A 72,089-nucleotide genomic window follows, 5' to 3' on the forward strand; every position below is an offset into this window, starting at 1 on the left:
CCCTGCTTTTGGCATACTGGACTCGCCCGATGCACCCCCACCCCGCCAAGTGGAGCTGATATGGGTGCCTGCGCACTCCGGGAATCCCGGAAACGAGGCCGCCAACCTTTTAGCCCGAGGTTCTTTAAACCGGGCTCAGGTGGCCTCGGATCGGGGGTGGTGGTGGTGAAAACATTTATTTCGAATGAACTGGAGGTATGTTTGGATCAGCCCGTAAGGGACCGATCCTTACAAACACTAGGTGGAGGTCCCTAGTATGGGACCCCAGTGGCGGTTGCCGCCGCCCGGGCGCGCCCGACTAAGGCTTGTTGGGCCTGTAAGTCGTGGCAGCCGAGCAGGGTCGCCTCCCAGTCCTCCCGGGTGGGTTGGGGATGGGGGGAATAGCGGGGTTGGAGGGGCAGGCCCACACCATGTGATAAGTGTAAGAAGACACTGCACTACAGTGTGGGCAGCTGCCGCTAAAGGAGGAGTCAAAATGTTTTAGCGCTGCCGGGCACAGCAAAGTATTGGTGAGAAGGCGGAGAAGGAGCCGCTCATCCGCCTTCTTCAGGCCTTTACATGGGCTAGGGTAAAGGCGATGACAATTTTGATAATATTGGCACGTATCATTGTAGTGTTTGTTCGTTCGTGCTCAAGGCTGCAGGAAAGGGCTGTTATCATTTTTGTTCGTGACGCGAGAAGCGACCAGTCTAATCTCGATTGATCGCAGCCATGAAAGGCTGCATCTAGGTTTTTCCAGATTACTGTAGATGATCTTGTCCTGCTATCTGGAAGTCTCTTTGCCGGCTTTAAATTGAGCCATGCCGCGAGCGGCGGGCATTCGTAGTTCGACGATTGACGAGCACGCTTGTTGCTTACGCCGCCGCCGAGTGATTCAGTTCTTTTGCGGGCGCAAGTCAGCCCAAATAAAGAGCTTCGTTTGCAAGTCTTTCTTGTGTCTTCCTGACCACTGGACTGCCGTCACTATAACGTGACATCTGGTGGAGGTGCTGGGTAGCCTTCCATGTACCGGACACCCCCAGAAAGTCGCGACGCCAGCCCTTCGAGTCATTCACCGCAGGACCTGAGTCCAGTCCACCGCGCAAGCCGACGTCCGCTAGGAGACGCACCTGAGTTCGGGATTCTGCCTGAACCTACCCGGAAACGAAAGCCAGCAGGAACGTCCACCATGAGCTTGCCCCAGCCGACGGCTCCAATCATTCTTCACCAGCCCCGGGTGCCACCAACCTTCGACGCTTCGCCTGGCGCCGACCCCGAAGAATGGCTGGAGCAGTTCGACCGTGTGGCTATCTTCAACAACTGGGACGATGCCACGAAACTTAGGTACGTCTTCTTTGCCCTGGAGGGACCAGCAAGAGTCTGGTTTGAGAATGAGGAAGCCAGCCTCGCGAATTGGGAAACCTTCAAAGAGCAGCTTCTCAAGACTTTCACAAACGTCGTGAGAAAGGAGACAGCCCAGCAGCTGCTACAGTCTCGCATACAACACCCAAACGAGACCGTTGCAGTGTACACTGAGGAGATGAAGCGTCTCTTCCGGCGTGCCGACTCGAACATGAAGGAAGAAGAAAAGGTCAAGCTGCTTATGCGAGGAGTTAAAGAACAACTTTTTGCCGGCCTCGTACGGAACCCACCGAAAACCGTGGCGGAATTCATAGAAGAGGCCTCCACGATGGAAAAAACTCTTGACGCCCGAGCCCGCCAATATGAGCGCCAGCAGCGCGTTTTTTCAGCAAACTGCCTGGACGCCGCTAACAACGATAACCTGCGGGAGGTTATACGCCAAGTTGTACGAGAAGAGCTCCGACGATTGCTGCCAAATGGAACGCAGCCGCAGGTTACATCACTTACTGACGTAATCCGGGACGAGGTTCAACAGGCCTTGGGTGTGACGCCGACACCCACGCAGCCTCTGCAGCCCCCAGCCATGACTTACGCCGCAGCTGTGCGCCGTCCTGCTTCTCGACGACGGGACCCAAGCCCCTATCGCCCTCAGCCAGCTGCGTTCGACCGCCGCCCACTCGCCCCAACTCGCCCGTCCTACGAGCGTCGTACACGGCCGAGGAAATGCGACGAGTGGAGAACACCCGACCAGCGCCGCCCACAATGCTTCCACTGCGGAGCAGCCGGTCACATTCTCCGGTACTGCCCACACAGGAGAATGGGCATCCGAGAGTTCTCTTACGACGCCCCACGACCCCGACCCGGCCAGCGACCAGCCGAAATCGAGGAGTTTTTGCGTCGGGAAGAATACTCATCGCCGAGCCGCCTATCACGGTCTCCGTAGCCATCGTCACCGCGCTGTGTATCTCCTAGCCGAGGCTACGCAGTGCGTGGACGTTCCCCCAGCACCCGAAGGTTAAACTGAATAAAGCAGCCTCTGGAGGTGAGGTTGCTTCTGAGCGCAAGAACTAAGATCCTCCATCGACGAAAACAGAAGACCATGCCCCCTACGACGACGACGAACCCTACGACAACGACGACCCCTACGACGACGACGACGACGACGACCCCTACGACGACGACGATCCCTACGAAGACGACGACCCCTACGAAGACGACGACCCCTACGAAGACGACGACCCCTACGACGACGACGACCCCTACGACGACGACGACCCCTACGACGACGACGACCCCTACGACGACGACGACCCCTACGACGATGACGACGATCCCCACGACGACGACGATCCCTACGACGACGACTACTACGACGACAAATACGACGACAAAAACTACAACACCGACGACGACGACGACACAGCCAGACTTGAAGCTTTTACCGCTGCCCTTACACCTTATTAGGAACGCTAAAGGACTCTAAGTTCTCGAAGCATTCTCCGTGTTTATTTTCATTTTAAAGCATCGAGACGATGCTTCTTTGGAAAGGGGGTAATGGCACGTATCATTGTAGTGTTTGTTCGTTCGTGCTCAAGGCTGCAGGAAAGGGCTGTTATCATTTTTGTTCGTGACGCGAGAAGCGACCAGTCTAATCTCGATTGATCGCAGCCATGAAAGGCTGCATCTAGGTTTTTCCAGATTACTGTAGATGATCTTGTCCTGCTATCTGGAAGTCTCTTTGCCGGCTTTAAATTGAGCCATGCCGCGAGCGGCGGGCATTCGTAGTTCGACGATTGACGAGCACGCTTGTTGCTTACGCCGCCGCCGAGTGATTCAGTTCTTTTGCGGGCGCAAGTCAGCCCAAATAAAGAGCTTCGTTTGCAAGTCTTTCTTGTGTCTTCCTGACCACTGGACTGCCGTCACTATAACGTGACAATATGTTGTAATATCTTTGAATGTATAGACCGGATTAAAATCGGGTTCCTGATCGGATGGGGAGGAGAAAACAGCCCGGTGAGAGAGCGCGCGGGCGGCTGCGTCTGCTGCCTCGTTTCCTGCCAACCCCTGATGAGCAGGGGCCCATATGAGGTAACGGTGTGCGGGGTCCGTATCCCGTATGCAATTTTGATATATTCGATAGGCTAGGAAGGGAGTGCAGCCTTGTTCGACGTTCCGACAGGCCCCTCGCGAGTCGGTGATTATGTATTTTGAATTGGAATGTGAGGCAGCGAGAGCAATCGCGACCTCTTCTGCTTGTGTTGCACTGCGAGCTGTAAAAGTTAGGCCGTTAACTGTGTTGCTGTTGTGAACTACCGCGGCCGTGTACCATCCCCCGTGGTGAGGGCCGGAAGCGTCCACGTAGTATACACCTGTTTTGTTGCCATAATATCGGGCTAGCGCTTCCGCTCGTGCCAGGCGCCGACCATTATGGTCTTCATGTGACATGTTTGCTGGAAGAGGCCGCACGTGGAGGGCACGTCTCCACAGTTCCGGGATCGGGGATTCACGAAGGATCGCATGCACTCATTCAGTGAGCTGACCCAGGCATACAGAGCCTCTCGCCAGCTCTACCCCCCGCCCCACCCCTCCCTAGAAAACAGACACGCAACACTCTGGCGCAGATTACAAACACATACTCTCCCCTCGCCCCTTACCCTAACCCACTATCATCCCTCCTTCCCCACTCCTGCTTGCGCCCTATGCCCAGAACCCTTCGCTTCTTCCCTCCACATCCTTTCCCTCTGCCCGGCGGACCCTCCCCCGCTGGACCTAGAGAACCTCAAGACCTGGGAGGACTGGGAGACCCTGCTGCACTCGGAGGACCCGGCCGTGCAGACCATCGCCACCGGCCGTGCTGCCAGTGTTATGGACCTCAGGAACATAAACACTTGAGTGCAGTGGGGTCGTGCGGGGACCCTGGGGCGTGCCCCGAATTCCTTTGTAAATAAAGTTTTCTCTCTCTCCCTGGTGTGCATTCCTTTCGGGTGTACACCAAGATATGAGAGACAGGCGTTTGCTTTCCTTAAGAAAAATGAAATGAAAATTGCTTTTAAGGCCCTTACGGCGCTATTCGGGTATACACCGAGATATGAGAGAGGCAGGAGTCTTTTCCTCTCCTTAAGACCAATTTTCTTTCCATTTTCCTTCCCTTACGGCGCGGTTTGGGTGTCCACCAAAATCTTCACTCCGTGCGTTCTTGTCCTTAGGTTGGCCTTTAATTCTTCTTCTGGGGTTCCCGGGTCTACCCGTGGATGACTCCCCGTAGCGTTTTCTCCGGCGCCGCCACGTGTGCCGTGACTTGGTAGCTTCTTCCACCGAAGTTGAGCTGCGCTATGTTTCTGACTTGTTTGGCTGTCTGTTCCTTATTCGTGCTGACGATTATGATGTTCGAGCCGTTGCGCAGTCGGATTATAAGGTCTTCTGCCTTGCATCCATGCCCGGTGGCTGCAACCACCGCTCGCGCCACTTGGTGTGTTTGCAGCTCTCGCACTGCTAGTCCCTTTGGCCTCAGTATCACCTTTAAATCTTCTTTCGGTAGGGGAGGGAGTCTCCTCTTCGGCGCTCCTTCCCTCTCGCCTTGCTTGGTTGTGCTTTGTTTGTCGCCTGTGCTTTTCCCTCCGCTTGAGGGGCTCGGATCCCCCGTCACGTGGCCTGCCGTCGCTTCCTGGCTCTTTCGTATTTTCTTGTGCCGCCGTTGCGACATGGCTACTGTCCAGTCTGAGTCCGAATCGTATTTGCGACTCGCCTGCGCTGTTTTTATTAGGGTGCTGCCTCCCTGGATTTGGGTGTTCACCGTCGGGCCCTGTACGTGGGATCCCCCGGCGGAGGCGTCTCGTTGGTCTTCCTCCATTCTTTCTTGGGTCTCCATAATTCGGTTTGCCAAAAATTCATGTCTGGCATGGATGTCTTGCGTCTGGGCCATCTTTCCACTGCCTCCGTCGTCTGCCGAGGTCGAGGAGTCCGCGGAAGTCGCCGCCCGTGAAGCCTAGTCGCTAGGCCTAGCGTTAGCTTAGCTCATTCGTCCACGTAGTTGATCTTCAAGACCGGATAAATCCAAAAATATTCGGCCCACCGAGGCCAGCGCCGAGGCCAGCGCCGCGTCCCCGACGAACAGCGGCACCCGGAATGCTGTTACGTGGACCACGGAGGGGCCCACGCAAGAGACTGGGACAGAGGTCCCGTTCACAGGGAACGATCCCTCCGCTAGGAGCTTTTGCGCCGCCGCAGCCGAGGACACGGCGATACAAAACTTGAGCCCTCCTTGATGCTGGAGGCTTTCGGGCCGACGATGCTCTCAATGCCGTCGACAATGTCGTCGGCCGTGGCGTCCGCGTTCAATGCGAACGAGAAGCAGTGCGCCTTGGGTGGAGGCGCCCGGAACTCCGGACCAGCAGGACCGGAAGACAGCGTGGTGGCAGCAAAGTGGGGGCCTGGAACCAGCAGGACCAATCCAGGGAGGCTCCCGGGCAGCCGGCGAGCAGCGCGGCGCCCGGACGGCGATCCTACAGGGGGCGGCGCCTCTCCTTATGCTGCTAAGCAGGAAGCCGGGGAGAAGCGCCGCTGAAGGCGACACACACACACGATCCTAGCTTCCTTACGTACATCGGACTTCAGAGAAGTTTATTTGGACTCACGATCAAAAAGAGACATCCATCCCTCTACAAAAACAAAGATACAGTGCGGCAACTGATGTCGTCCTATACATCGGAGTTCAGTTTGTTGTGACAGAACGCCTACGGGACCGACAACATGAAAGCGGTTTCCTGCCGTTATCACGCATGACACGAGCAAGGGCTCTCGGGATGCATGCGATTATTACACATTTAAACGCTGCTCACCTAGGAGAAGATTCGCTTGATGAATGTATGATAATAACCGCACATTGCGCTCTGATTTTTAAACTAAGTTACCCAGTATATCGCTAGAATAAGATCCGCCGGCAGCCAGCTGAGTTCTGAAGACAAATGCATGGTAATATATTACAAACTGTGATAAAGGAAAGTGAACGCGCACTGAGTGTCGCACTTCTAGTGAATATGGTTGGTTTCGAGGAAAACATTCAAGGGCACTCATGCTGCAAATGCAACAACAAATGCAGCAACAAATGCAACAACTAAGCCAGAAGATAGCTTTGCAAGACCAGAGCTTCCGTAATTACTTTAAAAATCAAACAACACAGAGAACACTAAACGACGCCAGAGACCGCCTCTTTAATGAGCGGAGGTTCGGTACAGAAACCCAAGGGAACAATAGTAGCTGCAACACAGCAACATGGCAGGAGGACAACAACTAGAGATTTGGCAATGGAACTGCAGGGGCTACAGCCGCAAGCAGGGGCTCCTGCAGCAATTCATTAGCACTAGGGGAACCCCACCAGACCTAATCTTATTACAAGAAACAAACTGTACCCCAACCCTAAGAGGCTACTCATGCCAGGAAAAAGGGAAAACAGCAACACTCATTAGCGACAAAATAACAGCAATAAATCATGGGGAAATAGCATACACACACCTAGAACACGTGATAACTGAAATAATTCCCAAAACGAAAAGGAAAGCAAAAAGCACCTTTGTTATAAACATATATAGCCCACCTAAAAACAGGGGAGACTTCATCAAGCTTTTCGCGGAGGCAAAGAAACTTGCAGGGCAGAACACCCTAGTTATAGCAGGAGACTTCAACGCGAAAAGCCCGCAATGGGGCAGCAAAAAAGAGGACATAAAAGGGCGGAGCATATGTACAGCAGCAGAAAACACAGGCTGCGAGCTACTTACGGATGAGAGCCAACCCACAAGGCAAGGCAACAGCGTAAGCGTAGACACGTGTCCCGACCTAACCTTTGTCAGAGGAGCTAAATAAGCAGAGTGGGAAACACACAGGAGAACCTAGGCAGCGACCACTTTATAATCAGAGTGGCCATTGAAGCCGAAAGCATCAGAAGGAAAATAGGCAAGGCAAGACTGACAGACTGGGACGCTTTCCGCACCCACTGCAAAAGCATCAAAGGCGACATCACGTCTTTAGAAGAATGGAGCCAACAACTTAAACAAATAAGAGATACATATACCAAAGAAGTTAACCGCACAGAACAGGCACCAGAGGTAGACAAACGACTCCTCGGCCTATGGGAGGCAAGGAAAAGCCTAACCAAACGCTGGAAGAAACAGAAGCTTAACAGGAAACTAAAAAAGAAGATAGCAGAAATCACCAAGCGAGCGGAAGAATACGCAACACAACTGGCTAGAGAGGGATGGCAACAATTCAGCACAACACTGAATGGCACCCTAGGCACGGCCAGAACGTGGCAAATACTAAGGAAGCTCATGGACCCATCGAAGAACAAAGCAGAAAGTAACAAATCGATACAAAGACTGATCCACCAATACGAAGGGACGGAGGAGCAGCTAATCCAAGCAGTAAAAGAGAAATGCTACGGAAAAGAACAGGTGAAAGCCTACCAAGGAGAATACCAAGGGAAAGAAAACCAGGACATGGACAAACCGATAACAAGGGAAGAAGTTATTCAAGCCATAAGGGCAACGACAAAGAACACGGCAGCGGGGGCGGACAAGATCCAGAACTCGTTGATAAGAAATCTCAGCGATGAAGCGGTAGAACAGCTCACAAAATACTTAAACAAACTCTGGAAAGAGGGAACGGTTCCGAAAGAGTGGAAACACGCGGAAGTCGTTATGATACCCAAACCAGGCAAAAAACTGCAGATAGAAAATCTCAGACCTATCTCGCTAACATCGTGTCTGGGCAAGCTTTTCGAAAGAATCATCACTATAAGAATACAAAGACACCTAGAAGACGGAGGATGGTACCCCAACACCATGTTCGGCTTCAGGGAACATCTATCGACCCAAGACGTGCTGCTTCAGCTCAAATAAGAAGTACTAGAAACAATGCCAAGCAAAGGGGAAAACGTAGTCATGGCCGTGGACATCAAAGGGGCCTTCGACAACGTATCCCACGCAGCAATCATGGAAGGCATCAACGACACCAACTGCGGAAAGAAAACACACGACTACGTGAGAAGCTTCCTCACAAACAGAACTGCAACGGTGGGTTTGAGAGACCTACGAAGCGAGGTCTTTCAAACACCATGCAGGGGAACTCCACAAGGCTCATCGATATCACCAGTGCTCTTCAACATATCAATGATCATCCTAGCCAAAGAGCTCAGCCAGATACAAGGAATCAGACACGCAATGTATGCGGATGACATCACCATATGGACCAGCGAAGGCTCGCTAGGAAGCAAAGATGAAAGTCTACAAGCGGCAGCCACCTGCATTGAAGGATACATGAAGAAGAGGGACCTAGGTGTTCCACCGAAAAGTCCGAACTTCTCAGAGTAGGTAGGCACCCTACAGAGGCTAACCTCGAGGTGAAACTAGAAGGGCAGAACATACCGGAACAAAGAATGATAAGTATACTCGGTATGTGGCTGCAAGGTAGCAGGAAATGCAGTCACACACTCAGCCTGCTACGCAAAGCGGCGGAGCAAGTAGGCCGAATGATAAATAGAGTAGCCAGCAAAAGGCATGGCATGAAGGAAGAAGACACAATCAGATTGGTGAACAGCCTGATAGTCAGTCGAATAGCATACTCACTACCATACCACGTAACCATCAAAGCTGAAAGAGAGCAAGCAGAAGCTATCCTTCGCAAAGCGTACAAGATAGCCTTACATCTACCAAGGAACACGTCCAACGAGAAGCTAATGCAACTACGGCTAAACAACACTTTTGAAGAGCTGAGTGAATGCCAAATAAAGGCACAACTTCAAAGACTCAGCGACACAAGAACCGGACGAGCACTTCTGACTAGATTGGGTCGGGAGACGGAGAACCATAACAACAACAGGGCAAACATACCAGACGCACTAAGAAGAAACATAAGCGTACAACCCATCCCCCGCATCATGGACCCAAACCTCCATGCCAGCAGGAGGAGAGCCAGGGCAGAATACTATGAAAAAACAATAGGGCACAGGGACAGCACGGTATACACCGACGCTTCCCCGTACTATGGTGAACGAGGAAATAAAATGGTGGCGGTAGTCGTCAACCACCAGGGAGAACGCATAACGAGCCTCACGGCCAGGGCATCAAATGTAGCAGAGGCGGAGGAGATAGCGATAGCCCTAGCAATGAGGGAGGAGGATAGAAAGGGGAGACCCTTGAATATCTTAACAGACTCACAAGAAGCGTGTCGAAACTACACAAAAGGAAGGGTAGGCAAAACGACACTCAGGATAATCAGCGAGGGGACACCCTTGGGGAGGAGAGAGAAACATAACATAATTTGGATGCCAGGCCACGCGGGGGTCTGGGGCAACGAAAGGGCGGACGAACTAGCTCGAGGGCTTACTATCCGAGCTGGGGGGTCACAAGCCCCGGAGGAGATCTGGACTAGCCTAGGGGCTGGGTACTCTGAAACACTAAGTTTATACAGGGGGCTAAGATACAAATACCCCCCACCACACAAAGAGCTAAGCAAGGAAGAAGCCGCAAAATGGCGGAAGCTACAGACAGGCTCCTTCCCCAACTTATATATACTAAGCAAGATGTTCCCGACACAATACCGCGCCACATGCCCTTGGTGCGAAGCGAGGCCAACACTATACCACATAACATGGGAATGCGACAGAAACATATCGTTCCACAAACACGACACACCAAGTGCGGAGCAATGGGAGAGCCGGCTCACCAGCTGCGAGCAGAGGCCCAAAGGGCACTCATAGCACACGCAAGCGAGGTGGCCAGACTCAGTGGAGCCCTGGACTAGGGGACCACCCAAGGCTAAGGAGGCAACCTCAAGACTCGAAGAGAAGACTTGAAGACCTCCACCGCAGGCTAAATCTTAGAAATCAATAAAGTTTCTACTCACTCACTCACTCGAGTGTCCACCGAGATATGGCGCACTGTTTCTTTTTTTGTTTTTCTTTGTTTTTTTTTTGTTTCGTTTTTGCGCCTCTCCTGTGACGTCCCTCGGTTCTGCGCATGCGCAGCTGGGGCTAATTCTGATCACGGAGCGTACGCCAGACTCGAGTTTGAGTAGCCTAGTGAAGCTTTTCGCTTCAAAAACTTTATTTGAAGAGGAATTCGGGGCACGCCCCAAGGTCCCCGCACGACCCCACTGCACAAAGGTGTTTATGTTCCTGAGGTCCATAACACTGGCAGCTCGGCCGGTGGCGATGGTCTGCATGGCCGGGTCCTCCGGGCGCAGCAGCGTCTCCCAGTCCTCCAAGGTCCTGAGGTTCTCTAGGTCCCACGGGGGAGGGTCCGCCGGGCAGAGGGAAAGGTTGTGGAGGGAAGAGGCGAATGGTTCTGGGCATAGGGCGCATGCCGGAGTGGGGAAGGAGGGATGATAGTGGGCTAGGGTAAGGGGTGAGGGGAGAGAGTGTGTGTAGTCTGCGCCAGAGTCTTGCTTGTTTGTTATCTAGCGAGGAGTGGTGCGGGGGGTAGAGCTGGCGTGAGGCTCTGTAGGCCTGCGTCAGTTCGCTGAATCAGTGCATGCGCTCCTTCGTGAATACCGGATCCGACGCCAACTGAGCCCGGTTTTAAGAACCTCGGGCTAAAAGGTTGGCAGCCTCGTTTCCGGGATTTCCGGAGTGCGGAGGTACCCATATCAGCTCCAATTGGCGAGGTGGGGGTGCATCGGGCGAGTCCAGTATGCCAGAAGCTGGGACATGGACTCGGCCTCGAGCAAAATTTAGAATCGTAGTTTTAGAGTCACTTAAAATGTACCGGGCTTCCGTGCAGGTGATAGGAAGTGCAATGGCGGCTTCCTCTGCAGCCTATGGGAAGGTGTCTGGAGGGAGAGGTAGTGTGAGGAGGGCGGCTAAAGAGGAGTCCGTCACAGCTGCTGTCCCTTCATCACCTGTGCAGGCAGCGTCCACGGGCCCCTAGAATTTCGCCTCCATCGGAATTCGATCGCCGCGCCCGGGGTCGGGCTCGCGTCTATCGGGTCAGCAGCCGAGCGCCATAAGCACTGAGCCACCTCGGCGGCCTGAACAATGAACTAATCTTCCAATTATTCTGCTCGTTTTATTTTTATTGCAATTGAAACGTATACTTCAGAATTGTTTGGTGACGCGTGTCTAGAGCACCACTATGAGCAAAACGGACAGTACACATTACCCGCCGGTGGTGGTGAAAACATTTATTGAAAGGGACAGGAGGATGTTTGGATCAGCCCTTAAGGACTGATCCTTACAAACACTAGGTGGAAGTCCCTAGTATGGGACCCCAGTGGCGGTGGCCGCCGCCCGGGCGCGCCCGACTAAGGCTTGTTAGGCCTGTAAGTCGTGGCAGCCGAACAGGGTCGCCTCCCAGTCCTCCCGAGTTGGGTTGGGGATGGGGGGAATAGCCGGATTGGAGGGGCAGGCCCACACCATGTGATAGGTGTCCGAAGACACCTTACTACACTGTGGGCAGATGCCGTTGAAGGAGAGGTCGAAATGATTTAGTGCTTCCGGGCACAGAAATGTATTGGTGAGAAGGCGGAGAAGGAGCCGCTCATCCGCCTTCTCAGGCCTTTACATGGGCGAGGGTAAAGCCGATGACTGTCTTGATAATACGTTGTAATATCTTTGAAGGTATAGATCGGATTGGGATCGGGTTCCTGATCGGATGGGGAGGAGAAAACAGCCCGGTGATAGAGCGCGCTGGCGCCTGCGTCTGCTGACTCGTTTCCCGCCAACCCCTGATGAGCAGGGGCCCATATAAGGTAACGGTGTGCGGGGTCCGTATCACGTATGCAGTTTTGATAGACTCGAAAGGCTAGGAAGGGAGTGCAGCTTTGTTCGACGTTCCGACAGGCCCCTCGCGAGTCGGTGATTATGTATTTTGAATCGGAATGTGAGGCCGCGAGAGCAATCGCGACCTCTTCTGCTTGTGCTGCACTACAGGCTCTTAAGGTGAGGCCGTTAACTGTGTGTTGCTGTTGTGAACTGCCATTGCTCTTGCTCTCACTACTCCCAAGTCGAAACACATCATCACCGACTCGCGAGGGGCCTGTCGGAACTACGAGTTGGGCTGGGCTCCCCCGCTTGCCTGGCGCATACTGGAATATAGCTGTCGATCTGAAGATCCAACTCCACGCAACCTGATTTGGGCCCCCGGTCACCAGGGACTCCAGGGAAACGAACAGGCCGATCAGGCCGCCCGCGCACTCTCTCCCCGGGCTATCTCCCTGTCCTTGGAAGGGTACTCCCAATCAGACAATCTGGCCATTACATTCAAACAAATCACCGATTACTACAAGGAGGAGCACCGGCGCTACTCGGCCCCTTGTAAGGGTCTGGATCGCGCTGACGAGCGCCTTTTCATCAAAATTCTTACTAACACTGTACTGTGCCCGGCGGTGCTTAAACATTTCAATACATCCTTTGATGGCGCGAGCCAGTTCTGTGGGGAGGTGGCTGACACCTTCCACATGGTTTGGGCGTGTCAGTCAAACCCATCTATCCCCCCCAACCCCAACCCCACCAGAGAGGACTGGGAGGCGGCCCTGCTCGGCTGTCAGGACCTAAAGACCCAAAAGGCCTTGGTTTACCGGACGCGGGCGGCGTTGCTTGCCAATGGGGCCCCGGAATAGGGGCTCCACCTAGTATTGTTAGGGGAAAGGACCAATAGGGCCTACCCCAATCACCTCTCTGTAAATATTTATTGCATTATAAATGTTTTTCACCACCACCACCCCGAACGTGTATCATCCCCCGTGGTGAGGACCGGAGGCGTCCACGTAGCATTCACCTGTTTTCTTGCCATAATGTCGGGCTAGCGCTTCCGCTCGTGCCAGGGCCGACCGTTATGGTCTTCGTGTGACATGTTGGCTGGAACAGGCGGCACATGGAGGGCATGTCTCCACAGTTTTGGGATGTGAAACCTGTCTTCCATGGGAGTGGAGTGTTGGATATGGAGTCGAGCAAGAAGGCGGCGACCCGACTCCGTTAGCGACAAGCGCGTGTACTGGTTTGTAAGGTGCGCCTCCCGGAGCTCTCGGAAGTATTCACCACCCCAAGAGCCATAATCCGGCTGTTTGAAGTAGTGACGGGGAGGTCAAGGGCACGCTTAATAATTTTGTGAAGGATAACCTCAAGCGCATCCTCGTCTTGTTTCCGTAGGTGGAGGTAAGGAGTCGAATATAGAATGGGACTGGTTACAGAGGCGTTTGCCAGCCGCAAGGCATCATTACTTCGTAACCACCCGCGTTTGTTGGAAACTCGGCGGACCATGCGGACCACCTGGTCCCCCACCTTACGGAGTTTGGCCAATGCAGTGTCTGGCCGTCTGTGCTTGTGGATGTAGAGTCCGAGTACCCGTATCTCATCACTTTCGCGTATGGGTCCACTCTCAAGAGAGAGAGATATTTTATTTGTGCACTTTTGTGACTTGCGGAGGTGCACAAATTCGAGATCTTTGAGGGGAACATTGGAGACCGCAGAGGCGGGCGTAGCGGTCTACTATCGTCGCCGCTATTTGCACTCTGGTTTCAATGTCCCCTGTGCTGCCCTGCGTGGCCCACAGAGTGATTTCATCAGGGTGCAGGGCGTGCTGCACGCCGGCGACACCACCCAGCTGGGCCGGCAGGTGCATCATGGCCAGATTGAAGAGCAGCGGGGAAAGTACCGCGCCTTCCGCCACGGTGGCACAGTGGTTAGGGCTCTCGACTACTGAGCCGGAGTACCTAGGTTCGAACCCGACCACGGCGGCTTTAAAGGCACCCGTGTGCTATGGGATGTCAGTGCACGTTAAAGGTTCCCATGGAGCACTTCACTGCCGCACCTCTTTCTTACTTTCAGCTATCACTCTTCCGCGCATTGGGGCGTCTGCAGCATGCAGACGTTGGTGAGTGGCGACACCACGGGGTATCCCGAGCATCCGCAGGAACATCCCCGCAGGGAGATGATGGCGAGCAATGCGTTACCACGGACCCGAGCATCGGCGCTTAGCCGTGCGTGGCATCGCCGTGTCCGGGGAAAAGGGGATCCTGGTGGTTGAGCTAGGCAACACACCACTTTGGCCCCAGCTTCCTGTAGACGGCACCTCCGGCCTGACCCGACCGGGGAAAATCGGCAGGCGCCTTTTCCTGTCTCTCCGAGGCTGAACAGCTGCAGAGTCCGAGGAAGTAGCCGTTGCTCTAGCGGTGGCGGGGGGCTATAGAACCGGGCGGTCACTAACAATACTCACGGACTCTCAAACAGCCTGCCGAAATTACATGAATGGCAGGATAGGTCGTCACGCGCTCCGTATACTCCTCGCAGCGAGCGACAGAATTAAAAACCAGGAAGAACAAAACGACAAGATCCCACACAAAATTGTGTGGGTACCGGGGCACACGGGGGTGGCAGGGAACGAAGAGGCCGACAGGATAGCTCGAGGATACATTACTTTCCGAGCATCCGACGAGACCGCCGAACTCGCGCCAGCACCCAGGGAATATTCGGCCATACTACAAAACTATAGAGGCAGAAGAATGCGATATCCCCCACCGCACAAATCTCTCAGCAGAGAGGAAGCTGTCACTTGGAGACAATTACAAACAGGCTCTTTCCCAAACCTACATATACTAAACAAAATGCACCCTACGATATACACGGACAAATGTCCCTGGTGCGACGAAAAACCTACTCTATACCACATCACATGGGCCTGCCAAAACATACACGTGGTCCCCAAAATACAAAACCCGAGTGCGGAGCAGTGGGAGACTCTGCTGTCCAGCGACCGCTGTGAAGACCAACAAGGTCTGGTGCAGCGAGCTCAACGGGCGACAGTGGCCAGCGGAGCCCTGGACTGAGGGCAACCGACCACTGATTAGAGGCGGACGACTTCGACAGAGAAGGCTCCTGGGGGTAGAACCAAGACGTCTCTGAAGATTCCCCCAAACCGGAGGAAAAACCTTTAGTGTAAATAAAGTTTTCCCTTCCTTCCTTCCTGTCCTCCCCTCTATCTTTCACTTTCCTATTTCCTTTCTTACAACTTTCCTGTATCCTCCTCTCTTCTTCGGTTTTTTCCTTTTTTCCTGGCGGCGAGGGTTAACCTCGTGTCACCAACTGCCCTGAGTTGAGTCATATTCTGTTATAGTTGGGGTGTACAGCTGGCGTGGGCAGGACTTGCTTGCAAGCTCCTGTCCCGTCCCCTCGTTGGGCTCCATGGGGGGCGGCTGGCACCGTGGCCGAACAATGCACGTATTTCATGGCTCCCCCCTTTTCCAAACCAGATCACCCTCAGAAAAGAGTGCGGACCGATGTAACAGCTCAGCACATCCAAAAATCCAAAGAAACTTTCACCAAATTCCATGTTCTCCACAGCGAAGAGACAGATAAAACTGCCCGAACGATATCCCCATTCTTGGTAGCGAAAAGCTTGACCGATGCCCTGGGCACGGGTTACAAGCTAAAAAAATGCCTAGTGGCGACCTCCTTCTAGAACTTAAAGACAACATACAACATTCCAAGCTGTCCTCCATATTGCCAGTCGGGGAAACCCCAGTCTCAATAACTCCACACCGTTCCTTGAACAGTGTCCGTGGTGTCATTTCCGAAGCCGACTTTGCCTCACTGAGGAGGAAATCCTTGAATGTATCCGTGACCAGAATGTCACAAATGTGCATCGCATTAAAATAAGGAAAGACGACAAAGAAATCCCGACGAAACATATTGTTCTGACATTCAACTCCAGCACACTTCCAGAGACCATCGAAGCAGGCTACTTGAAAATAAATGTACGTCATTAAATACCGAATCCACGAAGGTGCTTCAACTGTCAAAGATATGGACATGGGTCACAGAGCTCCCGTGGCCACAAAACGGGCGCTAAATGCGCCTCAAAAGGCCATGCTTCCGAGAACTGTGAAGGAGCAGCAGTTCGCTGCGCAAACTGCGAAGGTAATCATCCAGCATATTCTAGGTCATGTCCTTCCTGGAAGGCTGAGAAGGAGATCATAACAATGAAAACAAAACAAAACATCACTTTCAGGGAAGCGAGACAACTCTAACACGTGAAGAACACCTTCACGTTCTCCACAAAAACAAACTTTGCTCACGTGGTGCGCAGGGGCGGTGCACCACGCAGCACTCCGGCCTCTGCCCAGGCCACCTTCGCGGAGCCTGTGGCAGGGCCATCCACGCCCCAGGCAGGGACGGCGAAGGCTGCCCTGCCATCTCCAAAGCAGGGAGTACCGGCCCACGAGTCGGCACCCCGCAGGACTTCCCCCCGCCGGGGGAGGCCCGACACCAACACATCCGCGGCTTCGCGGTCCTCGAGCACCTCTCGTGAGGTGATGGATACAACTCCCACTCCGCCCGCTTTGCAGCGGCGGACCGCTCTCTTGAGCGTAGAAAAGACAGAACCCCGGTAACGGGCCCAGAACAGTAAATTCCTTCCGTTCCATTCCCACCCAGAAAAAACAAACATGACATTTGTGGTTCAATGGAACTGTAGAGGAATGTTGAGGAACTACAGTGATATAACACATATTCTAGGGTCAGTGATGCCTCTAGCTTTATGTCTTCAGGAGACCAATCTTGGTCCACAACATGCAAATATCTTAAAACATTATAAAACTTTTAGGCGTGATCGCGAGCATGCAAATAGACTCTCGGGAGGCGTCGCAATCGTCATTCAAAGCGGCGTCCCGGCTCAAGAAATCAAACTGAAAACAAAACTTGAGGCGGTTGCGGTTAGCGTCATCAGCTACAAAACCATAACAATATGTTCTGTATATCTTCCCCCCCCCCCCCCCCACATCACATTAACATGCCAAGATCTAGAAGGCCTGATCGATGAACTGCCGGAGCCATTTCTGTTAGTTGGCGATTTTAACGCTCACTCTCCGTTTTGGAGAAGCGAATGCTGTGACTCTAGAGGCCAAACAGTCGAAGATTTTATACTTTCGAATAATGTCTGTCTTTTAAATACGGGAAAAGCCACATATTGCTGCCCAAGCTCAGCAGAAATGAGCTCTCTCGATTTAGCTTTCGCAGCACCATTACTTTTCAACGATTTTAAATGGGATGTTTTAAATGACCCCATGGGCAGCGATCACTTTCCTACTGTCATCAGGCTCTCATCGTCTACTCCAATCATTCCCACAAGACCACGGCGCTGGAAAATTCACCTCGCCGATTGGTCACTTTTTACAAGTGCCACTCTGGAAAATGAATTTTCTGACCACCTCAGCACAGATGAAATTAATGAGAAGTTTACTGAATGCATAATATCGGCCGCAACACTCGCTATACCACAAACAACAGGACTTGCACAAAAGAAACAAAGTGTGGTGGACACAAGAATGCACATCAGCAAAAAAACAACAAAACAAAGCCTGTAGCACTCTGCGTTGATATCCCACTGCAGAGAACTTGCTTACCTTTAAGAAGGCAAAAGCCAGAGCGCGGTATGTGCGAAGAAACGCAGAGAAAACCTCTTGGTAGAAATATGTCTCCTCAATAAACAGTTCAATAACATCAAAGAAAATCTGGGAAAAAGTTCGTAATTTTACTGGTATGCGCAGATGTATGCGCTGCACAAGCCCGGAATGGTCAAATAAAACAAGTGAGCATACCGCACAGGGATTGCTTCAAGTTTATCTACAATAAACTCAGAAATAAGTGGCAGGCAGCATGGGAAGAGCAGGTAAACAACAAATTACATTCTGTTAAGCCCATTTTAGGGGAATGGCAATCATGTAGGCATCAAGAACGTTTTACCGAAGTTATTTTATGTCGGCTCCGCATTGGACACACCCACCTCACACACAACTTTCTGCTAACCAAATAATATCCTCTCTGTGAAATGTGGGGTGCTGAACTCACAGTGAACCACATTTTAATTTCATGTATAAGACTAGAAGAACTAAGAAAGAAATATTTTACAACATTTTACAGGGAAAGCATCCCATTACACCCCATGTTACTTTTAGGTGATCGAGCACTGGTTGACATCTCATGTATTTTTAGCCGCCGCGGTGGCTCAGTGGCTATGGTGCTCGGCTGCTGTCCCGAAAGACGCGGGTTCGATCCCGGCCGCGGCGGCTGAATTTCTTTGGAGGAGAAATTCGAGGCCCGTGTACTGTGCGATGTCAGTGCACGTTAAAGAACCCCAGGTGGTTGAAATTTCCGGAGCCCTCCACTACGGCGTCTCTCATAGCCTTAGTCGCTTTGGGACGTTAAACCCCATGAACCAAACCAAACCATCATGTATTTTTATGTTTCTCAAGGAAGCCAGCATTTTAAACAAACTGTAAGTATAAAAAGCTTCACCTTTAACAAAAACTCTAACCTTGTGTTTGGTGCATCACAGCCTCAGTTGCTTTTGCGCCATTAAAATCAATATAACTAACTAACTCACTACCTATCACTCTCTCCTCGATCTCTTCCTTGCGGCACGGTTCAGGTGTCCATCGAGATGCGTGATACAGTTACTGCGTGATTTTCTTTCCTCAAAACCAATTTTAAATTTTTTTCAGTACGCACTCGGACCTCGAGTGTGACTAACGTTCTTTCTTCGTTCCCTCCCAGTGGCCCTGTGCCTTCCTTCAAAATAAAGGACTTACAATCAATCAACTCACAAAAAATTTGGCAGAGGTTTAGCTCTGGTTAAACCGAGTAAATTGCATAAGCAATCGTGTACGCGTTCTTCTCGCGGTTCTTCGGCGCGTTGCCCTCGCCTGGTAGCATTGCAGCGTTCCTGAGCAGTCAGGAGTTGAGATTCATCGGTGACCGATAACGTCGAACCACTCTGCGAGGTAGAACGTTGTCGCCGAGCTGGATCCTTAGCACGACGCTTTGCAAGACGTTCTCCACGCTGTTTTCGCGTCTCTTGTGCACGTTGTCGCTTTCTCGCTTCTTCCTGTCGTTGTCACTTCTCTTTAGAGGACTGCATAGCAAAGCATTCACGCCAAGGCAAGCGCGCATTCACAGACGCTTAACAGCGCAAGAGCTTGGGCGCCCCCATATTTGGTCACGTGACTACACTGCCACGCTGCCAGGAAGTCCACAGAACGCCATCGCCCGTTCGGCTCTACGCCTTGCGAATCTGACGAAGCCAGATTCATGCTGGCTGACCACGACAGAGCCATGTGTATGTACATAGCACTTAGTGTGCTTTGTTGATTGTTTGTTTTGTTGAATGTTATCTGTCAAAGCTAGGCAATAAAGAAAAAAAAAGAGCTGGCATGGCGGAGTGGTTAGCGTGCTCGTCTCTCACTCAGGAGACCCTGGCTCGATTCCCCAACTCGACCAATTTCCTACTCTGTGTTATTTTTTGTTTATGTGGCCTGACTAGAAATGAGGCCAATTACTTAACCGATAGCATTCGAATGCCGTCGATGCACTGCGCGCCAGTGCTGCTAATGCCGCCTTCGAAGCTCAGAAGTGGCGGACCTCCTAGTGGCGCCATCTGTCGTAGACAGAGCAAACTGCTCGGCGTCGCTCCCGCGCGGCGCGGCGACGGCGCTGCCACCTGGCGGAACTCGGCTGAAGCAACGCTGTTCAAGGTGAACCGTGGCCACCGCCGGGGTCTACGCGACGGCTCGAAACATGGCGCAGTATTGCTTACGCAATAAAAATTACGAGGACTTAGCTGTGGTTATGGAAGCGAAAGCGTTTGTGTCACCTGGTTAAGCCTAGGTTTAACCCATTAGGGACCAAGAAAAATCTAACAGAGGGATTTTCTTCATTTTTAGCACATAATACTCTCATATAAAGAAAAAGAGATTGCTGAAATTTCGTCACGATTGCTTTATTCCTTCCAGAGGTTACACAGGTGTACTTTTTATAGTACATTGGGCCTTCCCCATAGCACATGTGGCTACTTCACTGCATTCCTATTGGTGGCGTGAATTTTCTTATTACATCTGCGATTTTTACGCAGGGTGATATAACACTTCTTGCAGGCCCTCATGAATATTTTCTGACTATACTGGCACCGCAGGTATCCTACTTTGCACGGAAATCTTTCTCCTTTTCAAAGAAGCATCAGATACGATTGAGCCAGGGTGTCTGCGAACCGCTGGTTACTGCATGTCAAGGTGTAGATAATGATGAGTAACGTTCTTACCAAAGCAAAAATAGTCAGCAGGCTCGTCTCTAGCAATTTGGCAGATTGTTCAGGCTTTCACAATTGCAAAGTTGAGCTTTGTTGTCAACAACCACTGTCACTTTTTGTCCCTGATGCTGATATACTGGCAGTAGATGGCTTGATGCGAAAGGTCAACACCTGCCATACCACTGTTGTAAAAGGAAAGGAGTTTTGGCTTTAAAAAAATCTGTTTTTCTTGTGCTATAGGCAACCATCACTCTACAAACACGTAGGCTCAGTGCTGTTATAGTTGCAAGCCATAGTTACTATACTGTTGATCGTAGACTTCAATAATAGCATGTAACCTATACTACTGAAGCAACAATCGGTGTTTCATGGCTGCTTCTATTCCATCGCTTTCTTTGGCCCGAGTGGACACTTCCTAAACCCGTTTTGGCGAACGGTTCCTCTAGCCCTATATTCCTCCCAGTCGAGCGTTACAAGAATGTCTTGAGAGGTAAAAAAATTACCAAAAAAAAGATAAAATGGTCATTAAGCGTTAAAATCACCTCAGGTGACGACAGGACAACACGCGCTTCCAAAAGTTTCATTTCTTAACTAAAGTACTTTCCGCAGACGATGTGAATGGCATAACAGCAATTGTCTGCTCTGCAGAACCTTCAGTTCTCATAACCAAACTTTATTACAACCAATTAAAATCATACCATCATCACACTCAAGACCGCTAGCGGCAAGTACAGCAGCCTCCGAGGCCTTGCTGAGCCGACAAAGTGATTTTTTCCGGAAAACTGGAAGGAACCATAACATCTATGAACTGGAATAAATAGGTGCCGTTGTGCATACAGGAAGACCCAGTGTACTATAGAAAGTACAGCAGTATATAAATCATCACAGAGCAAAAAACGCCAAAGGTGCGTGACATTCAAAGCCTCCGTTGTTTACTTTCGTCTTTCGTGCTGCTCTATACTTGAAACTAGCGTAATATGTACATAAATGCAGCCGTGAGAAAATTATAAGCAAGCAACTACCGGTGCAGTTCGTGGGAAACAAACATCCTGAAGTTTCACCACAGAAAGCTGACATACTGAGCAGAGGAAGTGCGCCAAATTAGTTAAGGGTGGTTGGCCAATCCCCTGTTGACAAAAGCATGCCCTACTTGAAAAGAAAATTCCAGTCTTTGGTGGTGAAATTATAAAAATTTAACTGTACTTTTAAAAGTACGCTCGGCGCTAATGGGTTAACCTCAGGCTGGCATTTAGACATAGACTACACACGTTTAGGTGTTGCTTAGTATCATGTTATTGCTGCCTGTTTGGCTTATTGGCTACGAACACCGATCGGTGGTCGGTAAATTATTTCGCCGCCGACGCAACACTAGCGACAAAGCAGGTAGAGATCAGCGATTCCCTCTGGAAGGCTACATTTGTGGTATTTCCCCACTGGGTTGTCTGAACGTCGAACGTTCGAAAGCCTATATCAAACTTTTGCTTCATTTTCTCTTCGAGCCCATCTTTTCTATTGAAGGAAGAAAGGTCACGTTTCACGTCTTCTACTATTATGAAACGGTTCCCGTACGCCTATACAAGAAAACAACGCCAGCCTGCGCACTGTGCGGAAAACTTGGGCACCAGACAGATGTTTGCCCTTGCCCTTCGAAGTCAAGATGTCCGCAGTGCGGTCAGTAAGATGCTCAAGAATCCCACGACTGACAAACAAAATGCACGGTCTGCGAAGGTCCACATCCCATGGGGTCGGATCAATGCAAGTAAAAGTACCAACCAAGCCCAAGACAGGTCAAGTCAACCACCGGTAAAGATCCAGGCTTCACAACCGGCCCGGCAGCAGAGGCCCATCGAGCAGCGGGGAGCGACTGGCCCAACAGGCCCAGTCCTCCAGCAACAACTCAGCACCACCCGGCTCACGCTCTTCAAGCTATAGACCTGGGACTACAGATAAGGTGTCGCACCACCGTCAAGCCGTCGAGCCGAGAAGACAGCAGCGCAACGGCAGCAAGGTGAGCTGGGCAGATGTAGCTGCCTCCTCCCCCAAGCGCTGGCTTACAAAAGAGTAAAAGCAGAGATTGAACTGAAATCAGAAAATAGAACATTAGAACAGCAATTAGGCATCGCACCCAATCCAAATAATACATTACCTCCATCGACGGAACAGGCATGTCCGATGGAAGAAGATAAGGCAGAGCTGCCCCTTCCGTTCTCACAGCAGTTAGACACTAGCACCCCCGAGAGGCAAGCAACTCCACCAGACGCACCACACTAGGCACCAACTCCGCCGGCACCCCGACTGCAGGAACCAAAGCTCCAATATACACAGCCCCCTCAAACCCAGGAACTCATCACCCGCTTGGCGAGCACAGTTCAAGACCTAATCGAGATTAAATTACAAATTATGATCGAGAAGACAATAAAAAGCATGTTCGAATCAGTTATTAAAACTATAATGAAAAATCTCGAACAAGTTCTAATCAGGATGCAAGCGCAGCAGCTTAGAATTGACCGAAAACTTCAGGAATTATCAGTTGTTTCTCACAGCAAGAGCACAAAGCTGCAGGGCAAAATGGGAACTCGTCGCCGACTAAGCACGCAGCTAGATCAAGAACCTGAGTGCGCACCACATGATGAGACCCACGATTCTAGTGTTCAAGGCTTCACAACGCAGACATAAACTTACCATCCTAGTGTTACTGCAGGGGACTAAAACGGAAGAGGGAAACGTTACAGCAAATCATAGACTCTCATCCCGATACCGCAAATAATACCCCTGCACGAAGTTAATATGGAGGCTAAGATCAGAGGATACTCAACACATCAAACAAATCTCTCGACATGCATCTTGGTCCACAAATCATGCACGGCAATCACTGTAGACCTCAATCTAGACACTGACATTGAATATACCTTCATAAAAATACTTCCACAGCACAGAAACAGCAAGGGCACCTATATACTCAATATATATAGTCGCCCCAAACAGCACCGCGTAGCCTTCGACCTGATCTTTATTAAAGCCCTAAGAGAAGCCCAAAAAGCTCCCCTAGCTATAGTTGGCGACTTTAATGCTTCTAGCCCCCTATGGGGATACCCGAGGAAGACGCGAAAGGCAGCAACTAGCATCCGTCATCGGTTACATGGCCTTGACCCTACCCACGGACCCGCAGTACCTGACGCGACCCGGCACGAGCATAACGCGGGATACTTCTCCCCACCCCACGCTCGTCCGCAATGCCCGCAACTATGAGTGGCTCAGTACGGAAGAAACCCTAGGCAGCAATCACTACGTGATATAGGCCATCTTCGAAAGCAACAATCACTGCAAATCATGAGGGCAAACCAGAATTCCAGACTGGGAGACATTCAGGAAGGACACCAAACTAGTAACATCGGACCAAATAACCTGTTATGAAGATTGCCCTCCTATTCTCGTCCTTAAAGAAAAGCTCACAAAATCCCTCGCCACCGCGGAGGGCCACCCAGCTGTTGACAACCACCTCCTACACCTTTGGGAAGCAAGACGTGGTCTTATAAAACGGTGGAAAAAACAAAGGCAAATCGGGAACGCAGATTTGGAATCGCCAAGCTTACTATTCAAGCGGAACAATACGCATTGGACCTCACTCGCACCAATTGGCTAACGAAGTGCGAATTCCTCAAAAGCCGCCTAGACACCAAGGCCACGTGGAACCTTCCGCGACGCCTAATTGACCCTCCCAAAACGAAGAGTGAACAACACAGAAATTTGCATTGAGCCCTATACAGCTTTCAAGGCACGGATCACGAACTCGTGGATGAACCCACGCGTCGCTATACCTACAGCGCGAGAGACCCACAACCCTGCAATGAGGAGTAGCGGGGGGAACCAAATGAAGACCTAGATAGAGACTTTACTTTAGAAGAAATCATTGCAGCACTAGCAGATATGCGCCGAGGCACAGCCCCGGGACACGACAAAATTACGGTATCACTTCTGGCCAAAACCTCGGCACGGACGCTCTGCAGCGACTCACGGATTGCATAAACGAATGCTGGCGCACCGGCACCATTCCACAAGCATGGAAAACAGCCAATGTAGACTTTATCCCCAAACCCGGCAAGAAAAGCAGCACCGAAAACCTGCGCCCCATATCCTCAAGTCGTGCTTAGGCAAACTCTTGCAAAAGGTAGTCCACGCGCACCTCCAACTATCTTGAGGACAACGAGCTACTGCCGCAAGAAATATATTGATTCAGGGCACATTTGTCCACCCATGTCGTGCTTCTGCAATTCAAACGCGAAGATATTGAACCCGCACGCGGAAGCAGTAACCGAGCGCTTCCAATCCTCGACCTCAAGGGAGCATTTGACAACGTCAAGCACTACACGATCCTCAACAACCTCCACAGCAGGAACTGTGGTCAGCGAGTGTACTCGTACATCTGCGATTTTCTTACGGACAGAACAGTCAACACCAGCACCGGCACAAAACAAACGACCAGGTGAAGATGGGCACTAGAGGCACACCGCAAAGGGCAGTACTATCCCCACTTCTCTTCAACATTGCACTCCCAAATCTCCCACCCGTCCTCAATCAGGTACGTGGCATACGCCACGCCCTGTACTCTGATGATATAACAGTCTAGACAACCACAGGAAGAATGAGAATGATTGAAGAACAACTACAAAGAGCGGCAACAACAGTTCAAAATTATACACGGGCGTGTGGACCAATGTGCTCACCCGAAAAATCTGAATTCATAGTCTTTCGTCAACGCAATAATCAGGACACCATCAACATCCGCGTTGACAACTCACCCATCAAGGAATTTCAGACCCTCAAGATACTAGGTCTGTACATAAATAATAACGGCAACGACCTCCTCACCCTCCAGAAACTACGGCTCGTGAGCGAGCAAGTCGCCAGGATGATCGCCAGGATAACAACGCGGAAATAAGGGATGCGAGAATAAGATACTCTGCGACTGGTACAAGCTTTCGTCGTAAGCCGCGTCGTCTACGCAGCACCCTACCTCCGCCTCAAGAAGCGTGACATCAGGAACCTAGACGTAATAATCAGAGCAGCTTACAAGAAGGCCCTTGGCCTCCCTCTTGCGACATCGACGGACCGGCTCTTACGACTGGGAGTGCACAACACGATAGACGAGTTAATAGAGGCTCAACGCACGGCGCAGGTGGTACGGCTCTCCACTAGTTGGACTGGCTGACAAGTGCTCACTGATTTAAACATCAATTGGCCCCGGCAGCTAGACACCAAAACCGACATCCCAACCTCATGAAGAGGACAATTCAAGGAAGCTCCACTACCCAGGAATATGCACTCCACTTTTCACCAGTCAAGACGACAAGCACGAGCCGTAGCTATGAAAAGTCACTACGGCGGGTGCAAGGGCGTATTCTATGTCGATGCTGCGGGTCCCGAGGAGGGAATGACGGCCGTCGCGGTAGCCCACCAAAATAAAACAACGGACGGACTAGCACTGGCTAGCCAGTACATACTGGCTATGAAAGAAGTGGCGATTGCTCTAGCTGCAACACACACTACCTCGGAATACATTCTTAGATTCACAGACAGCGTATCGCAATTACCTCAGGGGCAAGGTCGCACCAACTGCAGCTAAAATTCTGCAAGATACCCGTGGCTACCAGCCCACATGCAAACACCTAATATGGGTACCAGGCTACCAGGGCATCCCAGGGAACGAGAGCGCATATGCCTCAGCCCGAGCATTTCTCCCCCGGGCACCCAGTACGGATGCCCTGGAACCTCCTACCCCGCTACTAACCTACACCGACATACTTCAACACAAGATTATACTGTCTGGTCTGTCATCCGCCTATGACACTAGACAGAGGACGAACTACACCTCCGAAAGCTACAGACCAACATTTACAACAACCCACGAAGACTTCACGCAGTAGACCCGGAGCCATTTGACTCACACTGCAAATTCTGCGGGGAGAAGGCCGACTTGCACCATATGGTATGGGGCTGCCAACGAAATCAGGCGGTCACTGTTACATTGCAAGCTACATTGCCGTCTAGAACGGTATGACGTGCAAGAAACTAAAGCGTGAAATTGTACCGCAACCGCATTTGTTCGAAAGCAGCTAGTCGTTCAGATCTTAGAAGTGTTTGCTAGATTTGTTGCCTTGTTTTTTTTTATTATGAAGGGCAAGACGATTGAGAAAGTTTCGGAACGTGACCACCATCCCTTCTAGCAAGTTTTTGCAGTGATGTGAACTCAATTTCAGTGCGACAACAAATTACGAGTGCGACAACAAAGTACGGGAGAAAATTCGTTGCACAGCAGGCATGAACGCATTCTTTACTTCTTACGCAGCGTGCAGTCTTCGTCACTTTTCGTGCAGAGCGCCTCAGCAGGATGCTTGCACCACGCAGTAAAACAAAATTAGAAAGTAGCTTATGGCTTCCGCGCAATGCGCTCGTGCCCACCTCGCTTGCAACTCTATGTGGCTCACATTTCACGACAGTGTTCATTCAGAAAGTTTGAAGCTGATACGAGGTGTCATATCTTATGCACTGAAGTGCGACTCTCGATTTTTCTACAGAAGAGTGACACATAGTGTACGTCGCGCCCGTTCACTAGCTGTGCTGTCAGAAAGCTGGGACATTACCAAAACAAATATAGACAAGTTGGAAAAGGTGCAGAGAATGGCCGTCCGTTTTATTTGCAACCGTTACAGACGACGTGCAATCGCAGCCACATTAATGCAATATAGGTCTCCAGCAACACTTAGGGCCCAGCCCATAGCACGAGCAGAAACTATAATTTCTTACTTTTTACGCACTTCTACTTATGCGTTCTGGTTCATAGAATTCGGTGGTTGATTCTCATATATTTATTTGCTCATTTGCGTTTGGGTAAAAGTGACCCCGTCAGATGTTGGTGCATATACGTGATAGAATGAAGAACAGATGCAGATGGCGATGAAATGGAAGCTTGCGCGGCTTCTTGTGCTCATCAGCGGAGTCGTCGCCAGAGACTGCATCTGCACGAAAGCAACAAATGCCCGCGCGAAGAAATTATAGCACTTGGTTGGCAACGTGCTTTCTAGCAGGATAGCGCGCTTCTTGGAGAGCGCGGAGATCTCCGCAGCTCTTGTGTACACTCTTAAAACACTCGACGTCTTTTTCACTGAGTATGCTAAGATATGATGGTCACTATGATCGCGTCTCAGTTCACTTGTCATGCCCGGCCAGTTGGCTAAGCATTCTTTGTTCACGCAAGCCAAAAATTAATTGCTGATAGGTGCTGCAGTATACCGATGTGCTTCGAATGTTGCTCGCGCGTAGAAACGCCTTAAACGCTCACACAAAGGGAAAGGGGGAGGGAGCAGTGGAAATGCGTAACCACACCCTGTATGCGACACACTCTAGCTTTGTGCAATGTTTTTCAGGCATCGGGAGGGTCACGTGACAACTAAGGCGCTCCAAAACATCTCGCAACACGTCGTAGATGCCACATGTTGCCAGCAAGTAAGAGACCGAGGACATGCGGCGAGTCAAACACAGGCAGAAGGCGCTTGAAACGCTGCCCACGAATGCGCTGCCCGATAACATCAGCACATTTGCGCCCACACACTTGATAGCCTGAATAACATATAATCTATTGTGATGCGAGAGACTCTATGAAAGAGGTAGTTTGTCTTGAAGACTCGGTACTATTAAACACAAATGTTCTCACAAAGTAATGTTTGCATAAAAATCATCGCCAAGGAAAATCGTTCTTCGTTTTTTTTTGCACAAAATCACCAACTTACTTCTGTTCTATTTTTTCCTTTCAACATTCTTTGCTCCCTCGAAAGGGCTACAAAAGCACTTAGCTGTCACAAGTCCCAAAATGTGTCCCTTTACCAGCAATAAATCAATCCCGTTAAGATAGCAGGTATAAAATATTATTGTAGCGAAGTTCTCTACGTTCTTCTTACGGTATGTAAAAAAAATTCGAAGAGTGTATTTTGAAGAGAGATAAAAAACTGCGTTTTTGATGTTCCAATTTTATTACACTGTCACGAAAGAGGTGACTTGCTTTCAATTTTTGTCTCATAGAGCAGCTTTCAGTTGAGACAAAATTATTCCGGCAACATTAACGCAGTCCGAAGTTATTTTGGTGGAAGGATCGTCTCGGCCTGAATGCTGAAAGAGCACGAGGTGACTCAAAGCACGCCAAAAACAATGAGTGCTCAATCGCTTAAGAAAAAATCAAGGTTTTGCATAGAACCCTTTCATCAAAGAATATAAAATGCAACAATAATTTCTAAAGGGCAACCGACCGTTTAAAAAAATTTTCAAACAGTTCTTGCCTTTTTACCGAACAGCATCCCATAAATCACGTATTGGCCAGAGAAGCGCTGCGGGAAACAGTTCTTTTGCTGCAAGCTTTCGACACTAGTAACATGCATTCCATAATAGAGTTCAGAAAGGCGAATAAATTATAGATGAGCCAAGCAGAAAGTAAGCTAGCGCAGTATGTGTTACGTTAATACAACCAGCTAAACAAATCTATCCAATCGGGAAAGTACTCACCTTCAGATATTGTCCAACACAGCTACTGAGTTGTCCTCTAGGACACTTATATTCTTGGGTCCGTCAGTGACGTCTGCGAAAGTGAAACAGTGGTAAAGTGACAGGCAGGCCTAATACAACCCTTAAACACAAAGCTTCACGATGTTACCAGCCTGTGCGACCTGATAAGGCGGCGAATAATATAAACGGAGTCGAACAGTGCAAGAAGGCAACTATCAATTAAGACAAAAACTATGGCAAGTACCACTGAGACCAATTTTAAAGGAAACATTAAGAGTTCGTGTCAAGTAAGTCCTCGAGCCGCACATGTGGCGATGTCCAGCGGAAGATTTTCGTTGTGCGAGGCAAGTATTTGCGCCGTGATTTGACGGCGCTGCCTTGGCTATCAGCCGAGATATGGATGATCATTTTATTACGATCGTAGGAAAAACGGTCAGCTATCAGAGTCAGCTTAGTACACGTACTTTTTTGAAGTTACAAACGTTGCTGTTTTCATTAGGACATTTTGAAGTGTTTGTTGTTCACAAATAATTCTTTCACAACCCATCACTGAAGCACACATGCATATCCTAATGTTTGTATTTGATGTATCGTAGAGATCACCGCCCCAGTGTTAACGTTCCATGCAGTCAGTGTAATCTGTCGTACGAATCTTACACCAAAGACTAGTGCAGACTACAAGTGCCTAAGCATCCATCGGAGATAAACATAGTTCAGGTTAACTTTTTGGTATTTTCTTTCCTGTAGTGTGGTCGTTTCATCTTTCGAGAGTTCTTTTTATTTTGTCTTTTCCGCGCGGTACTTTCTTCTGACATTTATATTTATGCACTGTTCAATAAGATGCCCACTTACTATGCAACGCCTATGAGCCGGGAGAGTAATGTATTAAAAACAAAAACAAAATATTATCAACATTGAACCCAATATAACCTCTATCGATCTCTTCTCATAATTTGAACTTGCAATTAAGGATGCCCAGCTGATTCAAAACTTTACAAGACTCCCGTCTTGCTATAACCATAACATATCTTTTGACATCACAATACCGGGACTGACAAACTGAGGTTATCGTCCGAAAGGGTTATCGGCAATAGCATGCGTAAAGTGCTTTTACCTTTATTATAAACGGTGCCGGAATTCTTCTTTCCCGCTGCCCTCTAGCCGTTTTTCGCAATAAAATATTCCAGGGGAAAAAGCTAACGTTTTAACCACTTAAAAAAGCCGAACTATCTCCATTTTCTTTTAAGGTACAGACAGAATGCTGATCGCGCGGGGTGAGAGGAGAATGTGGTTCTAAAGACCAGTACGAGCACCAATTCTGGACGCCGCCAGCCCAAATGCATTCCGCATGTGGCTCCGCTTCTTAGCGTTGGCTGTCGTTACCAGTTACCTTGGATTTACGGAGCAGTGAATCTGCACATAAACAGGACCCTAACCCGCTTCTGGAAGCTTCCCAATTCATCCCCGCAATACATCGGGCCCCAAAACACATACCGGGTGTTTTTTTTTAGAAGGTCCAAAATTTTTAAAGAAAGGTAAATTCCTTTAGATTAATTTTAACCCTGGGGCTATACTGAGGGCTACGGCGGACACCAGGTAAGAGGCTAACTACTTTAATTAGTTCGCTGATTAACTGAATACGTTAATTAACTTTTATAATTTTTATTTTAGGGGATATGTTGTATTAGCAGAATTGGAGATCGTCTTCCAAATAGTCCAGCCAAGAAAAAATATTTTCATGAAAAAATTTTTGCGCGCGTAACGAAGCGAGAAAAAGTCACCCCGGTAGGCAGCTTCACACTGTAACACAGCGTCTGTGAGCGCCTGTGACGTAGCTCGCTCCGCCCTGCACTTTGTGTCAATGCGTTTTTGTTCCAGCGCGGCATTCCGTAAGGCCGCGGAGCGAAGCGAGATAAGCAGTGATAGCGCAGGCAGCCAGTCCGGGACGCGTGACGCAAAGAGCAGGGCGGAGTGAATACGTCAGAGGCGCTCCCGCCGCTGCGTAACGGTGTGAAGATGCCTACCAGGGTTACTTTTTCGCGCCTCGTAACGTGCGTGAAAAATTTTTAATTGAAATTGTTTTTTCTCGGTTGGACTGTTTAGAGGACGATCTCCAGTTCTGCGAATACAACATATCCACTAAAACAAAAATTAGAAAAGTTAATTAACATATTTAGTTAATCAGCGAACTAATTAAAGCAGTTTTCCTCTTGCCTGGCGCCCGCCGTAGCCTCCAGTGTAGCCCCAGTGCTAAAATAAATCTAAAGCAATTTTCCTTTTTTTAAAAATTTTGGACCTTCTAAAAAAAAAACACCCGGTATAAAGTTAAATATATAGCAAACGAGCTTTTATCAGCACTTTTTCCATTTCCCCTCCACACTGCCTTCACTTCCTTCCCGTAAGCCCCATACTGAGTTCCCGCCTTCTGAAATCCTTCTCCTCCCCTGTGTGAGCTGACGCTAAATATCTCTTTAGGGAAACGTAACCTTAGTGAGTTTTAAGCAGCAGTTTTAGTGGGTTGTTCTTGGCGCACATCCCATAGGCGTCGTCGTCGACAGTGTTTCTAGCCTGCCACGATACCGGCTGAATTCACGTCTCCCTGCTACCATGCCGTCATCGCGAATATGCAGTCGTCCGAGCGCTATAAGTGCTGCCCATGTGATCAGCATAAGTCATCCATGAAGTCCTGTATCCTGACGGCACCGCTAGCACGCAGCCATCGGAAAGTGCTCGATGTTGAAGGATCATGTAGCCACTCGATGCTTCTGATTCCTTGTACTAGTAACGACCGCATCAAAATTAGTCACTATCATGAATGAAGAATATGCTGTAGCAACGGGCTAAGAGGGTTCTCGTAGGGTGGAACGGACTTCAGGATGACCCCAAATAGTTAGGACCGCAAAAGCAGGCAACAGCCGCGTTGGTCAAACGTATTATTGATAAAATCACAATCTCCCAGTTACTTTATTCTGTCTAGCTTATTTACCTCATTTGCTCATTTACCTGCGACGACAAATCCTTCAGAGGCTTGTCGAAACGATGGTAAGCACCCTGAGGCGTCCGCCTCCCTTGTTCACGTTGTTCAAAAAGAGAGGTTAAAACAGGCACACGATTTAGTGCAGTCATTCCTTTATTGCTAATCACGTGACCGCTTCAAGTTCTTCTAAATTACTTTTTATTATTAACAGATCTGGGACGCTGACGCCGCGGAATTAACGCTTTTCGCTTGCGCTACGCTAATTGTTCCTACTTTAAGCAGCTAATTGCGTGCCTACCTGCTGATATAAGTGGACACTCTCCTTAGCGCTTCTGTTGTGTTTTCGGCCGTTTTTTCGCAAGCTCGGCTCCGTAATTAGTGTACTTTTGACTCTCGTGCAAGGCAGCGGCCATCAAGGACTTCCGCAGAACTTTATGCGGGGGAGGGAGCGATCGTGCAGACGCAGGATCGTGCCCAGGCTGACGCAGCCCCTTTTCGATGGAGGCTAAAAGCAAAAATTACTGAAGGCAATTTGGAAATTCTAAACTGTGCTTGGCGAAAGCCTTGTGATCAACCCACTGCCGCTTCCGCGAACCGCTTGGCGCGGAATCACTGGGCCGCTTCGGAGCCATGCGTCCCAGTCACTCTACTGCAACAAGACGTCTGAAGAAGGAGCGCCGGTGTAGCTGCCACCGCCGACGCGCGCACGCTCGTTCTACCACTACTGTTTGAGGTCATGGTTGCTATGCACAGCTGCGCCCCCCCCCCCCCCCCGGCGCGCCGGTTGCTAAGGAGGGGAGGAGGTTGTGCGCAGGAGAGGCCACAGTTGACACAATTCCAGCGCACGGACGGACACCGCCAGCATGAGCCATTAAAGGCTTTCGCCTTAAAAACACCCGCGTGTAGTTGTATGTTCGTGCGCGTTAAAAAGATACACTTCGTCTAAACAAGCCTACAGTCCTTCACTAAAGAGTCTCTCATAGCCCACATATAGCTATTAGGAAGTCGAATTCCACATACCAAACCATATTATACAATGGCAAGAAAGGGCTAGAGTGAACGAGGATTTCTTTTAACAAAACAGATAACCATAACGTTGCAAATGCTCGAAGCAAGAAGATAGAAGAGTGCTTTCGTTCGCCAAGCGGAAACATAGAGAAATTGATTACCGACCATGTTCAGGTAGTCAATTTAAAATTCGCACTTACCTTCTTCGGCATCCTCAACCGCTTCAGCGAACACAATAGAGGCTGACGGCAGCCCGGAGCCTGTGGGGGAACGTACGATCAATAAGTTATTTACTTCAGAAATTACCTCAGTGTGAATGTCTTGCTTTAATCATACATGTTCACGGCACGAATCGGCCCCTGTAAATAAGTTCTTACTAATATTACATGATTTTAAGAAAGCCTTTTTGTATTTCTTACGAAGATGACCTAAACTTGCTCCTGCAATCGTGTTCGTGTTGTACACAAATAACGTGCAATCAAAAGTGTTTTCAGCGAGAATTCTTAAATGTGTACGAGCCTAATAACGGTCAACAAGCAGCTCTTTCCTAATCGTGCAATAGAAGCTTGTACCGACAAACAACAGCAGCAACTATATGGAATTTCACTTGAAGACGCCGACTCCTACACACACCTGAAGTAATAGACCATGAAAGGCACTTAGTCCTTGATATGAAGTTAGCGGCAGAAAAGCCTTTATTTCAACACCGATAACGATGTTTCGCTAATCAGGCGCAGGTGTTATGTGCTCTAGAGCTCACAGGCACACACAACTTCAGTTCTTGAGAACCCGTGGCCACAGAGATCATATATGCCCCTAATCACGTGTTTACATGAACCGCACCCCCTTTACCACGAGTACTGTGTGTTCCGTATATCACATGATTCTTTTGACCATAAAGTCACAATTATTTGGCTCCTCTGACCGTATATTGCAAAACTTTTTGAACTTTTTATGACCATGTGACAAGAAAGACCATGCGGCTCCTGCAACCTGTGGTCACAAGGACAACGTGACGCTGAGCACAAGGACCTTGGCACCGTCGACCACATGATACTTAGACCAACGTGGTCAGATCATATGGTCATGAACTCACCCATGTTAACGCGCCAGCTCGCGGCCTACTACTGCGATGCTATTTAAACAGAGAGGCATTTGCGACGTAATACTACTGTTGAGAACACTTGATCTTCGGTACAACCTAAAAACTGCAAGAGGCGCTTAAAAAGTCTAAAGCCCTCTATAGACTGAGCGAATTTAACACTAAGAATACAATTTTATTTTTCCACAGAGTTCCTCGAACGTAATCGCATAACATTGCTTCACAAGTATTACGACTGCGGAAGAGAAGAAAATATCGTTATCTATAGAACTAGCGTGTCGGGTAGTGAAGTTTCACTGGGACACGAAGATGCATTCCGGGAGTGTGATTCTATATAGTAGGTTACCAAACATGTCGAGGCCATTGAACATGCTTCCCAGCATTTCACCTGTCGTCGCTGATTATTATTTATCTTGTGCTGCTCAAGGGGGAAAACGGAGAATTTTTACCAAGCTTTCAACCGACGCCCTTAAACAACACTGTTTGATAGAGACATCGAGACGAAGTGATCTCCACTCTTTGTCGGCCGACACCGCACTTCAATGATGTGCCTTAAGAAAGGGGAACTGACGTTTTTTGAAGACGCTCTACACATCGATGTCCTCGAGAGCCAGGAGTCCGCTGCCGTTTACCTCTGGAGCTGCATTGAAGACATTGGCGAGCAAAGTGCATCAGATAACTTTCCACTGCATCAGAATTTGATGATGAAGATATTATGGCGCAAGCGTAGCTTTGTGACAAAGCGCCAGGTCACAAGGCATTCACGTCTACACAAGGTTGGCTCAAAGACCCATTTTGAAGGCATTACACCCCAGATAAGCGAAAACCAAGTGAGTAGGAAACTTGTACGCATTGTATCGCCGGTGGGTTCCCGTGGCATTTGGTATCGAACCCCGGGCCTCCTGCCTGCGGCATGGAGCTTCAAATCACTAGGCCACCAATGCGATATCATCTGTGTTTAATTAATACGCGGAGGAAAGCGAATTTTATTTGCCGAGCGTTTGGTCATTGACTTTATTTCGAAACTGTGCTTGAACTTGTGCTTTCTGTATTCATTTTTTTATTCGAACACCGGCGGATAATACCCATACAATGCACCTTTTAAGCGAAAAAAAAACATCTTTAGGTCAAATTCTCGCCAACACAGTCGCATTCGTAAGCTTACAAATCTTCATCAGGTGCTTAGATCCCCGCATTTGAGGAACCTAACGATTGTTTAACAGTCAAGTTTTTTTTCATCAATTCTGAAAATTAAAAGTTTGAACAGGCTTCAGTACGATTACTCCTGTCCTGACAACGACCTTTTTCTGGCGGTCAAAGAGGATAACACTTTTCTTAGAAACCTCTTTATTATTAGCAGAAATAACACCGAAAATTGATCGAAAATTTTTCCGTAGTTCCAGATATTAACTTCCTAAAAGCCTTGCACGACAGTTACCTCTCATATCTTCGATTTTTGTTCAAACGGCTGTTAAACTGAACACTTACGCCATTATTCACCCTCTGCCTACGAAATTATAGGTTGCAAATTTCTGAAAGGAGTGCATCTGTACCACCAGAAATATTTCCAACAATCACGTGGTACATGGGCTGTTCAAAAATAATTTAAAATTGGGAAAAGTGTTTCTAATCTGTAATTCAGCCAAAATAATACAGGCAGTTGTTACCGCTCCATTTCGTTTTGCTAGCACACTACCAAAATTTTCATTGCAAATCAGACATCAGTAATATAACGTCCAAGGCGAGTCGTACACTGCAATACGCTCCCCGGAATTTTCCACTTGCACCGTCACCTCTGGAACTCTTATTGTTCACTAGATACAGTCGTCCTCATCTCGAATACGGAATATCATTTCGGGGGCCAAGCATGTAACCGTCATAGAGTCCTTAGAGGCAATATAGGATCGCTCACACTGGTTTATTACCGCGAAAGCAGTTACACTGTCGCCACTTCAAATTTGCCTTCCAGAAACATTATCACTAGCCACCTCTCGGCCGCACTCCCTGGCTATAGCGATCTTCCCGCCCGCCCACCGTCAATCATACCCATACCCATACCGATGCCACCATGCCCACGCCCACCTTCACCCTACAGAAAAGGCATCCGTCCACATCTACCCTTCGGAAGCGTCATGCACCACCAAACCACCCACCCTCAACCTTCACAAGGCCTTCATCCACTAGAAGCCTCCTTTGCAGCGGAAAAAGGGGCAGCGACAGAATCCAAATAGAAAGACGCAGTTGCAAAGCAAGCTTCCCCAGAAGCATCACCACCAGCCTACCCACACACTCACCGCCGCCTTTCACCCACCTTCACACTTCATATATATTATGTCGCGTGTGTAAAGCCGCAGCTTAGAGTAAAGCATTCGCAAGAGTGAACTCATCAAGCTTATATTTAAGTGCAAATCCAGCTGCTTTCGCAGAATTGTCGCACGAGGTAGCCAAGAACGACCTGGGGCAACTTGACTCCGGACACCAACCAAGACCGAAGACCAGGGACCACAGCGGCACCCGCCAAGGCCACCGGGGAAGAAGCAGATCGAGCTCCTTCCCACCATTACCGGGGACCGGAGGCGCCAGCTCGGGTCCTGACAGAGAGAGCAGCTCGAGCAGAGGAAGAGGCTCAAGCAAGGACAGAGACGCGGGCAAAAAGGTGAGCTGGCCAGATAAGGCCTCTTCTTGGGAAACCGCTCGGGAGAAGGAACTGGTAGAGCAGCTCGCTAAGAGAGACAGAGAGCTAGACACCATAAAGAAGGAGATGGCGGAGCTGAGGAAACTCATTAACGCTAACACAAAACAGCCGAAGGTGGTCGAAAAACCACCTTTGCAACAATCACAAAACGCGAGTCAGGCGCCCCCGCGTGACACATATGAAGGGGGAGACATTCAAACCACAATGGACACAGACACCAGAGTCCCCTTGAGAAGACCTCTACCCAGAGAGGGAAACACAAACGACAGTACTCCCAAAAAGGCGGCAGAAAGTCCTAACGAGGACGCATCGGCTAAAACCCACATCAAGGTTAGGTCAGACATGAACACACTATTGAAGCGGGTTGACACTCAAGACGCTAGAATTGTTGCCCTTACCGCTAGGGTAGACAAAATAGCCGAACGTGCTGACAATCTGACGGCGGAATTCGTCATGTTCAGGGAACGAACAATGTGTTGCTTCCAGCAAATTCTGGAACAACTAGCAAACATAGAAGCCAGGCTTCCCCCTGTTGCCGGCAACACCCTCCCCTCGCTGCAACCGCAGCAGCAGCCTCTATAGGGCATCATGGCCCCTCGCCAACAAATTAGAATCTGGCAGTGGAACTGCAGAGGCTTCCAGTCCAAAAGATGGAACCTGCAGGCATACATTCAAAAAAAACATAACCACACCGGACGTAATCACGCTGCAGGAGGCAAGCGGCATGGTCAAATTAAATGGCTACGCCGCGTACACCCCGCTAGAAGTGCAAAAAGACCACAAACCCAAGTCGTTCACGGCCACGCTAGTACAAAGAAATCTAACGGCAACGCAACACGCACTCGAAAACACAAGCGAGGACTACGTGATGTTAGAAATAATCCCAAACAGAAAAGGGGACTACAGTCTCTTTATTCTCAATATATACAACTCACCGAAAAACCGGGGCACAGGGCTGGTGGACCTATTACGTAAAGCCATTAGACTATCTTATAAGAAGGGATTAGTAATCACGGGGGACTTCAACGCCCCGCATCCGGCATGGGGATATCGGACGGCCTCCCCTAAGGGAAACAAACTATGGACAGAAATCCAAAACTTAAGGCTCACGCTACTAAACAACCCGCAAGACCCCACGAGGATAGGCAATAGCGTCAGCGTAGACACGTCCCCAGACTTGACGCTAGGCAAAGACCTCGAGGGTGAAAGATGGTCAAACACAGGACACACCTTGGGTAGCGATCACTACATCATAGAGATTGAAACACAAACCAGGCCGATGAAGGGGAAGCTGCGCGAAACGAAGCTGACAGACTGGGACACCCTCCGAAAAGTCCGGGACAGAACCGCTCCGAGGGAGATATCGGATCTAAATCAATGGGTTGAGACACTCAAAAGAGACGTAAACAGTCACACTAGACAGACCCCAACCACCGAACATGACATCACAGACTCGAGGCTGGCCCACATGTGGGAAGCCCACGAGAGCCTCTTGAAGAGGTGGAAAAACCAGAAACACAATAGAAGGCTAAAGAAGAGAATATCGACACTCGAAAAACAGATAGAAGACTACACAAACGAGCTTCAGCGTCAACACTGGGGACAAATTTGCGATGAAATGAATGGAAAGCTAGGGTGCAAGAACACGTGGCATCTTCTTCGCCACTTACTAGACCCAGGACAAACAAAGTCGGCGGCACAAGGGCAGCTTAAACGATTGATTCACAAATACCAGGGAACAGCCGCGGACCTAATAGAGGAACTGAAGAGCAGGTACCTTAACACAGACAAAGGGGGTTCATCTCCAGCTTACCAAGGAGCAGAGAACACACAGCTAGATGAGGACATCTCGACAGCGGAGGTATGGAGAGCAATGAGTCAACTAAGAACCACGTCGGCAGCGGGGGCAGATGGGGTAACCAACAAAATGCTAAGGAACCTAGATCTAGTCTCTGTCACGGCAGTCACAGATTACCTAAATGAGATATGGAAACGAGGTAGTCTACCTTCACAATGGAAACATGCCAAAGTAATCTTTATTCCAAAACCCGGGAAGAAACTTGAAGTGGGCAACCTCAGGCCGATATCGCTAACGTCCTGCCTGGGGAAGCTGATGGAACATGTCATATTAAACAGACTCCAGGAATACGCAGAGGAAAGGGAGGTATTTCCTGAAACGATGCTAGGCTTCAGGAGCAAGTTGTCCATGCAGGACGTCATGCTCCAGCTCAAAGCAGACATCATAGACCCGCCGAACAAAGGGGGCGACAAAACTATACTGGGCCTAGACCTACATAAAGCCTTCGATAACGTCAAACACGAGGTCATACTAACTAATCTGGCGGAGATTGCCCCTGGAAAGCGGACCTACGATTACGTAAGGGACTTTCTAACCGGCAGAACCGCAGAAATAAATGTAGGAGACATCCAGTCAGAAACTATTAAGCTGGGAGACAAGGGAACTCCGCAGGGCTCAGTGCTCTCTCCTTTCTTATTCAACCTGGCGTTGAAGAACCTACCGCCGCTATTGAAGACTGTCGAGGGTATAAACCATACGCTATATGCGGATGACAGAACAATATGGACGCATACAGGAAACGATGGGGAAATAGAACAAAATCTCCAACACGCGATCGATATTGTCCAGGATTACGCGGAATGGGCAGGACTAAAATGCTCGCCAAGCAAATCCGAACTTCTGGTGATCCGGGGGGCTAGGAAACGCGATACCAACGCAGGAGACATTCACGTACTGGTAAATGAGACTCCGGTAGCCAGAGTTGACAAAATCAGGGTCCTAGGACTTATAATACAGGGCAATAGAAAGAACACAGAGACAATAAACAGGCTTAAGTCCACAATTAACATGACAACCAGGCTCATAAGGCGAATAGCTAACAAAAGACGGGGAGTCAAAGAGAAAGATCTCTGCCGAATGGTTCAGGCTTTCGTGATAAGCAGAATAGTTTACGCCGTTCCCTACCTCAAGCTAGGGCTGGCGGAACAGAACAAAATAGATGGGATCATAAGGCAGGCATATAAAGCAGCAATGGGGCTGCCCCACTGCACTCCTACGGAAAGACTTCTTAAACTGCGGATCTACAACACCACCACGGAACTATGCGAGGCACATATATTTGCGCAATTAAGGAGGCTTGCGGCCTCACCCCCGGGGAGAAAGATCTTGAGCAACCTAGGATTACATGATAGAATTCCGGAAAGAAACGCGCAGGCAAAATTACAGACCAAAGTTAGAAAATTACTCACTATTAAACCACTTCCAAAAAACATGCACCCTGCTATTCACGAAGGCAGGAGGAGAGCCAGAGCAAAGGCCCTTGAAGCCAAGCTCGAAGGCTCAGAATACACAACCTATGTAGACGCGGCAGAATACGAAGGAGGCGACTCCTTTGTTGTCGTGGCCGTGAACGACTCGGGTGAAACATTAACGGCCGGTTCGGTCAAAACAAAAAACTCAGGGACAGCGGAGGAGGCGGCTATCGCCATGGCAATGGCCAGCAGCAAAGCAGTCACCATAATTAGCGACTCCAAAATGGCTATCAACAATTTTGCGCGGGGTATTATCTCCCAGGAGGCAGAACGAATCCTAAGAGATGAAGACTGGGACCAAAGAGAGGTGGAACTAATATGGGTGCCGGCACACTCGGGGAACAGGGGAAACGAGTTGGCTCACAGTATAGCTCGAGGTTATGTCAGCCGAGCAGTGAGCCGGGTTGAGTCCCCAAATTTCACGAGAGATGCATTCATATCATTTCACGAATACACCAATCAGTTTAAACTGGAAAGGAGGATCTATCCGCCACCAGACAAAAAGCTCGACAAAAGCCAGGAGGTAACGTGGCGTCGGCTCCAGACGCGAGCCTTCTTTAGCCCGTCGAGACTAGCACACATGTATCCAACACAATACAACGCTACTTGCAAACAATGCGGCGAGATAGCCGGATATGACCACATTTTATGGAGCTGCAAAAAGGCGCCGCCACCGGCGGACCTACTACCAGTCCCTTCTCTAGAGCGGTGGGAGGCTATACTGGCCAGCTCAGACCCGTTGACGCAAGTCCGGGCCACTGAGTGGGCTCACAAGGTCGCCAAGAGCCATGGGCTCGAAGCCACCTAGTATAATGCCCACTAGAGCTCAGTACTGACAATAAACGTTTTCCAATCCAAATCGTCTGTATCTCCTCTTCATATACACCACTGCCCATCTTTATTGCAAGGCTGCACGTGGCTTTCAGCAACAAGTTATTTTATTTTGAGTTTGCGTACATCAAATTTTTAGCATGTCACAAATAATTTTATGATCAATCTTATAAAATTTCACTGCTACATCTTGGGAACTTTGTTTTTTAATATACAGGGCGTTCCACCTATGATTTGGCACAATTTTTAAAAATAGGCCTTGTTACCTAAAAGGCGCCTTTTTTTGGCATAGCATTGTCAGTTGTGTAGTACTTCAGAATACAACTAAGATGAGGTAACTACTGGCACGCTGGTTAACTAACATTGAGCTGTCAACTTTTTAACTTTTACTGCTAGGCTCCTTAATTACTGAGAGCCGCCGCGGTGGCCCAGTGGTTATGGTGCTCGGCTGCTGACCCGAAAGACGCGGGTTCGATCCCGGTCGCGGCGGCTAGAATTTCTTTGGAGGAGAAATTCTAGAGGCCCGTGTACTGTACGATGTCAGTGCACGTTAAAGAACCCCAGGCGGTCGAAATTTCCGGAGCCCTCCACTACGGCGTCTCTCATAGCGTTAGTCGCTTTAGGACGTTAAACCCCATAAACCAAAACCAAACTTAATTACTGAGAGGCATGTAGCCCAACGTAAGTAACATCCATATGAGTTTTTAGAATCTCAAAAGCGCGGTTACCCTCGGCGCTGTGGCCCGGCAAATTTTGGCTACACCGTGCCAAAATACATGCACTTTCGGGAAGTTTGCAGGCAAAGCAACCTGTCCAGCGCATGTAACTCGTCGAAATAGCCAAAATTTGTTTGTTCACAGCGCCGAGAGGAACTACGCATTCTAAATTCTAAAAACTGATATGAGTATTGCTTACGGTGGGCTACACGCCTGTCAGTAATTAAGGAGCCAAACAGGAGTAGTTAAAAAGTTAATTATTTAATATTATTTAGCCATTCTGCTAGTTACCACGTCTTAGCTGTATTCTGATGTGCTCCGCCACTTATAATGCTATGCCGAAAAAAGCGCTCTTCGTATTCAGAAAGCCTATTTTTAAAAATTGAAAGCCTTAGCTGAAACGCCCTTTATATGTTTGCTCTGTACCACGTAAAAGGCCCCAGCGTTAAGAAAATGGCAGAACAATAATTAAACATTCATTGCATTTCTATTAGTGTGCTGCAGGTCGAGACATTCTTAGATTTTTTTTCCCGCGAAGCATAAATTTCGGCTTTGAATTTCTGCACTGCAGCGTTCCTTGCCGTAACAGAAACATGAACAAAATGTCATACAATAAATTTTAAAATCGCAGATCTGAAAAACATAAATGTATTGACCTGCGATATGATTTTAGGGGTGTAGCAAAACAAACGAGGTCAAAACAGACAAAACAGTTGTGAAGACACCTGCTTCGCAAGATCAGTATCTAGGCAGAAAACCTTAAAAGAGACACCAGTTGCAGTGACTCAGTGGTTAAAGCGCTAGTCTACCGAGCCTGGGTACTCGGGTTCAAACCCGACCGCGGGGGCCGCGTTTTGATGGAGGCAGAACGCAAAAAGGATTGGCAGTGGCTTAGCTAGGCTATGCCAGGATATACGTAGCGTGAGGTGAGTCGCCGTCCATTCTGCCGCCTCAACTATGGTTGCGGCGCACGCGAGCTCTCCTTTTCAAGCCTCCGGCATGTTATCAGGCATGCGACACAGCTGGCGAAGCGAGCGGAGACTAGCGCAACGACGAGGCAAGCAGTGTGACGTCATACCAAACTGTGGCGGCGGCTCCGTGGCGAAGCACGTGGTGTGACGTCATGCCAGATGGCGCGGCGAGCGCGTGTCGCCCGACAGTTGCGGCGGTTGCTAGGCAACGGCTCAAGGTCGGTCTCTGTGCCTCCTCGGAACACCGCCACAATCGCAAGTTCGTGGCCAATGTAACTTTCGCTATAAAAGGCGCCCGTGTGTTGACACGTGGCAGCGTTGGTGGCTCGGCTTGAGCCAGTCGGTAGGCCCGTGAAATTTCCTTTTCATCCTTCTCTCAGTCGCAACAACAACAACCTCAGTGCACGTTAAAGATCCGCAGGTGGCCGAAGCTATACTGGAGACCTCCACTACGGCACCTCTTTCTCTCTCTCTTATTTTACTCCCTTCTTCCTGTCTTCCCTTACGGAGTGGTTCAGGCGTCCGCCGAGATATGTAAGACAGATACTGCGCCATTTTCTTTCCTCGGAAAACCAATTTAGGCACCCATTGTTCGAGCGCTTCCCGGCAATGCACGGCCTCCATGTTTCACGAAACTTCTCCTTCGGCTTCAGCAACGAAACTTCGGGACAACGTAAGAAACGAAGCATACAAGCAGCTACAAAAATTGTTAAAAAATAAAATTAGTGTCCATTTTTCGGATTTCAATGCCGCGTCCCACCTTTAAACAGCAACCGTGCGTTGCATGTCTGTAATCATTCTCAAATGCTAAGAATCTTTCACTGTCCTGTATATTTTGTATAGTTACCACAGCACAACCAGTGCTACTAACAAACGGTCTTTCATGCAGCTCGCGGTATTATCGACTGGCAGAAAAATACCTAGCCTCTGCGCTCTTTTAAATATTATATCACAGCTTATCTTTATTTGAAGCTGTCGGCGTGCATTTTATATCTTTGTTATCGCCCTCAGATCGTTCACATTCCGCACTGCAACGCTAACACCTATTCGCCGTCATTTCTTTCAGAAATAGCTAAGGATTGCCGAAATTTCCCGCACTATTAACACGGATAACCGGCACTGCTAACTGTAACACTTTTTTTAAACAATAATCTACAATTGATTTTTTTTTTGCAATTTATGGTACGGTCTCTTCATTACTTATTTTTTTGTTCATCGTCTCTTTCCTTTCTTGAACTGCCTATGTGGCAGATTGCGAAGAATTACTTTTTCTATATCTCAACTTCTATGCATTTCCTTTTGAATTAGAGGAGTGCCCTTTTATTATCAACGGCTCAACCCGTGGAAAATGAGGCCCGGCCTAAACACTTTTTGTGTATTTTCGCCTCGTTAATACGGAAAATTGCTGCTCGGACAAAGGACTGGACAAAAATTCCCAAAATCTATAGCAGGCGCTGAAGGTAAGTATTCGATGTTCACGCATGGATACCGTTCTCTCAGTTTTGACAGTTGTCATGAAACCATCATTTTCAGAGTTGTTATGTCTTAAATTCTATAACAGCGAGCCAGGACACTTACTTTCTGTAGTCGATGTCGTCGTCATTTCGGGTGCTGTTGGAAATAGCCAATGTGTAAATCAATGGAAGCAGAGTATCCCCAGTGGTTTTGCAAAAACGAACACAACGTGAGAAGCTATACTCAGAAGCCATCCTGATGAATAATGCAAAGGGTGATATAAAAGCAATGCGACTACGCAGACACCACAAGCGTACAATGTTAGGAAGTAATTACGCTACTAAATACTGAACAGCGTAATGTCGCTGTTAGGGAACATCAGATAAAGTGGAATGACGGGAATCTTAGATCTCAAGAGAAATGGCTGACCTGCACCAGCTATGTGCAAAGCACTTTGATCACATGATATATGTGCGCATACGCGCACAATAAATTTATCACAACGATTTTTTGTTACCATTATCTTGCTGTGGGAACACGCAAGACTGCTCAGCTACAGTATAACTTGGTGCTGGGCTAGTTGGTCATTCATTCTTTGAATATTGGATGTAGCGTTATTAGGGAGATCACAAAGGGATGGCGACAGAGAACGCTAACATGTTGACAGAGTGAACGCTAACACGTCAGAGCATGTCAGAGTGTGTCAGCTAAATGTCAAAGTGAAATCCTCTAGCATTACCGCTTCTTATATAGTCCTCGGTAGAACACACAAATACTTCCAGAGAGAAAGCTAAAAACGTTGTCTACGAGAGCGGCAGTACCACAGTTCGTGGTAGATGGGGATGATCAGGAAGACATGGAGTAAGAAAGCTGTTATTGAACGGGTTTTGTGGCTTTTTCTCAGACTCTCGAGGTCGACCGACGTTTGTAAATAGTTTATCACTCTATTAATCCTGAATTTGTCCGATGCGGACTGTTATATATTTCCTACAAACCATGAAACAGAAAATTTTGCTCAAAGAAGCAAAAAAGCCAGCAGCTACGGTTATCGACGTAAATTAATTTTGCCCGAATCACTCAAGCATCCTACGTGTACGAACAGATCGTTACATTGATACTGGTCAGGTAATCGTGTTTAAAACGGAATGTGCTGGTTTTCTGTCCTCTTTGCGAAGTTGTGGGGGCTGATTATTTTACGCGAAGAAAGAATATTGTGCATGATTATCAGCAATCTGGTTGCATGGACACAGAAGGCATGTTCGAAGCAACTTTAGAATGGACACCCAATTTAGGTTTTAGATTCTCACTGGTGCGCAGAACATTACACACCATAAATCATGACGCGGCATTCTCATGTGCGTCGAAAAAAACTAATTACGTTCATTCTCTCAAGATACTTCGATTACAGTTTCAAACCTGCAGGTTGGCTATGACGTCATAGCTGACCTCATGTTACATGGGGCATGAAAAAACAGCGATAATATAGCCCCTTTTTCCTTAGTTGTCATTGAAAATTAGAACTAGAATGGTGGAGCAAGGAATAAATCGCTGTTTTGCTGCGCCTCATGTAAGCTAAATCAGGTTTGAGGAAATAGCCACCACTCGGTTGTCGTCAGTTAAACCGTTAGAACTTTGGCGACAAGTTATGGAGTATTCACTGGGGCGCAGTCAAATTTCACGTGTTGATACACGGGTACGATTATCTCAGACATTTCTTAGAAGAAAACATGGTGCTTGAATACGGAACGCATACTTTTTCAAGTGACGCTGATGTTAAATTTTGGTTTCCTTGTACTGAGAATACAGCGTTTAAGTCATTTCTACAGTAGTGGGAACTGATTTCACTGAGATTTATGCGCATAGAGTCGGCCACACAGCAAATAAGGCTCAGATATTGGTGCCTCATCACCGCTTATCTGGCTTCAATATCAGAAGTCAATTCGAAGCTTCACTTGTGATCTAATAAGTAACGAGATCGAAAAATTGTATTGCGGCTATATAGTGAACACTGGGATGAAAGGGCTCCTGTAAAGGAGTGTACTTTGCTGAAAAACGATGGTTTTATGAGCGAGAAAAAGTGAAAATGTAAATACAGACACATTTGCCAGAAGCGGTTTGCATGACCTAACTGCGACGATGCCAGTAGTGCGCCGCCAATCTCTGAGGCTAAGCTGCATCATCGTTCACATTCAAGCGATTATCGCGGACTCCTTTTCATTTTGTTTTTGATTCCTCTTAAGCGAGTTCGAGCAGGGGATTGTCAAATCTCTAAGGTGGATATTATCAAGAAAAAATATGGAATTTGAAGCTGAACCAACATCACCGTAGTCACCCAGACATAATGAAAGAATGTGAATTAAGCGTGAAAATTAGATGCAGTGCTGCTCAAACAGGCGCAACATTTTCGGACACGCATTTTTAAAATTAAAGAATTGTAAGATACTGCTATTGAAACAGTGAAGGTAGTGATTCATTCTTCTGATATGTAGCAAAATCCTTCTTTTAAAGTGTTTCCATCGATTGCATCGAAGAGTTAAAACTGCCATAGTAAATCAAGGTTGAATGCTTTGGACGTTAGCAAAAACGTTAATAAAGAAAAATCCAAGACTGCCATTGGGTGATCTGCGGATATATTGATTGTTATAGTGAAACCTTACATTATGTGAGACAATTGCGTTCATAAATGGTGTCCCGCTCAAAACCACTTCTGTCCAGAATTGTCGCATGTGGTCCCTAGTAAAGTTCACAGGTTCTCTTTCCTTGCACAAGAGGTGCCCCGTCAGAGACGGTTTATCTAACTTGAAGACTGAAGCTTGATCTCTGCACCAGGGGTGCCCCGTCAGAGACGCTCTCGTGATGAGTTGAGACGCAGGGGTAAGGCGAATACTTGAAGTTTTATATACAGATATTTACAGCGTATAGAAGTTCAGGCACTAGAGACATATTAAACAGCAAAGAGATACACAACAACAAAAAGGTGGAACTAGCTAACACTAGGGGAGGCCCCTACTCGGCATAGCCGAAGATGCATAGCACCTGACCTTAGCCCAGAACCCCGCTTCCGGCTCCGGGACCCGGTTTTAAAGCCCTAAAGGCCCGGCCCACATTTAGTAACTTCCAATCATGTTACACTGCTCACATGATCGGTTTACCGAGAGCATGACCAGCCCTCCAGCTTCCGTCGGGCAAAACGCCCTTTCCATTGCAAAATAAAAGTAAAAACAAACACAAATACACATTCGTGCCAGCACGTGCGCGAATCGGTACCGCGGGGCGTGGGGGACGCCCGTATTTCCCGGCGCATTCGCGAGCGGCCGCGTTCCGAGAAAGGAGACGCTTCGCTTTGAGCGCCCCCAGCCGCGTTCCGATGACCCCGCGTACACTACCGATCCCTTACATCCCTCTTAACGCGATGCTCCTCCCATAGTTCCCATCGTAGCGGAACGAACATTACGCTAAAATGTTTTCCTTGGCGCGAAATTCTTCGGGGCTGAAGTGCACGAAACAAACATAAATGGTTACAAACTTGGAGCGACGACGATCTTGTAGACAACGAAGGCGACGAAGGCGACCACCACCAGGACAAACGTCGCGAGGCCCGCGACGGTCATGAACACCTGCGCGTGCTCCCGGGCCTCGGACTGCTGGGCCGTCAAGCCGGCCGTTCTGCGCGCAGAGGAAGCGGCCGAGGATAAGGAATGACTGCGACCCTCCGCTACCGCTCAGTTATTAAGGCGAAAGCCTTTAATGGCTCATACTGTCGTCCGTTAACAAAGCGTGTCACACGCGTTTAACTCGGGAACTAAAAAAGATAGAAGAAAAGCAATGGTTGCTTCAGATAGAGGAGGAAAAAAATGAACCTACAAGCCAAGTTTGGTTACTGTAGAATAATTAATTAATTATAGGCAAAAATGTCGGAATTGCGTCGAAATAGCGAGGACGTCGATATAGCCACGAGAACGTTGTGACGTCACATCCACCGGAAGTCATCACGGCATCGTGGAAATTGTCACAGAATGGTCGGAGAAATGTCGGATTTGTGTCAAATTAGATAGGAAAATGTGTAATTAAGCGTAATTAACACTTTAGATTCCCGAAAGATGTATAATTTTGGTATCAATATAGCCACGGGAACGGTGTGAGGTCACATCTACCGGAAGTCGTTGCGGCATAGTGTCCTCGGCTTACGCCTCTCAACACTTTCGTTGCCAAAGTATCCTCGCTATTTTTGTTGAACTGCTGAGCAATTGATTTTAGGTGAACACTTTTTGGAAGAGTGCTTCAACCATGTGTTTTGTGAGACCGACGACAAAGGATAAGATAGCAGCACTGGCAGCCATTTTTCTATCTAGACGAACTGCAAAAGAGGCCGATGACTTGGAAGATGTCAGAGCACACTAAATTACCCCAAGTGGTCGAAATATATCGGCAGCTTTCAACTACAGCGCCGTTTTCTTCAGTCTTTCAATCCGTCTTCCAAACCTTTACCCGGGTACGAAACCGGTAGGAGGAGGCCGCGTTTCGATGTAGGCGAAACACGGAAGGTGCCCGAGTGCTGGCCGGTGTATATGCAGGTTACAGATCCCCGGGAGATCGAAATTATTCCGGGGCCCTCTATTAGAACACCCCTTAATCCCTTTCTTCTTTCACTCTCTCCTTATGCCTTCCCTTACGACGCGGTTGAAGTGTCCACCAACACTGAGAAATGTATTGCGTCGCTCCTTTCCTCATAAAACAATTTTGATTTGAACACAGAACACTTTCAATTTTGAACAATTTTGAACACAGAACACTTTCAGGCAGAATGTTTTACTACCGCCATTGACAATTAGTGGTGTTAGTGCAACATCTGAGGCCAAATATTTCTGCGTAGGGTTGTATAATGACAGTGATTTTTGGGGAAAGCAAATGGCGCTGTAACTGTTAAGGCGAAAGCCTTTAATGCCTCATTGTTGTCGACAGCAGGTTGTCAGTACAAGGTTGCCAGCAGAGGTGACACGCTCTTTCTAGTCAGACCAGAAAAAAATCTTTGCGCACGACGGGATTCGAACCACCATCCTTCCGCTCCGCAGCCGAGCGTGCTATGGCTACGCTACTCCCTGCCAACGCATATGTAGTTCTCCTTGTCTAGGACGCTAGAGAGTGTTTGCAGAAAGGCGTCGAATCAGACGGACGCCTCCCAAACGCAAAGGATTTCGCCTCACCGCACTTTAGGTCAACAAGGGGCCCCCCTGACTTTCTTTTTTTTTTTCACTTCATGGCGGACACCTCAACCACGCCGTCAAGGAAGGCAGGATAGTGGGTGTGAAAGAGAGAAAGACGTGCCGTCGTGGAGGGCTTTAAAATAATTTCGACCACTGCCGATATAGGAGGTTTCACCATCCCAATGCGGCACATGTGAAATGAATACTCTATGAAGAGAGGGCTACGGACTAATTTACACCACCTGGGGTATTTCTGCCCACAATCCGGTCGCACAATGCACGGGTGTGTTTCATTTCTAAACGGTCTTTGGCGAGTGTTGATCGGTCGAACACCATAGGCACAAGGCAAACGTGGTCTATGCAGCGTATATTACAACAATCGTATAATACAACGGCGTGCACTACAACAATCACAACAACAAGCGGGCAATCCATAGGTCGCAAACCCAGGTTGCTTCTTTGCGAACAAAGGTGAACCTAGTATATGCGTTGCCGTACGACTGTGCGCGATAAGCAGGCTTGATGTTAGAAAAGGAAGATAGAAAAATTTGAAACAAGCATTAATATATAAAAAAAATAAAAGTTAAACTGTATTTTAGGCGAAACTCAAGATCTGCCGTAAGGATATTACGCTATATGATTAATGCGTCAGTGCCCACATATGCATAATTGGTAATTCTCTACTTAACGTTGATGGATCTCTGGGAAGTTCTCATCCCGCTCATGGACAAGTGGTGCAGCGTTTAAGCAATGCTCCACTGCTCTGCGATAGCAGGTACTGCCGCCCGTAGGGTTTGTGCGACCCATGGTTGCTCTTTACGAGCAACCACTCGCGGTAAATCATTAGTTTAACTGGCGCCTTCCACAGTGCGCAGTTTGCCAACAATGTGATGGGCAGGTAGCGATGAAGCCATAAGGTTACGTGACCTAGGCGGCCCACCTGCCTAATAGGCTGCTTGTCCGAGAATGTTTCTTTCGCGGTCAACGAAGCCAACGACGCAGACGACGGGGCATTTTCTGCGACACGAGCCTCTTAAGCTGTCGCGTTAAAAACAATGCTTTCGAGATAAAAACACGCAAGTAGTCTTAAGTGCCTTTCGTAATACTTTGTTTTCTCCGACATTACATGGTCTTTTAATTTCTTATACTAGAAAATTTGCAATTTTTTGCCCATTCAAAAAGCTTCCAGCACATGCGTGAGGTATTCTTTAAACTCTTTCTAAGGCACTTCGTATCAAGAGGCGCCAAATAATTGCAAGTTGCGATCCTAGCGACGGTACACTTATGATCTTTTGTATATTTTTGGGACAAATAAACCGTTATTTTACCAGAAATGATACCTTAATTGTAAATGACAGTATAAATGTCACACTCGCTTGTCACTGGCACTTATGCTATTATCACTTGTGTTACCTGGGGACACGGTTTCTTGCTGTTACATTCATTGAGATTATACTTTTCAGGACTCTGTCGCTTGCTTTCCAATTGTTGGTATGCTTTCAGGACATTCTAGGGTGTTTTCTGCTGTTAATAGTACTACAGTTGCTATAAAAGTGACATTTTCCTTTAACCGTGCTCTTTGGCATTGTTGTTCTTGCTTTATGGTATACTCTTGTACAACAAACCTCTCCATCCGGTCATCGTCTGTAAAGGTCCTCTGTTCTATGCGCCGCATGTGCCGCCGACTTTGGGAAGTTTGAGCTGTTGACCTTTCTGTGCGTCTCGCTGTGTTTCGGTCTGGCGCGGAACCACGCGAGCAGAACACCAAAGGCGGGGTCCAGGCACTAATACGCGCTATGCGCCTCCACTGCCCTTCCGTTCTTGTCTCTTACACACACACACTCACACATACGCAAACATATAAATATACGAGGGGGTACCCAAAAGAAACCGGACTTATTTTTTTTAAACCGATTTATTCACATTTTAAGTACAGGGCTTTAATCTCCCTCAAAGTACTCTCCACTTCCACTAATACACTTGTCTAATCTTTCATTCCACTTTTCAAAACATTTTTTAAATTCATCTTTTGGGATGCTTGACAGCGCCTCCGTCGTTTTTTTCTTTACCTCTGCAACATCAGCAAAACGCTTTCCTTTCATGTGTTTTTTTCATTCTGGGGAACAAAAAAAAATCACAGGGGGCAAGGTCCGGTGAGTATGGGGGGTGAGGAACAGGGGTCATACCATTTTTGGTTAAATATTGTCGTACAGACAAGGCTGAGTGAGCAGGGGCATTGTCATGGTGGAGAAACCAGTCACCCGACTGCCACAAATCAGGCCGCTTCCGCCGCACACTGTTGCGCAATATTTTCAAAACTTCCAAGTAGAACGCCTGGTTAACTGTCTGACCCTGCGGAACAAACTCTGAATGCACGACTCCTCTCACGTCGAAAAAATAAATGAGCATTGTTTTGAGGTTTGATTTCACCTGACGAGCTTTCTTGGGGCGAGGCGAACTGGGAGTTTTCCACTGGCTTGATTGTTGCTTTGATTCAGGATCGTAAGCAAAGCACCAAGTTTCGTCACCTGTGATAATTTTTGAAAAAAAGTTTGGATCATTTCGGGACTCTTCTTTCAAAGCACAACATGCTTCCACACGACCTTGTTTTTGTTCAGGAGTCAGCAGTCGTGGCACGAATTTGGCAGCCACCTTTTTCATTCCCAAATCTTCTGTCAAAATTCGCTGCACTGAACTCCAAGTCACTCCCGACAGCTCCACAATTTCTTCAATCGTGCGTCGTCGATCTTCGTTGATGATTGCACGAATTTTTTCAACATTTTCTTGTGTTCTGGCCGTGGAAGGACGACCAGAACGAGGTTGATCATCAATTGACATTTCACCATTTTTGAAACGGGAAAACCACTCAAACACTTGACTTTTCCCCATAGAATCATCCTTGTACGCTGTTTTTAACATTTCAAAAGTTTCTGTTCCATTTTTTCCGAGCAGAAAGCAGAATTTCACCGCCGCACGCTGTTCACAAAAAACAGCCATTGAAAAAAACGACGCTCACAGAAAACAGTTATCACTGTGCACGCAGACGACACTACTACGTCTGACCTTCAGCGGTACCACTCGGCTGGCTGACTCTCGAATGTTCACTCTCTGCGCTCCTAGCGGCAAAACACGGTACTACGAAAGCGCTGCCCACCAAAAAATTAGTCCGGTTTCTTTTGGGTACCCCCTCGTATATCACGACGTTTGTAGATTAGAACAATTTCATGGCGTTTCGGCCGCGGGACCGGCCTTCGTTGGGGAATATATATATATATATATATATATATATATATATATATATACCTGATGTCCCAGGTAAACGTATATAAGCTTTTAAAAAAAGGGTCCTGGCCCCGTGAAACCAGCTGAGAATTGCTCAGAGGCGCGTGGTCTAGTCTGCGGCATTTTCCCCTTTTCAGTGTTAATTGGGTAAGCCTAATTAGCCTACTTTTTAATTAATGACTTGAGGAACAAAGTGTCCATGTAAAGGTTGTAGATCGTCTCGAAAACCCCTAGCAGCGCTCTTTCCATCTTGTCCCGATTTACGTAGCTTTACGTGCCTTGAAAGAAACCTATCACGTGACGAGCTGGTGACTCGCAGTTTGCCTCGATGTGCGCACAAAACCTCAAGGGAGAGAGAACTTCAGTCAGTCAGTGTTTATTTAGACAACTCAATGGCACATTTGCCTAGGGCGCAGACTAAAAGGCAAATAGATGCCTGACAAAGAGTCCACGCCCTTCTTGCTCCCATTCGAGAGCACAAGACATTCAGCGCATAAAATTAAACACAAAACGAGATGGGAATACAGAAAGGATTAGTTAACAGTGAACTGCAGTGATTCCATCTGGAACATTTATGTACAGTTGGAGAAATACTATGAGAGACAACAGAATAAAAACGAAAAAAAACGAAAAGAGTGGTTATGCCTGGAGTGACAACAGATACATGGTGATGCAATTTTTGAAAGCTTTCAATGATTTTCTTTCTTCAATAATGTTTACAGCAGGATGGTGATCGTTTAAAAAACTGGAATTCTGTAGCTAAGTTTCTGGGCGCCGTAGTTCGTACGTATTTTTTCCTTACTATAACTTATGTGCCGTATGTTGTAGCTGTGTGCTTTCGTAAGATACTTATGACAAAAGGCGGCAGGATCAGAATGCATTTGTAGGTAAGTGGCTAACGCTATCTTTTTGTTTAAAACATTCCACAGTGTAAGCAATTGGTGTTTCCTAAACAATGGGGCAGTGTGGCTAAGGTATGGTGCATTATCCATTAGTCGCAGAAATTTCTTTTGTAATAAGTATATGTTTTCTATGCTTGTTTTAGGTGATGTGCCCCAAACAAGAAAGACAATAGTGGAAACGCGAATGTACCAGTGTGTAGTATAGTAGTTTCTTTAGCCACATAAGCAAAAGGTCCTTTAATTTATACATGATACCAATGGACCTAGAGATACCTGTGCGAACTTTTTCAATGTGAGGTGACCAGTCGAGATGTTCGTGAAATATGACGCCAAGAAATTTATGAAATATTGCACGTTCGATAGATTCATCACGAAATTGAATTAGTATTTCTTGTTTAATGCACTTGTTACGTGCGCGGAATATAATGTACTTAGTTTTTTTAGTGTTTAACTGTAGTTCGTTAGTGCGGAGCCATGTGGATAACTTTTGCAGCCATATATTGGCTTCTACTAGGAGGGCTTCCAGATCTTGTCCGCAGAAGAACACATTGGTATCGTCAGCATACAGTACTATTTCTGGTGTAGAGGGCAAGTTAATTACATCATTTATATACACAAGAAGTAACAGCGGCCCAAGGATTGATCCTTGCGGAACTCCATAATGTATCAGACCTAAGCTGGACTTTCCATTCGGAATGTTCGTGTACTGTTGACGATTTGAGCGGTAATTCTTTATTAATGTGAGAGCGGTTCCTCTAATGCCATATTTATATAACTTGTACAACAAAATCGGGTGCTTGATAGAATCGAATGCCTTTTTAAAGTCAAGGAAAACACCTATTGTATGTATTTTCTGCTCAAAATTGTCTATTATCTTATCCTTAATTCTTATTAGCGCCATTTCAGTAGATTTCTCTTTCTGAAATCCATATTGCTGTTCGGCGATTATATTGTTTCGCTTGCAGAAGTTTAGTAGTCTGATGTTTATAACCTGTTCAACTACTTTCGAGAGGACTGGTAGTACCGAAATTGGTCTATAGTTATTTATATCATTTCTATCGCCTCCCTTGTGTATGACGGAGACTTTTGCAATTTTCAATTTGTCTGGAAATATTCCGCTACTCAAAATCAGGTTGCATATATGCGTAAGTGGCTGACTAATCATGTGACTAACAGATTTTATAGGTTGAAATTTAATATCATCAGCACCACATGCACTGCTACTTTTTAAGTTTTTGATTAATGTGCAGATTTCTAATTCTGTAGTTGGAAACATGGACACTGAGCTTTCGATGTTGGATGTGAGATACGATGTAAAATTACTGTTACTCTCCCGAGATTTACTTGAAGCCCCTGATATAAGAAAATGCTCATTAAGTTTGTCAGCAAGCGACGCCCCTGTGTAAGGCACACCGTTTATAACGAGCTCAGAGGTGCCGTCTCGTTCATTTTTGGACATTAGCTTGTTTACGGTGTTCCATACCTGTTTAGGGTTGTTGCAGATATCAGTAAACTTATGTTCGTAATAACTGGTCCTGACTTTTTTAATATCAGAGCTTAACTTGTTACGAATTCGTTTATACTCAATCAAACTGTCTATATTTTTCGTTCTGATAAAAGAGGCAAATAGTCTGTCACGATTTCTAATTCTTTTCAGAAGTTGAGCATTTATCCATGGTTTTGTGGCTTTTTTACACTCTTTGAATTGCACTGTAGGGAAGGCTTGATTATAGAGCTCGGTAACTGTTTTAATAAAGACGTCATATGCTGTAACGGGGTCAGACTTCAGAAAACCTCAGAAAAACAAAACAAATTTTGTGCTCTGATACGTGTCTTGGGACGTTGATGTGACACCTTTGTCACGCGGAAGATCTTTGTTTAAAGCGTGAGTTATTGTTTAAGGCCGGTAAAAAAGACTACATTACGTAAACGGTAGCTCTGTTCAAGCGTTCCTGTCAGCTGTTTTTCAAAGCGATCTACAACTTTTCTTTCCCACTTTGCTTCTCAAGTCAATAATTAAGAAGCTACCTAATTACCATTAACTAATTTGCAGCTTTGAAGAACGAAAAATACTACAGAATAGGTCACGCGACTCCAAACAACCCTAAATTTGTGTGTATGTGTGCGTGCGTGTGTGTGTGTGCGTGCGCGCGTGTGTGTGTGCGTGCGCGCGCGTGTGTGTGTGCGTGCGCGCGCGTGTGTGTGCGTGCGCGCGCGTGTGTGTGCGTGCGCGTGTGTGTGTGCGTGTGCGCGTGTGTGTGTGCGCGTGTGTGTGTGTGCGCGCGTGTATGTGTGCGCGCGTGTGTGGATGTGCGCGCGTGTGTGGATGTGCGCGCGTGTGTAGGTGTGCGCGCGTGTGTGGGTATGCGCGCGTGCGTGTGCGTGCGCGTGTGTGTGTGGGTGTGCGCGCGTGTGTGTGTGTGTGTGCGCGTGTGTGGATGTGCGCGCGTGTGTGGATGTGCGCGCGTATGTGGGTGTGCGTGCGTGTGTGGGTGTGCGCGCGCGTGTGAGTGTGCGCGCGCGTGTGGATGTCCGCGCGTGTGTGTGCGTTGGCGCGCGTGTGTATGGGTGTGCGCGCGTGTGAGTGGGTGTGCGAGCGTGTGTGTGTGGGTGAGCGTGTGTGTGCGCGTGTGTGTGTGCGCGCGCGTGTGTGGGTGTGCGCGCGTGTGCGTGGGTGGGTGGGTGCGTGCGTGCGTGTGTGTGCGTGTGTGTGTGAGAGAGAGCGCGCAGAAAATAAAATATACTTCTGTACGAAATAACCATACTTCTCGACTCCAGGGATCATTGAGGAGAACATTGAAATGAAATAGATATATAACAAGCTGTGCTTGACATATGGCAAGCAATTTTCGCCTTTCAGAGCAGCAGTTTCGTACCCTGAGCGGCTGGCGGACTTCCTCTGGACCATCATGGAGTCCGGCGGCTTCTTGTTCTTCCCCAGGGCCCCGTCCTTGTCTCCACCAGCGTCCTCCTCCTCTTCCTCTTCGTCTTCTTTGTGCTCCTCAGCCTTTTTGTCCTCATCCTTGTCCTCCTCCTCCTCCTTACTCTCTTCCTCCTCTTCCTTCGACATCTGCAGGACGAAGCGGAGCAAATGGTCTTCCAATAACTACGCAAAGGGCGTTATGTCGAACATGCTATCAAGGCACCCCGGGACAACGGAGCTAGCCTAGAAATCACAGTGTAACCTCAGTAGAAGAGGAAGAACCTTATTAATACCCCTGTCAAGCGGGCAAGTTAAGTGCACTTACGGGGAGTGCGCTTCGGCATCCCGAGTGACACTTTGGGCTACGCCGTGCTAAACGGGAAAGCAAAGTGCCCTCGTTGTAAAAAAAAATGTCGACAGAACTCAAATAAAACGAGGTTCAACAGTTTTTAACAATGAAAAAAACGAAAATAGAAGAAAAGCCAAGTCCAGCCAAGAATATCCAGAATTTTGACCACAAACAAGATGGCGGCGGGCAGCGATGTTGCATCTTATCACGTTTACTTGTTTTGTTGCTTCGCTTGTAGCTATAACCAACGAACTTTATTCTGAAAATTGTCTTATAGCACGTAAAATAAAGTTGTAAGTACTTTTTATGCACCATAAATTTTGTACCATTGGAACCGCTGGCGTCAAGGCTACGCACTCGGCCAGCAAAGTGTGGTCCGTGAACGCACTCCTAGCGGAGTGCACTCTTCCGCGAGTGACACTCACTTGCGTCGTTTAGATGCGACAAAGTGTACTTACAGCGAAGTACACTCTCCTTAAGTGCACTTAACTTGCCCGCTTGACAGGGGTATTAGTCAGATACACTGAAATGTTCAGTGGTCCCACCAGCATGATTCAATAACCTCACGTTGAAAAAAACCGAATCCGCCGGTCAGTTAGAACCTGTACTAAAAAGTACAGCCTTTGTCAAAAGTTTGGAGCCCAGGGGGTTTGCTTCATAGCCACACTGTGTGATTCGTAATGCATCTCCAGTGCTCCAAATTTCCCGAAGACAAAGATGATTTCTGGTCCTGCCTCCTCCAATGGTTAGGGCTGCCACGAATGCTTCAGGAGTCCCACTGCAAGGCTTAGAAGCAAACCCCCTGGGCTCTAAACTTTTGACAAAGACTGTACTTCTTGGTAACATCGCCCGTCTTTTCGACACTGCCAGTAAGCTCGAGTAGTTTTATGAGCTACCAATACTACATAGAAGAGAAAAAAGTAGTGAAAGCAAGCAAGTTTTGAGCCTATGGTCATTTCATTCCGCACTGCAAGGTTATGACCGCAATGACTGCACCACTCGGCTATGCAGCGCTTGGCCAATATTACGTTTTGTCGTTACCACACGTGCTGCCCTTAACGACATAAAGGGCAGCGCCTGTGTTTGTGTCTCTCTTTCTTGTCCGTGTTCCGACGGCACTGTCGTTGTCAGGATGTGTAACCAACAAGCCAGCCACTATATACAGGACATAAAGAGCACAGCGTTTTTAGAGCGTCAATAGTAAGTTTGGTGCTTGCATGAATTTAAAACTTGTAAGCTTTGTTACGACTTCCTGCGACGTCTGATTTCGTTCGACGGGTTACCCTAGCGGCCTGCTTTATTCCTGAAGTTTGAACATCCATCTTTTACGCGTGCAAGGTTTTTTATTTTTTTTTTTTGCTACATTGGCAACACAAGTTCATCGGTGTGCCGGAATGCAGGCCATATATAAAGTGCAGCGTGGCATTGAATAATTTTTGCTTCGAAGAGAAATGAGCCTTTTTTTGCCGGTTATTTATTCAGAAAGCATTGAATCGATGGACTACAGGCATTGCGCCAAATTTCTGGCAGAGCCGGTAGAAACCCAGGTTTCCGCTCGGTGGAAAAGGAGCGTGCAAAGCAGAGCAAGCCTGCGCCTCCTTAGCGTATAAACACACGCTCGTAACTTTTTCTCCAAGCATACCTTGGCGTGGTAATCAGCCCATTATTGTTCACGTAAGAGCAATTAAAGTGCACCAAGCCTTAATTTCTAACCTATAACAAGGCTAACAACGTTTTCGCACCGCTGCTGTGTCTAAGGCCGTGGGATCAGAATCCGGTTTCAAGGGCCGCATTTCCATGCAAGGCAGCAGCGAAAAGGCTTCAATTGTGTCCAATAGCACTAGACGGTGATGAACCTTACTTGGTAGAAAAGAAACTAGAGCTCTTCCCTCTGGGGTCTATCAAATGGCCCGTGCCACTTAGATACATTAAATTCTCCAGACCATACCACACCATACAGCGTTACACCTTAGCGCAGTGGGCGTCTTGGTGATGCGGTGCAGACAGAAACCAAGAGCGCAAAAAACGCTGGGCAATATTAAAGAATAAAGGCGCTTGTCTGTCTCTTTTGCTCATGTCCAGCATTCTTGGGCAAATTTTTGAATATTGGAGTATGTAACGTACTCTTAGAAAATAACAAAGGTAATGGTCCGCTCTTCCGATGCGTAGCAAAATCTATCTTTTACACTCTTTCCATCGCTGGCAACAGGCTGTTAAAGCTGCCATAGAAAACCAAAGGGGAATGCTTCAGACGATACCAAAAATGCTAATAGCAAAAAAATGCAAGCCGGCCGATGGAAGATCTGCTGATATATTGATCGCTATAGTGAAATATTTGAATACATGTAAGAAAATTGCGATAATAAACTTTTTCCAGTTCAAAAATGCTCTCGTCCAGAATTGTTATGTATGGGCCGTCGATTTCTGCGCTTTGCTTTCTTTCAGGATGTTACCCCACCAAGCATTTGTGCGTCTCAGTGTCAGCGCAAATCTCATTAGTAAGATAGCAGAAACCAAGCGCGCACGCCTTCATGTGTATTACGACTTCATACAAAGTCGAAGTAAATGAAGCCACATTTCGCGCGCAGCATTTCTCTTTCCGTCGTCCTTAGGGACACTTAAAGTAAGCTCACCCCCCGGAATAAAGTTGGTCGCTACGCCAGTGCGAAGACTTTACAAAGACGGTCGCTTCTCTTCAACGCATCTTCCGCGATCACTAAATTTGGAGCCTTTCTGCAGGCGAAGTTCGCGTATAAATCTCTTCCATAAACTTTGTAGCCACAAGCTAGCGTTGCAAGATATTCTCCATGCGACATATTTGTTTGTTGTTGAGGTGGCCTTTGGGGGGGGGAGTGGTGCAAACAATGAAGCCTTAAGATACGTATGCTTGTTAGTTTCAATCTATTTTTGCGCTCGCTTCTTTCTTAGTTTTTTCTAAGCAAGGAAAGCATAGCGTCATGTCAGAGAGAGCTACTAGTAATTAGAATAACCGGTGTTTTCATCGTTACAGAGATTCAAGCGCCGGGCATTCCCTTATCAGGTGGGTCCTCTAGCACTGGGAAATCGCCACAGTCAGGAACCCGCTCAGAATGCGGAGAAAGTTAATCGGTAAATTTCTTTTCACTGAGAGAGCTCAATATTATCATAGGCGACGCGCTTGAAGAAAATTACCGTGCATAGTTTAATTTCGAGGATGACAACTGGTCCATCTCAGGCTATAGGTCGTCTTAATACCGACCAGAAAAAGTGAGCAGAGTCCAAATGTCTAATATCAGGAAATTAGGAGACGTTGAAAACGTTTACTCCTTGCTTTTAAAGACAGTTCATTCCTAGCCGCCGCGGTGGCTCAGTGGTTATGGTGCTCGGCTGCTGACCCTAAAGACGCGGTTTCGATCCCGGCCGCGGCGGTTGAATTTCTTTGGAGGAGAAATTCTAGAGGCCCGTGTACTGTGCGAAGTCAGTGCACGTTAAAGAACCCCAGGTGGTCGAAATTTCCGGAGCCCTCCACTATGGCGTCTCTCATAGCCTTAGTCGCTTTGGGACGTTAAACCCCATAAACCAACCAACCAACCAACCAGTTCATTCCTAACTTATGCATTTTCAACAGTTCACGACAAAAACTTTGAGTGGGAAACTATTTGCGCAGGCAATTTTTTTCTTGTAAGATTTCACTGTAAAGAGCAATATATTCGCTGATCACCCGACGACAGTCTTCCATTTTTCTTGCTATTAACGTTTTTGTTATCGTCAAAAGCGTTCCCCATAGGTTTTTATGGCAGTCTTTACTGCTCGATGCTGTCGACTATCGACGGAAACACTTCGAAAGAAAGATTTTGCTACATATCAGAAGAATGGGTCATTACCATCAATATTTCCGTAGAAGTATCATATAATTTTCCAGTTTTCCAAATTTTTGTCGGATAATGTTGGACATGTTTAGGCGCCACGCTGGGAAACGGAGTCAGAACAGCTCTGGAAGGACCTTCAGCAATGGCAACGAAACGAAGGACACGGCCGCGTCGCCTCATCGTGCCTACCTTGTGATACGGTTCCGGAGACGACTGCGCTCGGCAAGACCGGGCTGATCCCCTTCGACCCGCTTATCGTCGAAGAGCCTCGGTCGCTCGGCGGCTGATCTCAGCTGCTGCAGCTTCTTCTTCTAAGAACGTGCTTTGTGAAATGAGCACGAGGTTTCTTTTCTCGAGCGCTGGTGGCGAATGCTAGAAACTAGAACATACCTAAATAGGCGTCGGATTGAAACGATGAAGAGTAAAACAAACTAGGAGTAAAAATGGGATCATGGTCAAATAGCGAAATGCAATTTTCCGATTAAATTTTCAAATTACACGTCGAGTAATTCGAGGCGCCATTCCAGGTACTCAGTTTGCGCCTGTCTTCTGGGGCTGTTTGGTCCCTTGGCGCTTCTATGCTTGGACATACGAATGAGAATGTTTGCTCCGCCGTTCAAAATTTTCTTCTGGCATCAAAACGTCTACCATCATAGCCTTTCGAAATGCCCCTTTTATTCATTAATTTTGGTCTTCTCTTTTTGATATTCCTATATCTGTTTTTTCCTTCTCTTTTATTCACTACCTCTCACAATGTTAAGCTTATTAGTCCCCCTCACTACCCTCAACCACCGATACCCACCCCCTGTAAAGGCGGCCTCAAGAAGGCGGAGGAGCGTTGGCTTCTTCGCCTCTACACCAACACAGTATTTTGCCCGGCAGTGCTCAAACACTTCAATTCGGCCTTTTCGGGCAAGTGTCCACACTGTGGGGAGTGTTTGCGTTGCGGACACGTATCACATGGTGTGGGCATGCCCTGCCAATCCTGCCCCCCCCCCCCCCCCCCACTCGAGAAGACTGGGAGGCAGCCCTTTTCGGCTGCTCAACTCTCCAGGACCAACGAGCCCTGGTGGCAAGAGCCCGGGCCGCGGCGGAGGCCACAGGGGTCCTGGATAAGGGATCCCTCCTTGTGATTGTGAGGCCCGGTCCAAGCTATACCTCTCTTGTAAGTGGTATAAATATATGTTTTAAGCCACCACCACCACCTCTGTCCAAGAAACTAAGCTGGTCAAATTTTTAACATCATGCAATGTTTGCCGCATGAATTTTGCAAAACTGGTAGTCACCGCCTGGTCATGACCTATCCCCCTTGTGGGTATGTGCCATTTTATCAGACCAACAACAGCTGCGGAATGGGTACTCTCGTGTTCCGCTGGATACGCAGTTGCAATTCATCCGAGAGGTCACTTTTTGTGTGTCTGTAAATGGACAGATAACTGCTCATTACATTTTTTGTGGAATTCCAACTTTCATGCTAACTCTTCGCATAAGCAGACGACAACCGAACCTGGACAGAACCTGTGGTGACATGATTCCATTCTGTGCGCGGTGCCATACAGAAACTTCCGGTTTCACGTCCCAGCTGATCTGGCAGGTTTTTGAACGGCGGTGTTTGCTCAAGAGCGTCCAAAAACGCGAATTGCAAGGTACCATACCTTGGAAAGAGCAAAAACGTTTGGCGTAAAACAAAGAAGAAATATTACAGCACGGTCAGAAGTTTTCAACGTGAATGATCTAGCGTTATTTGGCTTCTGATCGCGAGGAAAAGGAGGTACTAGAATTTATATATTCCATGAAAAGTTGTAAGCAGAAGAACGCCGCAGCTTAGCGCATCCGCTTCGTATGCGCTAGCTGCTAGTTGAGAGGTGTTAAGCGCTTACGTGGGAGATGCATCTTTACCAGTGTGCGCCCCAAGGAGCTTTTTTTACTGGTCGGTGCCAAATAGCGGGCTGGGTATAGAGAGCCGCCAACGTCGCATTATTTTACGATCAAGCTAGAAACAGCGAAGGCTGCAGAAACGTTTTTCACCAGTTGGCACTGGAACAGCTGTCTTGTGTGCTCGCAATCACAGAGTTAATCCACGGAATTAATACGAACGAGCGCTCTTAATCGTGCACTTCCCGGGTCCCATAAAAATCTATTTGCCGCCAGGTGGCTCTGTTTCACCGGAAGCTTCGGAAGCTGACCTTAAACGGAAGTTGAAGGCAGGATGTTTTAATGTATACTAGATAATTTTAGTCGAGTCATTTAGGACGGATAGCAGGGCGAACCCCCTGAACAGAGCATCAGCGTAGTTAAACATATCGTCAAAGAAATTCATATTTCATCTATTTTAGCTTTAAAAGGGCGGAGGCAGATATTCCCGAATGCACAACAGCTTCGGCACGAAAATTTCCTCTCGTGGTAAATAAGTAACTTTGTACAACCAGTAAGGAAGATATGTTAAAGGTATCGGTAACAGTCATATCACATGCGCAAGCTCAGGAACGTTAACAGTGTTGAATGAAGTAGATTTATAATGCATGGGGAAAGGGACAAGGCCGACATATAATCCATCAAATGTATTACGATAACGTAATTCACTTATACACTGGCAAAGGAAACAGGAAATTTAAAGCTGCACGCACGGATAGACAGTAAAAAATATTGAGATAACTTCAGAACGGATTCAGAAGGGGCAGGCGCATAGACTATACATGTGCGGGCTTATGCAATGTACGTGGACCGTGAAGCCAGCAGCGCGCTGTTAGGAATGGGACTGCGATCAGCCTGTGAGAAAGGTACGGTCGCTGGCTCGAGGGGGCGCTCGTGCCGGTGTCATTTTCGTGATACGGCTAATGTGCGAGCCAAGGAAGGCTGGGAAAAGTTAAAAGATTCACTGAAACATTGAAGTACGACTATTCGGTTGTGTTAAGCGGATAGAAGGTAGTAGCATTGACTCGATTATAGACGTTGACAGGAAGCTTATCAGTCGCAGTAGCACAACAGCTATGACATCGGCTTGAGGAAAGGCAGAGCCGAGGCATTCGCCGCGGTGGACAGACGACGGGCAAGAAAATGGGTTGGATATATAGACACCTAAATGACCGTCGTGAATCGTGAGAACGGCGGAAGGAAGGAAGCGGTGAAGGCGTTTAGCCGCTCCAGTGGCACTGAAGATAAACAGGGAAGTCGTCTACAGAGTCGGAATTGAATGGAATGAGGAAGGAGAAAAGGGAGTAATGTCGGTGCCTGCAGCCACTGGCAGCTGAAAAGGGCGGACTGGCAGGTAGCATAGGGAAACATCACACATGACAAGAAGCGCTAGTGCAGCACAGGCACCGTCAGTCACTACACTCTGAGTCGATAAGAAGTCGCAGCCCAGGATGACGTCGTGAGGACAGTTACACAGCGCGGCAAACCTGATGAAGCACGAAGCGTCGGTGATACAAACTCGAATAACGCGCAAAACCATTGTTGATAACTATTGTTTGCATTTTGGGATGCTACTTGTGTAAAACTTTTATATGTTACCTGCTGCCCTGCAATGTAGGGGCCGAGGGGCACGTCAAGCCACAATTTCTGGCTTTTTTCTCTCGGCCCTCACCATGTGTACATGGGAAAATTGAAATTGAACTGGTGCCGCCACTTTGCCAGTTTTGCGGCGAAGGGTGTCACTAATGACGGACACAACAAAGCATGTGTCCACGGACGCCCGAACGGGGACGCCTTCTACGGAAACTTTAATCACATTAGCGGGAGTAGACGGAGGACTTGAGTCGGCAAAAGACTCAGTTCTCTTCGACGAGACGCTGGTCAAGGCACCCGTGTGCTATGCGATATCAGTGTACAGGCGCGGCCATACGGAGCACGCCATTGCGCTCCGTTTGCGCAAGAGCGCTCCGTTTCCTCGGAGCGCAATCACGCTTTCTCCATTGGTAGTGAGGAAGCATTGTTTGTTATAAGAAAGCCCATCAACCTCCTCTACCAGCATGCGCGTACCACTGCTGGAAATTTCAATTAGGTGACGCGTGAAAAATATTCGAGGACAGTTAAGTGCTCCGTCTACTTCTGTCCGCGCCTGTACGTTAAAGATCCCTGGGTGGACGAAATTACTCCGGAGCCCTGCACTACGGCTACCTTTTCTCTATTTTTTCTTTGACTCCCACCTTGTTCCCTTCCCTTACGGCGCGCTTCAGGTGTACACCAAGATGTGAAGCGGCTACTGCGTCATTCCCAAAAATCACTAGTTATTGGACGGAGGCCTGTCGATGGCGCATCAGGAGATATTTTAAATTCGTTTGGGGGAATTACATAGCACAGCAGCTCTATAACTTCTCGGTGAATACCTCGGGACAGCCGTGATGGAAGCGATGAGATGGGTGTGAAAGAACAAAGGCGTGGTGATGAATTTTTCTGTCGCAAGTGCATCTGTGGCCGAACAGCGCCATAGCAGAGCGTGTTTTCGTCTACACCAGGTGACCTCAAAGACCCATTTCCCAAGCATTTATTCCTAATTAATCCGAGCATAATTGTATCATCAGTGAATACCCGGTGGCACCGAAGCGTGGCCTTGATTTATGGTTCGCTGCAACAAATTTGCCGCTCACTCCGCACGGCATTAGGTTTCTGCCTGTCGAAGACGATGGAGCTCCATATGACACCATTTTTCTACTTGGCTTGCATGCTGTGTGGCGTAGTGCCATGGCATATCGCCATTGTGATCCTGGAGCCAGATCTGTGTATCAATATTTTGTTGAGAGTGTCCTGAAAATTTACGATGTGTTAAAGACCGAGGTTTTGACGAAGAAATTGTATCCCTTTTCCAGAATCTATCCCAACTGAAGAAGTTGGAATGGTCGCTGGAAGGGAGGAGTGCTGTAGCCATGTAAATAGCCATGTAAATAGTCACATATGTTGTAATGCACTGTATTCCCACGCCTTTGAAGGCAATAAAGAAAAAAAAAGAAGCGTGGCCTTGTGGTAGAGCATCCGCCTCGCATTCGGGAGGTGCTGGGTTCGATCCCCAGTGCCGCCGGGTACCCACCGGTTTCTTTAATGGGTACAAGATTTCCCCTGGCCTGGTGCTCGGCTCTTCTATAGGGTGAAATGCTTGGGAAAAGGGTCTTAGACCAAACAGTTGCCTTGACGGATGAGTGATAAGTTCCCCCGCCAAGCAACCATAAGTCCGCCTCGTGCAGCATAAGCCCTATTTGTGGCCCTTTTTTTCACTTCTCCCAAACGTACACCCCTAAAGGAAGCCGAGCGCCAGGCCGGGGGACGCTTGTACCCTTTTGACCGGTGGGTGCCCGGCGGTGGGTTGGTTTCGAACCACCCACCTCCCGCAGCCGAGACGGGCGCTCAAACCACTGGGGATCGATATTCGCAGCTCCCGCATGCGAGGCGGATGCTAAAACCACTAGACCCCCGCTACGGAAGACATGTCGTAGTGGAGGGCTGCGGAATAATTTTTATCTCCTGGAGATCTTTAACGTGCACTGTCATCGCACAGCACACAGACGTGTTTTGCGTTTCGTCCACGTCGAAACGCGGCCGCCGTGAGCGAATGGTAGCCAGATGAAGGCGAGCAACGAGTGTGGTACGGTAGGCGAGCCGTAGAAGAGCCAGCAGAGGCGCTGGAAAGCATCACTCCAGGGCGTATCTACACGTGCGCACAGCATCCCCAGAACGAGGCGTACGTTGACGGCAAAGGCGTGTAACGTGACCCGGAAGCTCGCAAGCCTAGCAGATGAGGCGTTTGTCGCCGGTACGCCACGGTTTCGTAGGGCATCGCCAGGGTCTGAGGAATGAAGCCGACGAAGGCGGTACGGACACGGGCGGCGCATAAAATGATCCACCCAGTTATCTACGTTTAGTGATAAAATGCAGGGCTGGTGTGGTACATGCGAGGCAACCTGGCAACAGAATCCTGGCTACAGCTTCGACATAGGGGAGTGGCGCTGTCACAGGGGGAAGCGCTTGGGCGGTTGGCAGGAGTTCATCTACCTGCTCCCGGATAACACTTCGGATAGCCGGCACGAGAGATGGCGCATGGTCTGAAGCCGGGAAAACGGGGTCTTGAAAGTGACGCATCAGCGGAAGCTGGCGGGCGACTTCTCGGATGAATGCTTTGACGTGCCCCAAGAACTGGGACTGATCAGAAGATTGTCCACCAAGAGCCAATCCAGCAATGTCCGGTCAGGAAAGCCAGAAAACCGCGTAGAAGCTATTTGCGTGGGAAATTCGTCATAGACTTGGCAGAGCTTGATAAAGTCATCGACGGTAGTGGGATTCTTCGCCAGGAGCATTTCAACGGCGTCATCAGTGATCCCTCTCACTATGTGATTATTCTTTTCCGTCTCAGGCATGGACGGATTGGCACGCTTCCACAAGTCGCTTATGTCCTCGATGTAGCTCCCTTTTGCGGAGATTGAGCACGCAGGTGTTGCTCGGCGCGGGGGAAGACGTCCGCGACACCTTCACCTCTTCGGAATCACAAATTTGCAACGTCCGAGAGGTAAAAGAGGACGTTGCTCAACGTAACGGAATCGTCCCACCGATTATAACTGCTGACGCGCTTGTAGCAGGCCGGCCAATCATCAAGGGCATGGTCCTCGGTACCACTGAAGATAGAAGGGTCACGCTGCCATTGTACGCCAGGACACGAGATGGTTGGAGGGATGGGCGCCGATGTCTGGCTCGTACCGTCTTGCATTGAAGCCGCTGAGCGTAACGGTCGGCTCGAAAGTTCCAAGATGAGGAATCCCAATCGACGGTGATTCGCATTTAGTGGATTCCTCCGGCGTCAGTTAGAGCACGAAAGAAATTTATGAAACGGTGTGTCACTGTGCTGACAGGCACTATGAAGCGCTGCAGAATTGGTTTGTCTTTCGATTTCTTTTGGTCTTCGTGTCTGCAAGGGAGTTCTGTTAGTGGGTTTCCATTCGGGAGGCCGCTTCTATTTGGGCTTTCATAGGCTGTTTTCTGCCTTCGACGCCAGATACCGCTTTGGTTTATGGGTACCAAAGCGAGTCAGGCTATGAGAATACTTCAGTAAAAGTTATGCTTTCTCCCAACCTTACCTTCATCTGTAAATATTTATCATCTCCCTCCTTCGTTAACGTCGGTTATGCAATTCTTGTGGTGGCAATAAAGCCTTCTCAGGACGTTCTATGTCTCGCAGTATAATTATAACTGTTGTTTCAGTTATTGGACGTTGTTACATTTGTACACAAAGGGAACGTTTTATCTTCATACAGAGCCAAGCCGACATACGACGATATGGCGGGGTACAAGGTGTTCTTTAATGACCACTTGCCATAGTTTTCGGAAGTGTATAATGTGACTATTAACCATTGCTCTTTTCTTAAGGCAGCGCGGGTAATCCAGGCGCTCATGCAAGCAGTCGAGCCTTTGAAAACAGCACTCAATGTGAACCACGTTAATTGGCAGTTGGAAACAGAAAACCGTTTGCTGCCAGAAAAAGCGGGAAAAACACCATGGCGCGTTGTCTTTCTACTGCACTGCCTGAAGCATTATGCTAGCATTTTGCTATTTCTTGTCTGGAGACAGGCGAGAAGATATTGCACTACCCCTTGGGCCACCCCCTCCGTGACATTGAAGATGCCGCCGTGGAGGGGATGAAAGAGCCGCAGCGGAGCACTGATGAAGTTGTGTGCTGAAGAGATAGATGGCGCCATTGCTCCAGTCATTGAAAGGTGCTGCTATACTGAGATGAAACATTCTTCGCTCCTTGTCGGTTTTCTTCATGATTTTCTCCTCGAACCTATTTGATCATTATTGCTTGAAAGCGACCTCAATAAGGGTCAAAATTTATGCACGTATTTCAGATATGCGGAACTTTACCTCCCTTCTTTACGAGATGCAGTCAGGTTTTCGCGTAAAACATTATTCGAGTCAGTTGCTAAACAAGGATACAAGTTAAAGAAACAGCAGTTGTTTGCACCGGGCCACGGTCCGCGTCGTACTGTGTTACTCCGCTGTCCAATCGCAACCGTAAACAAAATAAGCTTTCTGGTGTTTAACTGTAATAAAGAAGCCAGGCATCAAAATTTTAGAGCCTAGAATTTTTCTTGTGATTAGCATCTTGTTTAGATAACAAGAAGACTTTTAGCGATGTACTTTTTGGTCGTGGAGGAATTCTGTGCAGTAGTTCTGATTGTGGGCGCAGCTTCACTGCAGACTTAAGTTGTACCCAACTATAGTCAATCGTGCAACCCACTCGCACAATCGATCACGACGCGACCCTGCATGGCACATGCGCTGAAGTCGCGACCTTTATCGTAAGAAAAATGAAAACCTCCGTAAGCCACGCGTGCATTACGTACCCACCTCAGAAGGCCAATCGCAGATGCGTAGGACATGAAAAAGAGAAAGTAAGTGTGAGAGCGAGCAGGTGGACTTCAACATCGAACAATGGCGCTATCCTCGAAGCATCGAGGTCCTCGACCTTCTAATGGACACATTTTTGTTTCGAAAATGCTAACGAAATGGTCATTTCATACTGTCATCTGTCGGCATACCAAAAAAAAAATGCTTTGAAAGAGCCCTACTCACCTTAAACGGGGCACAATGTTCAGAAAACTCACCACAGTCTGGACTAGTCACAAGCCAGAAATGACAGTGGGCTTACGAAGAGTCTGGCTTGCTCAATACAGCTAAGAATAATTCATTTTAAATCGAGGTCCGAATGTCGGATGACACAGTCAAGCATTTCATGCATTTAGCAGACGACGCTTTAAACATATATAGACTCCTGTCGTGATTAGAGAAGACAGCAAGACGAGTTATAAATCTTTGAGCCCGCTTTTGTAACTTCTGCGGAATCTGCCCTTCTCGTCTTAGGTTTTGTGCCAGTTTTGAAATGTCATTTGTCATTTCCCGCTAGAAGTCATTGTTGACAGCGCATATCAGGCGAACTCTAAGATTTGATATTACCAAGCTCCCCAACAAAATCATCCAAAGAGTTACCGGCTCCATGCTTGGTACTTCAGGACACCAGGGCTTCGTAAGTCACAAGAAATCTCACAGCGCCCTGTACACTTAGCTACCCTTGAAGACCCTTGAATTTTGCAGAATAACACAAATACCAGTTTCACCAGAGGAGTATTCGCCTTTTCAAACATGCTTTGCGTCATGTCCCAACACTCAGCAATGTGTCGTGCACGACGAGAACCCAACTCGCCCCATGAGACGATGGCAAGAAAGCTAATATCAGCAAACACATGCAGTGTTGGCCACGCCTCGCATGGGGAACAACGGCACATTCCTAGTGACATTACACGGACCCGACGATCTCCCTGCAATCGACCCAAATTGCTTGGTTTATTGGTTTATTGGGTTTTAACGTCCCAGAACGACTGAGGCTATGACCCAAACTGCGTAGCAGAAACTGTTTGGGACAAATTCAGATGAGAACTGTGCAAGTCCAATGACCACGACATCACTTCTTCCCAGCGTCCGAGGAGAAAACGAAATCTACAGTTAGCACGAGATGGTCGGCGGAATCGAAAGACGCCGTTAATATGGCAGAAGAGGTTTGCTGTTCTGTCGCCAAAGCTTGCTTATGAGACGTCCGAAAAAGCCACTCGTGGAGTACACGCACAAGTCATCCTATGCCACAACGCTCTAGAAGGGACAAAAAAACTACGGGGGCACTCTGGCAGCTTAAAGTGCGCTAGACGAAAGCCTTTGTCGCGCTACTTTGACTGGCAATGACTGTCTATGTTTGTTACGGCTGCACCGCTTGGGAGCCATCCTCCTCCAGTAGCTGCCGCACACCGACTGACGAGGGAGCAGCGCTCGACGCCGCCGCCCCGACAGCTCCACCTGTCGACGAAGATGACGTCACCTTTTGGCAGCTGCGCTCGTCGATGAGTCACCCTAGACGCTGCATGTAACGCCGAACGGACGCACGGGAAAATGAGCCATTAAAACCTTTCGCCTTAAAAAAACATAAAGTGCGTTGAGCCGACATGAGCTGCCAATCAGTTCTCAGAACTATAGGACTGCACACGCCAGCCGGACGAAATAAAAAAAAAACAGATGTCAATGCTGGCAGCTGAAATTCAAAAGTTGCGCCAGAGAAAAGTGCGCATAGCAGAACGCCTCAAGGAAATAACAGACCGGCAGACAGCGATGTTTGCATGCAGCAGCCAGCAAAGGTGGTGAATGTGACAACAGTTAAACCAACTGCTAACACTGCAATATGGGAGGTGGTACTGACAACCTTGCGCAACTGTCACAACTTATTCAAAGCAGCGTACACGATGGCTAGGCAAAGGCCGAAAAAACGCGACGAGATAACACAATGGAACTCTAGAGGGCTCTCGTATGAAGTATGGGGAAATTATTATTATGTGCCAAGCTCCCCTCCTGGGCGTTCCTCGTTCAAGAATACAATCGGTTGTGTGCCATAACGGGCTAAATTGGATACCAGTGCCCTTCCATCCCTGATCAACGATTAAAAGCAGAGGCGTAAAGGCCAGGAAAAGCTGTATATATAAGGGCCAACATTCCTCAAGCACAAACTTTTTTTGGCTGGTCGTGCAAGAGTCAGCAGGAAGTCGTTGCTGCCCTCACGCGTTAAAATAAAACACAGCTAATATTAGCGTCAGTCTACGCAGAACCAAGAAACACAGCAGTTAAGCTTACGAGGTCTATTAGAAAAGTATCCGACTTTAGTTTTTTTTTTGCGAACACCTGATGGTTATGAAACAAGCGCGCTTCCATCAGCCGACCTTGAACCTTCGTGCGCAGGCACGAATTTTTTCCCGCCTGCCGATAGCGTCTGTCGCAGGGACGCAGCGATTGAGTGAGGCAGTGCGCAGTGCTCTCGTCAGTTTTTTATTGCAAGGAAAATGGCGGAGCGACAGGAGCAGCGCTACTGCCTCAAATTTTGTCGGAAACTGGGCGACAGCCAAGTGGAAACCATTCGGAATATTCAGACGGCTTTCGGATGGCTTTCGGTGACGATGCTATGAGTAGCAGACAGATAAAGCAGTGATACAACTGGTTTAAAGACGGCCGCAGATCGGTGAAAAGAGAGCCACGCTCCGGTCGGCCATTAACATGCCGAAATGACCAGGCCATTGCCGAAGTGAACACTGTAGTGATGCGGGACCGTCGTGTGACTATCCGAGAAATTGCGGAAGAGGTGGACATCAGCACTTTTTCTGCACATTCCATTATCACCAAAGATTTGGCCATGGAGAGAGATGCGGCGAAATTCGTGCCGAAGCTGCTCATGGTGGAGCAAAAGCAGCTTCGTGTTGAAGTCTCACAGGGCATGCTGGATTCCATAAACAGTGACCCCGACTTCATCGACACCATAATCACTGGTGATGAGTCTTGGGTGTACAGGTACGACCCGGAAACCAAATCCCAGTCATCGCAGCGGAAGCATTCCACGTCACCAAGACCAAAGAAGGCCCGCCAAGTGCGCAGTAATGCCCAAGTGATGCTGACTGCTTTCTTTGACTCCTTCTGTGTGGCACACCATGAGTACACACCCCACAGGGTCAAACAATGACCAAA

General features: G+C 48.1%; 1 pseudogene; it reads right to left on the minus strand.

Annotated features, from left to right (window-relative positions):
- Positions 1-28,963: 28,963 nt before the first annotated feature.
- LOC149333389 (uncharacterized) lies at positions 28,964-56,504 on the minus strand (annotated as a pseudogene).
- Positions 56,505-72,089: the final 15,585 nt, after the last annotated feature.

Source organism: Amblyomma mixtum, chromosome 8 (assembly GCF_055824585.1).
Source record: "Amblyomma mixtum isolate Tamu chromosome 8, ASM5582458v1, whole genome shotgun sequence".
NCBI classification, from domain to species: domain Eukaryota; kingdom Metazoa; phylum Arthropoda; class Arachnida; order Ixodida; family Ixodidae; genus Amblyomma; species Amblyomma mixtum.